This window comes from Argiope bruennichi, chromosome 8, assembly GCF_947563725.1.
Source record: "Argiope bruennichi chromosome 8, qqArgBrue1.1, whole genome shotgun sequence".
NCBI classification, from domain to species: domain Eukaryota; kingdom Metazoa; phylum Arthropoda; class Arachnida; order Araneae; family Araneidae; genus Argiope; species Argiope bruennichi.
The window spans coordinates 130246218-130318306 of record NC_079158.1 but is presented as its reverse complement, the minus strand read 5'-3'; the positions used below and the strand labels follow the sequence as shown (position 1 = coordinate 130318306).

Sequence of the window (72089 nt, the reverse complement as noted above, 5' to 3'; positions counted from 1 at the left end):
ATTTTCTAGAATCTGAACCGAAAAAGAACTCTCCTTCTACGCATAGAAATGCAAAATCATGTCCAAAATGAACTCATTTAAATGATGCAAAATTAAATATTGTACAAAATACGAACTTTGAGTTGTCTTGAAACGATAGATTTTACAAGCATTTATACCTCTTTAAACCTTAAAAATATGATAAAATTAATTATTTTTGTAAACTTTTATAGACTATATACTCATTCAAGCTTTGATATTATTTTCAAAAAACTTTTATTATGAAGTTGCTTTTACCAATCTTATGTTGATAAAATTGCGCTTTAAATATTTCCAGCACATGAACTATGACATAGAAAAGGAAAACTCTTTGACATTTAATACTCGATACTGTAACTGGGTGCATAAGAGGGGCAATATTCCCTAGTATTCAATATCCAACGAGTAGGGCCAGAATGCAGAAAGTCAATCTCCGATTGCCATCCTTCAGAAAAAATCTCCACAAATTTCTTCCATCCAAGTCTTTCAGTCAATAGCCCAGATTTAAAAACTGACAGTAAATGAAAGTGCATTATTACTGAGAAAAATTCTGAATCCTTTTTTGTTGTCATTTCATCTCGGTCTTTGATCCTGATGATTGTAAAACCGTCAAACAAGAAGAAAAATATTTCAATGGAACGAAAAAAGTAGTGGCATCCGTGTGGGAACTAAATCCAGATTTTCTAGTCCAATTTCAAATGTGCTAGCTTCAGAGCATGTTTCAACGAAGGCAGCCAATGCAGAGAAAAATGCCCTCTCATATAAACTCCTCTATACACTCAGTGATTGAATAGGTGCCAATGATCAACGAAACTGTCATAGTGTTGAAAAAATCGTCTAGTCAACTGGATCCGAATAAGAACAGATGACGTCCGAAATGAAACGATAGAAGGTGTGCCACTTACGGATGAATAACAATGACCCTCAGCTGACTCCAGCTGTCCTGATAAAGCAAATCTGAAACAAAGACTTAGCTGCGAAGATGACAGTAATAAGACATATATAATTTATATATGAAAAATATTCAGAAGAATTTATTTAAATAAGAGAAAGTGTCGCGAAAATAAAATGAATATCGCTATAATACTAATATTTTAAGTTTTACACTAGAGTTAAAGCATTTTGTGTGTGTGTGTGTGTGTGTGTGTGTGTGTGTGTGTGTGTGTGTGTGTGTGTGTGTGTGTGTGTGTGTGTGTGTGTGTGTGTGTGTGTGATAATAGACACTAAAGTTAAGGATGGAAAAATTTAAATTTCGATTCATTTTCAACTAATAAGAAGTTTGAAGCATCCTTTCTCAATGAGTATCATCTATTTAAAAAGTATATTTCTTTGTAATTCAACTTTTATTATAGTCTTGTAGTAGAGATTCTCTCTTTTCAATTTAACAAATATAATGATAGTTATGTATTCATAATCTATCCGAAATGTCTGGACTTATTAAAGAGACTCTTTTAATTTGTAAGGTTCCATGCGGCTCATTCAGTAACAGTTACGAAATCAATTCTGAAATCTACGAATATTGTTTTGAATTTTGATCTACTAGCTTCACAGTAAATTGAATTGGACTTTGCCAAATTTTTGATAGATTTGAAATATGAAGAATTGAAATGGTGCTGATATTTCTTGAAATCAAATGAAGGATCTATAAATAGGATGGGAAGGGGCTCTCGTGCGATGCCCAATTCTTTTGAAACAAAAAAAAAAAAAATGTGTAATTAGGACTATTCATTTCCTCTACCTTTTACATTTATCCAATTTTTTTTAAATCTTTTAATGGATATTACTACAATAAAAAAGCATTATAAATATGGTTACCCTTTTTTTAAATTATAATTTCAAATTTCTCAGATGTATTGGTAATGGCCCAACCCGATGAGCATTTGATACCTTTTATGACTTTATGCATGAAGTATGACAGAATTTACAGATAATATTCATCCTATAAAACTAACGAGACAAAACAATTTCATTTAGTTTCAGAAGCTCGTGTTTCACCGAGCTATCCAACGCAAATTATTGTTACTTTCTCCTCTTTGATTCGGCTTCAGTTGGTGGAATGCGGCAAGGACTGCTGGCCGAATGTAGGACAAAGCAGTTGCTTCAAATAATTTGTTGACCTTCTTGAAAACATGATTTTGAAATTTTGATCGAAAAGCTTAATTTCTCTGTAGTAAATGTTATCGGCCGGGCATTAAAAACGCTTTCTGTATATTGGGATTAGAAACATTCGCTAAAATATTAAAGCAATTGTTTCCTTTACAACTTTTTAAAGATGAAAATAATTTTTCGTGATTTGTTTCTCACAAAACATCTTTAAATTTGAATAGGAATTCAAAATGATACAAATATAGATGCCAAATGAAAGAATTAAAAATTTTATCATAAATATTCCAATATGAAATACTACTTCACATCTGAATTAAATACTACTTGATAAAAAATAACTATCTAGAAGCATAATTAATCGACCCTTTTTTTTTTACTACAGCCTGCGTATCATGATATTTAGCCCACTAATATAATTATTTGCACTTTGTGCTTTTATATTTAATCTGAATTACACGAATTAAAAGGTTATATACAGGGTGTTTTTTTAAAACTGACGGTACTGAGAGACCTCTGTAACTCGAATTATCAGTCCCAAAGCCACCAAATTTGTACGGGGACTATTGACGACATGAGAAAAAGGAATCCGCAAAAAAAATTTTAGTTCAGAAAGTTTCCGATAGGGGGAATGTGGCGCTTTTGATCTAAATTTTAGCCGCACGATAAAATTTTAAAAGGATACAGTAAACCGATAAATGAATAGAAGAGAATTAATTTTTCCTCAAATGTGCTTTATTCTAAAAAATAACTTCTGTCAATGGTTACAAATTTTAGAAAAAGAGAGATTCTATTTGACTTTCTTTTTATTCTTTGTTCTTTTGTTTTTATTCAGTAGAATCACTTTCTCGGAGAAGACATAGGTTATTTTCAATATGACTTCCATTTTCTTGGACTAATCATTGTATTCAGTACACCGTACTCTTTGCAATATGCAACATTTGCATAATACAACATTTCAAGAGGCATGTTCATAACAGTCCGTGTTATATTTTCCTTTAAAACTGAAAGTTAGAGACTCCACCAAGATTAACCTTCGATTTTAAATAACCCCACAGAAAAAAGACACATAGGGTTAGATCCGGGGAGAGAGGTGATGATGCAACACGAAAACAGCGAGTCATAACTCTTTCTTCTGTAAAGTGATGACGCAACAGTTGCTCTACGGATGTACCAATATGTGGTGGTGCTCCATTCTGCATAAAGACAATTTTATCTAAGCATTGCCTTTGATGAAGTTGCGGGATAACAAAACTACTCAGAATATCGTGATATCTCTGAGCGTTTACGGAACAGGTCTGCGGTCCTGCTTGAGTAGTAGTCTCAAAAATGTATGGTCCGATGATAAAGTCTGCTGTAAAACCACACCAAACAGTTACTTTTTGAGAATGAAGTGGGATTTCTTGAAATGCATGGGGTTGTTCAGATGCCAAAGTTCTAGAATTCTGAGTGTTAACAGTCCTATTCAAATAAAAATGGGCCTCATCACTCCAGAGAATTGTCCGAGACCAAGCCTCGTCGACCACCATCCTGACAAGAAATGTCAAAACAAAGGTTAATCGAAGATCATAATCTGTAGGTTTTAGTTCAAGCAAAAGGCTAATTTTATATGGATAAAATTGAAGAATTTTTCTTAAAACTTTCCATGCTGTTGAAGCACTAACATCCAGTTGTCGGGCAACTCCGCGTGTGCTACTATTGTCCGTTGTTTACCAGCAGTGCCCGTTTGGTTTCTTTCAACGATTGCAGTCGCAACATCTGTGGTCGTATCCTCCGATACCGGTTTCCGTCCTCTACTAGGCCGAGCTGCGTAAGAACCTGTTATATATATATATATATATATATATATATATATATATATATATATAAGATAAAAGAGCTTTACAAGTAATGCACGTTGTGCTAAAGTGAGACGCATTTTACAAATCAACTGCTACTTGAAATGATTTTCAATGCCCCGCTTCTTTTTTATAACTCAAAATACTGGCACTCGTGTTGTCTACGTAATCGGGATTTTGCATTCTGCAATTTTTTTTCCCGTGTTTTTAGCTGCCTTTTAGTGTAAAGCGCCACATTTTCCCTTATCGGCAATTTTTGGAACTGATTTTTTTTCGCGCATTCCTTTCTCTCATGTCGTCAATAGCTATCGTATCATCGTTTTGCATTCCAACGAAGCGTTATATTGGATTACCGGAAAACTCGTAGATATTTTAAAAACAATTAAAAAAATCGAAAAAGGAAAGAATGAAAAATGATTTGTGAAACACGGATTAAGTGCACATGTTCCTTTTTTATTGGACAAATAAATAAGTAAAGAAATAAATCGAGAATTATTGCCAGAGAACGATGATACGGGAGAATGATTAGATGCACAATATAAATGACAGTTATCTTTTTTTAATAATATCAAGTATTCAACTTAATCTTGATACGGTAAAGCACCATTCAAATGTCTTACAATGACTGCAACGACTAAGTGCTATTTGTTCCGTGTATGCACATTTTCACATTCTGTTAGGATCGCTTCTGGGAATCAGTAATGCTTCCTAATGTCCTTTCTAAAGGTATCGATCATGAATCATTTCACCGGACTTGCTAAGTGACGTTTTGGTTACATGCTTTTGTATAACCTCCTTCACTGAAAATGTATCTTTAAATAATTTTTACATTCCCAAGGTAAATTCGCAATAAGAAATCGAAATAATAAATTGTTGGATACATAATTGTACAATCCTATCATTTTTTCGGTATTATCTTTTCTTTCACATTGACTTTCTGATCATTTACGTAACTAAACTAATCTGAAATGGATATAATACATTCCTTTTACGGAATGAGTTATATTTATTCAAACAAGAGCCTCTGAGGAATGTTTAAGACTGTTATGAAATGTTTGTGCAGTATTATTTTGTTAATGAATTCTTAATTTTAGCTTATAAGTTTCAAAATGCCAAAATTTAATACGCATAGGATGCACGAGCCCGATACTTAGAGGATTCACAGAAGCTCACGAAGTAAATTCTTCTACTAGACACTATTGAAGAATGGAATTCATTTTAATATTAAAATATCAAAACAAGTTGAGTGAAAATAGTAACCAAAAGTACAAACCAGGATCTATAATGTCTGAAATGAAATGAACCTTCAAAATACATTTTTCAATAAGTATGTTCCAAAATTAACACATTATAAAAATGTTTTTGAAAATAAATAGAATTACGTTTGTAGAACTTGGCAGATATTTTTCAAAACAAATGCCATGCAAATATGATTTCATTTTTTCTTTTTTAATTTTTTCTTCAAACTTTACTGTGATCACTTGTTTATTTTATCTTTTTATATGTACTTCAGCTTTTGAGACACGATTCCCTCTCTTCCATCAAATATGTAAGGATTTCTTTCCCTGAATATTTCAAAAACAGGATTTCTGTCCGAATAGTTTTTATTGAAATTTGATGTGAATTCATAGTTTTTTTTTTCTTCAGTGAATCGAGAATGGTATCTTCCAAGACTACTTCCTTAGTTGGATGGATCATAACTGGTGGAGATTTGAATTCATTTTTATTTCTTTACTGTTCTTTATTTATTAGCCACTCTTTTTACTATTTCAAATGAGAAGGGAAGGAGCATACTCTGGCCGTCAAAAACTTTGATTTGATAACGATGATTGTTTTCGTATTTCTAATCTAATGGATACGAATAACAAATATTAAGAATTTTGTTTGTAAACTTTTGAACATAAGACTCAATATCTTTGATGAATATTGTCAAAGGGATGTTCACCTAACTATCTAACTACGAATACTTTAATCAATAAATTGAAAAAGCCAAACTAAATAGATGAAATTTCTCCGCTTTTTTTACAACCAAAATTGTAGAACAACATAATGTCTTCTCATAAATCCGCTAGTGGATTGTCTTTCTGTTAGGCTATTTATTCTTGTGCATGAGAACGATAACTGAAATAAGTAGCAGCAGGATATTGGTTAAATTCATTTTCTAGGTAAAATGTGAAGAATATTTTTTTTATACCAATGCTGAACTTCATTGAGCACTGAACAAATTTAATGTGAGGTTTAAATGTCATCTTTTGGGAAGTTTTGTTACTTTATTCTGGTAAAACTTCGCTGACTTATTGCTAGAAAGTTGCTCAAGTTTCTCTTTTCTGTCGTACTGGGAATTGAATTTTTCAGCCTATTAGAGAAATTTGCCATGAGAAAAAATTATATAAAATGTGAAATTAAACAACCAGTAAAACTCAATTGACATCTGCCCTTCAAACAACCTTCACGTAACTGTTCCCTCCCCACGGCCAAAAATGAAGGGAGAAGAATAAATAGTACATGAAAAACGAGAGAAATCCGTCTTGGTAGGAGCTATAAAATGGGATCTACAAGTTAGGAATTAAGAATTTAAATATTTATAATGCATATGTAAATAGTGACTATCGAGGTAATCCAAATAATTTCTTGCTGCCAAACAGAATGCATTCATTCGTTTCAAATGAATTCACCATTCCGAAACTATTTTCACTTGAAATTATTACGGACGATTATTATTTTTTTTTATTGTTTGTTTCAAAACTGAGTCTTTTACGCTATGTTCGAGCAATAAATCTCACTTGAAAATTTAATAAATTTTAAGTTTTGTGGGATCTCCAAACATCAAGACTATTACCGAGACCAAACATCATACAATACTCAAAAATGCCTGCTTCAAATCTGTTTGAAGTGAGCATTTTATGTTCATAATTTGTCGTTTTCTTCTATTAAGGAGCAGAGATATTTCAAATTTTCCTCGCAAAGGCTCAGATCCATTGAAAAATCCGAAGAACTTACAGGAGCCGTTGAATATTTCCAGATACACTTGCAACAACCAGACTTTTTTTCAATATCACCCTATCTATTAGAAAACACAGTTTTTAATTTGTCTAATTTCAACCAAAAATTGCGAAGAATTCGTCCGTCATTCATCTACTGACAAAATACATTTTACATTGCACTAAAGTAAATGTCACAAGAAAATAATTTTCTAGATTTCATGGTGATTTAGAAAGAGACCCACACAATTTGGTACCGTCCGACAAAAATAAATTCTTGGTCTTAATAGAATAAGTAGGTTTTAGACTAAGACTTTCCGTGCACTTATTTCTTTTACCAGAAAAAAAAAAACTCTCTCTTCATCGAAGATTGAAAGTGGCAAATGATGCAAGGGGCATCATTTGCAATTTCAAGGGGAAATGATGAGCAATATTAGTAATTTTGGTAATGTGAAAAATATTTGGCATTCTCTAAGTAGTTCGTTCGAAAGAGCGCCTTCAGTGTCAAAATTTCAATCCCTAATGTTGACAGATTTGTTTCACATTCTAGGAATTTTATTTCAGGGACTTACAACGCTTTGTTATAGTAAAAAGTCAATAGTCATTATGTCGTTTTGCCACTGTTTTAATAATTTATACTATCAAATAATAAAATAATGATAAAATAAACAACAAACAATAGCACTCAAAATAAAATATTTTGTTTATGCGATATCCAAAGAGATTATAATTGAAGGAATGATTATCCCTATCTTCAAAGCTTTTTCTTCAGAAAGAAAGACAGAAATTAACTTATGCAAATTCTTCCCTTTTTTTATACAAATGCCATTTCAAAATTCTAAATCATCGTTTCTTTATATAGTAATTAGTTTTTAAAATGTTTGTAGTAATAGCTGAATCATATTGCCAAAGTATTTTTTAAAAACTCTTTATCATTATTAGTTTGTTGAACTAATAAAATAAGGCAAAATTGACAAAAAAATGTATCGTTGGTTTTTTTAAATAAGAATCTGCTGCTTTCAAAAACATTAATCAAGATAATATTTTCAGGTTTTCCAACATTTACGTCTTTTTTTATACATCAAGTATAAAAAAGAACTTTAGGAATAGAACATTAGAACAAATGTGGACAAGTATTTCCGATGAAAATCAATCTCATAGACAATTAAAAAATAAATAGTTAAATGTAGCATCATTACATTAAAAAAAATGACATAGAAATAATAATATATATAAGAAGTAATAAAATCTGACGATATTAAATTTGATACATTCTGTATATACAGAGTGTCTCAAAAACCTTGAACGCGGCTTTAATTCCTTAAATATTGATTATATACATATATTGTAAATTATAAAGTTAAAGCGTTAAAATTAAAAGCGTAAAAAAAGGGGCAAAATGTTATGAAATCGATTAAAATTTTCAGGGATTAACTTTAAAAAATAGAAAATTTACATTTTTATACGGATCCCGTACAAAAAAAATTCCCAGTGAATAAAATATATCCCATCTTTTAATAAGGTCATGTACAAAATTTCTGAATTTTATCATGAAAACTCTCAAAGATATGTTAAAACGAAGTTGGTAAAGGGTCAATCACAAATTAACGTGCAAATGTTTACAGCTTCAGTACAGATGACGCGAACCAGGATTGCATCCTAAGGAAATAAAATATGCTTCCTATCTTTAGTTTTAAACACAAATTTTAAAATCTATGCTTCCTGAAAAATTCTTAGAAATTTTATATCATGAATTACAGAATATATCTTAAAAATAGCACAGTCAATGAAATCTTATATAATATTTCCTTTAAGTAATCTTTCCTTTAAGTTATTATATCTACAAATTTTTAATACATTTGATCCAATAAATAGCGACAATATTATTTATTTAGTCAATCATTACTTTCTTTGTTAATTTGTGTACGACCCCTAAAATACGAACATCCAACTTAATTTTTACTTTTTGCGAACTCATATCCAGGTATCGAAAAGTGGTTTAAGTCAGTATTTATGTAGTTTCATATCTTTGAAACTTTTTGTGATAAATTGCTGAAATTTTGTGCATGGCCTTATTAGAGAATGGAAAACATTTTACACACTGGAAATTTTGGGGTACGGGGTCCGTGTAAAAATTTAAATTTTGTATTTTTTTAAAGTTTAATCCCCTGAAAATTTTAACCTATTTAATAAAATTTTGCACTTATTTTACGCAACTTTGTAATTTGCGGTATATGTCTATCATCAATATTTAAAGAATAAAAACCGTGGTCAAAGTTTTTGAGACACCCTGTATATTTCATCTACTCCAAATATCACCATGCTTCTTTAATTTTACATGCTATATTTTCATAATATAAGGAAATTTTCATTTTCTTAAAAAGTTTGTTTTTTTATTTCATCTGAAATGTCTAAAAAGGATAAATAATAGTTTGCTGTATGGGCAATAATAATAATAATTTTCAGTATCTGTTTAATTTCAATATAATAATAATTTTCAGTATTTGCAGCAATTCACCCAATGCACTCAATTGCAATAATCTATTTCTGTCCTAACGGATATGATTTAAAAATTATATATAAAAGAAAATGTCGGGTTGATAATTATTTAATTTAATTATAATATTTATCAGGTATTCTAAACTTTTTATGTCTAATTATCTCGTAATGACAGCAATTTTGCATAAATTGGAAATACCTGTAATTCTAATTAACATTTCTAAATTACAGTAAATTGAAAACGTTTCACAAAATTTATTAGAATTGCTTAAAATCAGTGACAGACTTAAGTAAGATGGTCCTTGGTGAAATCTTTTAATTTAATTTCAGAAATTGTGATTGCTAAGATTTATTATACTTTTCAGAAAAGCTTTTTCATTCATTATGTTTTCAGCCAAATCTTTATATATTATAAAAATACATTCAAAGATTACAAAGTTTCTCTCTGTCAACTGCCTGAAAAAAATACTATATTCTTCTCTTTTCCTTAGTGAGCTAAAATGTGCATACATATAAAATATGATAATTTATATTTTTTATAACTTTTGTGAAGCGAAAAAAGTACATGAAAAATTTGATTTAAAATTCGGAGTGGAAGGATATCAGAAAAATTTCCATTAGATAAACATAATAAATAAATACAGAAGTTACGAGCTAGAGTTATTTTATGATTATACATTCAATAAATAATAAGTAATTTTAAAATGTTTTGCATGTTTCTGTGAAGTAGAGGATAAAAATTTTCAAACTAAGCCAGAGAAAATCTTTTAATATTACTAAGAAGGCTAAACCAGAAGTAATTCTTGTATACTACCACTGAAAATTATTATTTCTGAAAATTTCTCCCTAGCTGTAAAGCACACAAATATTATTTTGTTTTCTTGTTCCTTATTTCAGAATTCCTTTTTTTTTCAGCTGAAACTTTTTTTTTTGCTTATAAGATGAAACTTAAACTATATCAATGCTTTGATAGATGTTTTTCATATTTAATTGTATTATTTTGATGTTATTGCCTTCAATGCATACTCAATGTAATCGATAATTTCCTGAAAGCCTTTTTATTGTTTCGTTTTTTTCTTTTTTCACTCATTTACAATCTCGCTTCTAGTTCATATTAGCGATGTTCAAAGAAGTTACACGGTGCAAGATCAGGTGAACGGTACTGACACTCTACGACTGAGATCAAAATGGACATTTATGCGGCATACGTTCATTCAAAAAGCAAATCAACTGTCCTAGTCATTTTTAATAAATAACTTGAAAATGAAATTTCAGGAGACACTAAATGCATAGATTGGATTATAGTGCATTGAAATAAATGTCGAGTGAAGTAATAAAAATAGTGAGAACCTCTTTTGCAAGAAAAATTCCTGGCGGGTTCGAAAAACTAGGACAGACTTATCACAATCTTAATGAGAAAAAAGTTTCTCAGCAAATATAGCGTGTAAGAAGGTCAATATATTAATAGTTTCATTGTGAGCCAGCTATTGATTTTGCATGTTCTTCTCGGATTCCCAGAAGTGAAGATGTCAGTCTTTTTTATTAAAGCAAATATTTCATTAAAGAGAGAGAAAAGAGGAAATATTTTATCTTCACATTAATATAGATAGATAAATCTGAAAATATTATCTAAATATATAAAACGCTTACATACATAGCACTGTCATTGAGCCTTATTATTAATTGTCGAATGGCAACAATCCACTATAAATAAAACAACTTACAAATTTCTCCCAATTTCATTCACTGAACATTTTTGCCGTTCTACTGAATCAAATGCTTTCCTTCACTAATTAATGGAGCTGCAAATTAGATGCGTTATGGAGATCGCATTCGTCAAAGAGGCCATTCAGTCACAGGAAAGAAGATATAAAAGAAATAGGCTTCAAACAAAATGTTCAGGCGAGTGAAGAAAATATTCTTAATCAATGCTAGATAAGTAATTGGGGTAAGACATAAGATGAGTGTACGGTTTCGCGCCAAGCATGTCAAAATCCTCAAAAACTCTCTAAAAATCTGTCATCCCGGGTGTGCATCAGAAATATTAACAAATGTCATTTAAAGTTACAATAAAAAATGAACACGTTTATATTTGGTGAGATATAAACGTGTGGTATATTCATCTTAATTCTAGCCGTAATCTTAATGATTTGCCTACGTAAATTGCTACTCATATCTTTAAAAAAATGATCTTATAAAAATGCTTTCTGTGTTATCTTAAAACTAAACAAAAATGACTATTTTAATGACATAAATTTCATTTTCACACAATTTTTCACTTAACTTCAGAAATATTTTTTATTCAATTGGATACACTATCTGAAACAATGATTTTAAACGCTATGATGGAATGCGAACACTCTATCGAAACATTCAAGCACGCGCTTTTGCCAATCATTAAACCAGCAGTACGATTTTCACTTTCGCTTTTATTTCGTAACATACACACTTTGTAATTTGCAGCAATCTACTTTAATTGAATTCATGTGTTTAAGTCGCATTAAATGGCAATGTGAAATGTTTTTTTTAAAGAAATGCATCCTTTATTAATAATTAACAGCCTAAAAACTCAATAATCTTGGCAATCAAACAAGTCGCTAAAGACGGTTAGTATTTATATATGCCAAGAATGGCTGTGATACCACATCAACTATTTTTAATTATGTAAAAATGAGTTTAGTTCAGATTTTATCCTGATCAAATTTTTAAAACTCTGGAGGTGACTTCTGAAGCTATTGAAGAAGCAGGGGATGTTTTCTCTTAGCATCGGATATCGATACAAACCCATTTTGGATATATCATTCCCGAATAACATTCACTACAAATTCTACTTCAAAGACTGGCTTCGTTTCATCTAGTCCAAGCCTTCCCTCTGCCCATCCTATTAAGTTTGAATTTGGATGATCCAAGGAGTAACATTTCATTCGGGAAGATGGACATATCCTTCCTATAAAGCGTCGAATCCCGGCCTTTATCAAAATCAATTTTGCAAGAGTAAAGGAAACTAGCAACAAAATCTTCCATTCCAAACACTCTGCGAATTCCATGCCAAAGCTTTTGGCACTGTAAAATGACTTGCCTTGAAACACTCACTTGTGTTTGCTATGCATAAAAAGAGAGTAATAATCAGCAATGTATTCCACATGAATAGTGAAATCCCACCTCCTTTTTAAGATGCGGTTTACGCTGAAATTTTGAAAAGAAATTATAACTACGAAAACTAAGAATAAATTGAATGTTATGTCCAGAAACAACATAAAAAAATCATGGTGAATACGCCTACACCTAGCAACAGTTATAAATCTAACTGTTATAAAAACTTATTGAGAAAACTGTTTCTGTATAAACTATGTTACTTTTGTCACTCTTACCAAATGCTCCTGCAAAATATTTGATTATGATATTCAAATAATTGCAAACAGCTCTTTACAAAAGAGTGAACATTAAAAACGCAAATTAAAATCACATATTTCTCTTATGCTAAATCATTCTAAGCACGAAGATTCATAACTAATATCAGAACAAGAGGCAATAATTTTTTTTTTAAATTTCGGTTTCCAGAATTCTTTCACACTGAGACTTGTAAGTAAAGAAGTGATGCACTGTCAGTCACATGCCCAACATTACTGTCTGTCATATGAAATTGATGAAGAATTTGAAAATAGATATCTTCCTGTCCTTCCTAGTCTTTTTTAAGCAATGAGATTTCCTTAACGGCTGTCAGATTCTCTTGAATTTTCAACGCCAAATGACATATGACAACAAGCCTGTTCTTAACGACTTTAATCCTGTCAGTGTTATTCGTAAGGACGAAATGTCCTCCTGGTGATGAGGGGCGAAAGTTTGGAGAGGGAGACACTATCTGAAATGTTGTCCTCTTCATTTGTAAAATATTTAATGAATGGAAATTGAATATATATATATATATATATATATATATATATATATATATATATAATTTTAAATGCATAGCATATTTAAAATGACCTCGAAAATGTGTTAAGAAGTATATGAAACAGTTTATAAAGAAGAATGACAAAAAATGTTACTCTAAATGAATAGCCGATCAAAAAATGATCCTTAACTTTAAAAGGAATCTACTGATTATGAAGATTCTGTCATAAGTCTTTATTCTAATAATCTTCATGCTCATTTCAAAATATCAGTATTTTGATCGGAAGTTATTATTAGTGATTGAATTCAAATTTTTACTGCACTGAAATCTTATCTTGGTCACGAAATGCCGAATTTCATACAACTTGTCACAACATTTGCAATATATGTGATAGCAGTGCAAAGTAGAAATTTTATGAAGAGTAGTTCCGAGTATTTATCGATCTCGTCGTTCTACTTAAGGTTCTTGCCTCGTCCCGATCGAAATGGAACGAATTATCGAGGTTGCTTCTGAATAAAATCAGTGTCATCTAACAATTCACGACTCTCAGCACTGTGATGTACTGCAATGCTGTCGTACATTAAAAAGAATCAGCTCTGTTTCAGGACGTGGTAACTCTCATCATCAAAACAAAATGATAGATATTTTGAATTTTTTTTAAAACTAAACTTGATTTTGTCTCTTTCTCTCTCTATGTGTGTGTGCGCGCGCGCGCGTGCGTGAGTTTTCAGTTTTCCCAGTCATGATCTCAAGTGATTCGAACCTTATCTGTTTCATACTGTGATCGGCAACAATTCAGATGAAAGGAATATTTATGAAGTTTGCAATTTCGGAAAGAGGGTGAAACGCTTACGATATCGGGGTAGTTTTGAAGTAACACAATGTATTTGTGTAGTATGTATACTTATGGTTTTTTACTTTACTTTACTTTCAAAATGGATTATGTTTATTTTATCATTAATAAGTCATTTTAAAGAAAAATCTGATCTCGTATTTGAACCACCTTTACAACAACTCATTGTGAAATAACTCTTCTAAAAGTTGTCTTGGCCAGCACAAAAATATGAAACGGGGTCCGATGTCCTGATAACACAATTCCAGATGAGCATAACCTTTCATATTCTTTTATTATTATTATTATTTAACTATAAATTGTATAAAGTTGTACTATGATGTGATTTCACGAGCAGTAAACATTAGATGTGCAGTAGGTTAGAAAATTAAATGGTGTGGAATAATGGAATTCATATCGGAAACTTCGACAATCAAACTCTTTCCCAGTCCAAAAAAAAAGAATTTCAAATGTTCTTGTTCTAAAATATTCAGAAATGAATGAAATTATTACTGAAATAAAGATGTTAACTACATGTATTAAAATGACAGTAACAGCTGCAGTTATATTAATATATATTTAATGTAACTATTATAATGATTATAATTTTAATCTTTTCTTAAACATATAATAAAAAAACCTCTAAAAGTTAAATAAAAGTAAGAAGATGATACGTGGGAAGATTTTCATAAGAATGTTAGCTTTTTTTTTATTTCGGTTCTTGTTTTATTCAAATTCCTTGTTTTTTTCGCGAAAAAAATGAAGAAAGTTATATGATATATTTAAATATAGTTGCCTCATTTCAAGACGCTTACTAAATTGAAATGAATTTTTTCAGTTAAATAAAGTCATGTTTTTTCCCCTAAGGAATACTAAATTGAAAAAAAAAATGCAAGCAGAAATTTCTTTTTTACGCGTTAAATAAGAACATATAGAATTTCTTTACCAGGCAACAAGGTTAATTTGGGGTTAATTACAATTCTGAAAGTTTGTCAGCTTTTTTTCTAAAAAAGACAGACTAATTCTTTATTTTTCTAACTTTCCTAAGACGAAGAAGATATTAAAATGAGGAAAAAATATGAAGTGCCTAACAAAGTTTTAAAATGAAATTTCTGAAAATGTTATAAAATTGGATTGTTAGTCAGGCTTCTTTTCGTTTCATGAAAAAGTACTTATTTCATTACAATTTCGCTTTCATAATATTTAAATAATAATCTGATACATATACGACTCATTTTATGATACTTATTTTAGAGGCATTTTGTGTTTATTTCATTTAAAAATGCACTCATGCATATGCAGTAACTGAAAATTATTTTTTAACATAGAGCACCAATTAAATTAAAATGCAAATAAATTCTTTTTCTACATTTTTTTTAATATGACTCATTTTATATACAAGCTTAAAATGCATTTTTGATACTAGGCACAACCTTTCATTTATTACAGGTAAGTTTGGAAGTTCCGTCGAAGAGGAGACTATTTCATCCTTCTTGCTGATAACTCTGTTATCAGCATTTGAATATTTTATTAGCATCCGCAAAAAAAAGTCATTTACAAATTTTGCATTCAGTTATCATAATCTCCCATGAACTTTCAGAAATTAGGATTACAATGCTATTCGCATTTCTTTTGTTCCTGATATGTTTAAACTTTGGTTTAACTTCAAGCTTTATTCAAGGCATCGTTTGAGGTTTTTTTAATGTTCTGTAGTAAAATAAATATATTTCCAGATTCAGGATATAACTGCAACAAAAAGAAAGGGGAAAAAAAACGAGTCACTCACTTTTTAGCAGTTATTTATCGTTATTCGAAAACTAAAATTACCATTTTAATTGTAGAAAATTTAACTAAAAGTAGTTGGGTTAAACTTTTATAAGAGATTGGCAACATATACACAACTGAATATAGTAAAACTATTCATGACAGGCAACATTTTTAATGACATAAATTTTTCACTGAAAATTATCGTGTGACTCTTTTGTACATATTTAATAAATAGTACAATGATTACATGTGAGATATTCCACATTTTATTTTCAAAGGTCTTCACCGGATTTAGAAACTTTTTCCTGTGAGTGATAGAAATAAGAGTGGTTGTAGGGACTACTGAATCACTATCCACTATATAATCTGACCGGCAGGAGTTTAATAATTCTTTCCTTATTCGAAAGAACTACTTCTACTTGTTCTATTAATTTTTCTTGTTCTGTTCTTTTTGGGGGTAAAATAAATTCAACTTCTTCTTAAATTCCTTATTCAACTTCTAGCCTCAAAAATTTACACAAGGGAAAATCTTGGAATGAAAAAGCACATGCTCTTTCAAAAGAAGTCAAGGAATCCATGCCATTCACAGAGTGGATCTCCCGGGAGAATACGATCTTCAATCTGTGAAAGAACTCTACCCAAATCGCCTCAAATAATTATCACAGGAGCAAATATGTAGCTTTGATCGGGGATTTCCCAGACATCAGCACTATCACTAATTGGACTAGAACTAACTGGGTTCAAGATAAACTTATTGCACGGGTTATTTATAAAATTATCATTACTCTAAGTCTTCTTCACAGGTTCAATCTCACAGACAAACCTTGCGCATCCAATGCAACGAAGACAACGTCATTTCCCGCATCTTGTTAAAATGTGCAAAATATACAGTCAGCAGAGTTGCGCTCTAGAAAAAAATTTAGCATCAAACAGCCAAACATTCCTTTTGCCTTTATTTTGTCTGAAGCTCTCTCAAGCAAACATCATCTAAGCATCTTTATTCAAGCCGCCAAGTATTTTGATATTCATTAACTGTAACTTTTTCGATCCTAGGGGATAACAGCCTTTGCCGCTATATCCCTCACTGTTTATATTCAAGTTCAAATCTATCCTCACTCTTGTCAAAATGCCGTAGAATTCATTAAAGCTCCGAACATTTGAGAAATCAATTCATACGCCCACCAGTTGTGGCCATTAGTACTGTTCTATTGCCCTCTAAGCCATCTATTTTAAGTGAGAGGTATGCTTATTCTTGAATCATTTTTTACTTTCGCTTTTGAACGTGTTCCTGCTCTCTAGTGTTCAAAATGGATGCCGAAGCGAAAATTTATGTTTGTTGAGTTTTGTTTCTACTATATGTTAAGATTAAAAAGTAATTCTCGAATTTTTTAATGTGCTCATTATTTGCTAATTATCTTCAGTGTATAGTATATCTATTATCGGTGCTTATTACTCATTTATTAGTGGATTTAAGGAAAGCTGCACCGTTTTTCTTTGCTTATCTACAATGCGTTACGTACCATTTACTTTAAAAGTTAACCAGTTTCTATACATTTCATATTACTTGCTTAGTGTTCTGTCTAACGGCTTTTTAATTACGCAAGTTTCCATTATTCGAAGAAACAGTAGAGGTGTACGAGATTACTACAGAAGCAACACGTAGAATATTAATCCACTTTTTAATCATCTAGATCTGATATATATATATATATATATATATATATATATATATATATATATATATATATATATATATATATATATATATATATTAGAATATGAAATGTATGTTATTCGAGTATATTTTTTCTTCTTTTTACTTATTAGAGCATAGAATTATTTCTATAATTTACTATTTCAGATAAAAACAAAAACTTATAATCGCTTATAACTATTATAGGATGTCTTTATTAAATAATCAACTGAATAAACGAAAATTTATGAAAATGTTTCTGATTAAACTTGGATAAAGGAATTGTAACACATCAGCCTTGTATCAAATAAACATTTATCAACGAAATATTTTAATTGTATTGAAAAATTATTAAATAAGTTAAAAATCATACAAATACTTTAATATAATATAATATAATATAATATAATTAGCAAAAAATGCTTTACTCCCCAAAATTAAGAGCAGATGATGCATTAACATTTTTATTCGCTATCGAAAGTATGAAATTAATTTTTATAAAGATCTGAAAGTAACCCTTTTATTTGTAGAATTTTTTTGAAAAATAATTTTCCATTTCGATGAATTGAGATGAATAATAATAAATATTTTAAAATTTAAGTTTCTTTTTTAGCCAATAGCTGTAATGAGTATGCATATAATTTGACTGAATAATTAGAATAATATTCAATTAAGATGCCTGTAATTTTGTTAGCTCATATTCAAATTCGTGGCGGACGCTTTCTCTCGAGGCCCTACAACATATACGTATCGCAAATAATTCTTTTTTCAAACACAGAGGGTTGGAAGCACCCCATGCACCAGCCCAAATAAAAAAAGCAACTATAAAATTTACAATAGGTGCGCCTTTGATCAAATACAGCCCTGAAACGCCTGGGTTTCCTGGGGCCAAGGTGGCCTGGTAACATCTTGGCTTCGGTTTCAGGCTCGAGACCCGATTCCACCGAAGAACTGTTTTGTAAGCGGGTTTGGTGCACGGTAAATTTGTGGGGACCAAATGTCCTCCCGTTGGTATGCGCGGTGTGGAAGTTTAGAGAGGAGGTGCTGGCTCAAGTGTCGTCCTCATCATCTGCCTTGGTTTACGATTACGAGGTCCATCCCAAAATTGCCATAGTATTGCTTTAAAACGGGCTGTTAATATATGTAAAATAAACTAAACCTGGGTTTCCTGTAGAGGAGAATCGATTACCGTTAACTAAACAATTACTCGTATGTTTTTTATAAGAAATATATATTCAAAGAATTTCATGGTTATATTATATTTTAAATTACATGCATTATTTCATATTCAAATATTTTCTCATCTCAGAAAAGTTCTCACAAAATCCTCTTTTTCAAGAAAAATTTTCACAAATAGACAGATATATTGGAGTTTATTATTTTTAAGATTTATTTGATCCGCTTCACTATTTCATTCAAATGTAAAATAAGGAATGCATTATTTTCTTCCGAAAAAATTGCTTTAATTTAAAATATTAATCAATCTAATGCAATTCAAAAATTTTTAAGCATCACGTTTTATAAATCATATGCATATAGTGGAGACTCGCTTAACGAGCTTAATTCATTCCCAAAATCTTAAATCGTAATGAGAAAATATTCTTTGAGCGGAGTTAATATTGTTTTTTCATAGGATAAGTGTGAAATGAGGCAATACATTTCATCCCAAAATATGTACTCAAACAAATTTATAATATTGTTATTAATAAAGTATATTTTTTACTAGAAAGTTGATTTCGCGCATGCTTCAAAATTTGACGAAATTAAGACATCGCATCATCGTTAAATGAATTTGCAGCAGCACAGCTGCTGATTTGTTGGGTGCTTCGTTTTAACACATAATGCAGCAGTCTTCCTTATTTTGCTGGAAGGTTTATGCTATACTGATGCAACTATCAGGATGAAATCGCCACCGCAGCTTCTTTGTGAACACAGAATGCAGCTCCTGGCCGTGCTTTCACGTGTTCTCATGGGTATTGAAATACTTCTCCCTCATATCCCAATGCGAAACCATTACTCTTACCGAAGGGTCTCGCTTTTTTTTTTTTTTTTTTTACGCTTCAATTATATATTTTATTGTTCAGCTATTGATTAAAAATATTAGAAAAGTTTGAAACACGAACTGAAGCAGGGATTCGAACAGAATTCTGCTTATGACGTTAGGTCTCCTCGTCACTCGTTTTTGAGAAACTTCGCTCATTAAACAAAGCAGTTTTTTTATATATATTTTGTTTCAATGGTTCTGAGCGGTGCTAGCCAAGGGAAGTTATTTATAAAAGATCAACCGCATCTTTTGTCAGTCGATCTTGTAATGATATCTTCCGTTTTCAAAAATCATTATGCCAATTTTGTAACTCGTTCTACGGCTGCTAGTGTTTATAAAAACTAAAGTGACAAGTTTTGTTAATTTGATCTAGGATATAAAGTCAACCTGTAACGCATTGATTCATTCAATATGTAAATTCCTTTTATCATATTAAGATGATATAAGTTAAAATACAATGACAACTCTTAATATTCTATGATATTTTGAATTCCATGATGTCCTTCAATAGGATGATCGTAATTTTTGTAGCATCTTAGAAAGTGGATTGAAGATAGTACTTCAAAATGAGACAGTCTTTATTATATGATCCTTATTATACATTAAACTCAATGCTATTTTTATAGAAATATTTGTGATTTAATTGAAAAACCGGAAAAGTCCTGTAAAAAATCTTAATATCTATGTTATCTCAAATAATTCGTAAGATCATTTAATCTTATGCGTGATTAATGTTCGAAAAATTAATATTTTTTGAAAATAGACATTGTTTTTTATAACTCAGGAGTAAAAAAAACACCTTTTCTTTCGGTTTCTAATGTATTGTATCAGTACATTAAAACGCTTTTCACTCTTTTAACAAATATTTTTTTTAAAAAGTAATATTAATTGAAATGTTCAAATGAAGTTACCCGTAAATTTCAGTAATATTAATTTTAGGAAAGTTTTTTAAAGGATTTAATTTCGTTTAGCTAAATTTTGCAAACATGTAATGTTTTTCAATACTAGATATTTACTTTGAAATAAAAAATTGGATATTTAATTCAGTTTCATACGTGATAATTTCTTATCGGTGAAATAAAGGATGAAAAATCGCTATTTCCCTACCTAACTGAAGCTATTTTTTTATTTCATAGACGCGTAAATACTCTTAAAATAAAATTTGGATTCTAATTGCAAAGGCTTTCTATTGATACAGATGATATATATTTATAAATTTCAAGGAAATAACGTCTATAGATTCAATCAAATTTTAAATTTTTAGGGAGATATCTTTGAAATAAATGATAATGTTATTAGCATAGGCTACTATATGGGTAAAAATAAATCATTAGAAGTAAATATTTGAGCAGAAGCGAGAAGTACAGAATGGGAATTTTCTGTTATTACGTCCATTTGATTTTACTGTAAAAGCAAACGCAAAATATTCCCCATTTTTCATCTCAAATAAAGAAAGAAAACATAAGCCCTATAAGAAATATAATAATGGATGTAGTAACATCTTATGATATGTTCATAAAAAGAGGTCTGGGTAACTGTGCAATAAAAGAAATTTGATTTTTAATTATATTTTAAAATGTTATTGATTGATTCTTAAAAATTCGTGCCTGGGTTGATGCTCTGATTATGAGAGAAAAAAAACTGGTGAACTGAAATATAATTAATACTTTTTGTAACATTTTTTAATTTATTTATGAAATGTTAAGGTATCGCGCTTATTTTTGAATATGGCTGTAGGCAATAAGCACAGAATTTATCGGTTTCGTATTGACATTTTTTTTTTTTAATTTTTTGTCTTTGGCTTCAACATATAGTGAAGAGAAACTAGTATTTCTTTTGTAATATTATCCACAGAGTGATTAGTTCAAGAATGTAAGACAGATACACTATAGTATTAAGAATTTGTCATATGACTCGTGCATAGGAGCGTATTGAGTCCTAAAATTCTCTGAAATAATGTGTATGAATTGCAAGCCATGGACTGTTACGTTTTTATTTTTAATGAAATCTCTATTGGGAAATGATGTGCTAATTTTTCATTAGAACATGTTTTTATGCTTTAAATTTTTTACTATTAAGAAATACTTCATTTTTTTTTCTAATTGCACCTTTTGTGATTACCCGATTAAATACGGTTTTCCAAAATATAATTAGCTACCAATTAATAGTTTGAAATCTGGTCTGTGTATTGTTTCATTTTTACGGTGTTAATTAAGAAAGTGCTTATCAACGAAACGAAAGCAGAAATTTAATGTTTTCAATTACAATACTTTGCACTTCATCATTATTATGGGCCGGAAGGAACACACAAAATCATTCTGAGTCCAAACTTCTATAACCTATAAAAGGTTCTCTTTCAATTAATTACTTCTAGCAAAAGGATATTTTTTGGTATTAAACCTCCAGGAGCATTTTACTGTCCGATATTTTAAAAACTAAACAATTCTTTCAATGGAAAACGATAAAAACAGTACCTAAAAAAGAAAATCATTAAATTATAATTAGTGTCAGTCGATAAAATTATAGTGACGTTTAAAATAATTAAACATTTCATTAGTTTTAGTAAATAATGCATAGACTCGTCGAATTGTCAAACTGTAAATGGAAATGAAAGTTGATAAAAAAAAAAGTTTATATTTACTCCCAGTTTTTATTCGAAGTAGAAAAATTGTAAAATTAATTCAAACAAAGAGAATTACAACCTTAATCTAATATATAAAAATCTCATCTCGACCGATTTTCATGAAATTTTTTGTGTATTTGGTAGGTATGAGAATAGGTCGTAAAGTATATTTCACAACGCTGGGTAATTAGGGTGTTCCTATCCACTTTCACCGTACGCTAAGGAGATCAACGCTTGCTGAAGTCATCGCCACTGTGACATAATGTTGAAACAGTCCAGATAAAAATAAACACGCGCTTCCAAATTCTACAAGATCCATCTGCTGACACATTCTTGGACCAATTGTTAGATATAGGCGATGAAAAAGTTGATGTCTATGAAAATACTGGATGCAAAAAATTGCCCACTAATTTCTGCACTATCGTTGATTCGCAAAATGCTCGATGTACGCACACAATACATAAATCATGCGTAGCTGGCAAAAAGAGCCATTTTGGCAGCAAAAAAATGTGGACGTCGACGATTTAAACTTCAAGATATAGCAGTCGTTGCCAGGCGACTTGGTATCATACAAATTGATCGATACAGTTTGCGATGCTAACGAAGTTGTAAATTATCCAACAGAGTTTTTGAATTCACTGGATTTGCCAGGCATGCCACCACACCTTCTACAACTGAAAGTTGGATCTCCTGTTATTTTACTTCGAATTTGAACCCACCATGGTTGTGCAATGACACGCGATTGGTCATTAAAAAATTTGATGGAAAACGTTACCGAAGCCACCATTTTGAATGGTAAATTCCGAGCCGAAAATGTTTTGCTGCCACGAATTCCAATGATTCTCACAGACGTGGCAATCGAATTCAAACGCGTTAAATTTCCTATTGGATTCGCATTCGTAGTGACAATCAATAAGTCGCAAGGCCAAACGATATCTGTTTGCGGCTTAGATTTGAGCACACCATGTTTTTCACACGTGGCATGTTCTTGCGTTAGGAAACCATCGAGCTTATTTGTGTTGGCTAAAGACGGACTGACAAAAAATATCGTACACTCAATTTCTCTTCAAAATGAATATTGATTTTCTTTATTTCATTTTTATACTTTAGGACAAAAAATATATTACTTTTTTCACTTTATGTTTAACTTTTAAGAGATCAAACAATGTATATGTTCGTTATGTTAATGAAATGAATGAATGTTAATGAAAATGAATGGTTAGTGTTTTTTATCGGTGATCATCATCTACAACGCTCCATTCCTCTTTCTATCCTAGATCCCAACCCCACACACTTGCAATGCATTCGTTAACAACCAAAATATTCAATAGAAATAATTTATAAGGCAGAACAATGTTTGCCGGGTCAGCTAGTGACTATATAATATTCCTTTATTTTAATAAGCTTTTCGTATTGTCTTATAAACTTTTTTTTAATTTTGAGCTCATTCTTTAATGATACATAAATATTTTTTTTCCGTTAGAGCTGTAATAACTTTTTTAAAGAAGTATCTTTTTACGTATTTACTTTTAAAAAAATTACGTTAATACTTTTTTAATCGAAGCTTAAATTCTCATGTTTACAACAAATCCTCTGTTTGATTTTTGTTGGTAGTTTATAGTTATCTGTGTAACAAAAAAAAAACGTGGAGTACAAGATAAAGTCATACCATATTTCTTGTTTCATAATTAAAATATGAATATATTGCTTAAATTCAATTAAAAAACCAATCTTGCATTTAGAAATATTTATTAATGGCATTTAATGATATAATGAATGTAATTACTTAATTCTCTTGAAGATTTAGATTATATGATTGATTCAATCTGAATTCACAAATTAATCTCATTCAACGAAATAAAATTCAACTGTGTAGATATTTTAACTTTACCTAGATATTACTCCTTTCAGAATGTATTTAATATAAGGTATAGTCTTAAACTCTCTATTAAGTGTGATAAATCTTTTTTTATTTAATTAGTTAAAATCAATATTCTATTAAAAATACTAAATTAATAAATACTAATACGATATTAATATCTTGATAACGATATTTACAACAATATACGATAGTGCTCATTAGCTATGAATAATAGTTATATACAATATTAATAATTAGCATTATTCATTATTAATTGTTGGTCGTTTTCGGCATCCAGAAATTCGCTATAATATAATATCGTTAGTTTAGAAACATCAATGAAATTTCATGAACCACATCTCATCGCGCAAAATGAATAAGTTATATTTGTGCAATATACATGGCACATTCTGATTGATTAGGTATGAATGCGAAATGGCGAAATGAATGTTGTTATGGCTGGAACAAGGTGCGTATTATCATGAAAAAGTGCTTACATTTGAAATCAACTTTTAAGTACCTTAAATTGCTTAATTTTCAGTAAAAGCCCTTAAAAAGTACTCAATTTTTTCGTGAAGAATGAAGAGCTTTTCGTTTCGTTTTGTTCCCACAAGTTGAATATAATAATTCAGAATCATGGTCGCAAAGGCTTGTTTACCGGATGTATCAAAAAGAAAACTAACAAATGGAAGAATTCGAAGAAGGAATTCAGGAGTTCCAGCAATATAACAAACCTTTAATAACTCATTTTCTTCTTTGCTCTCTTTTTCTTCATTAATCTGCATTGCCATTTATTAAAATGCTGGCGTACTTATCCGGAAGGGTGAGTACAAAATACGTACTGTGTCATGCTTATTGCGTATCGAAAAACTTCAGAACTTATATTTTTAATGTTTTAGATGCTGAAGAATTTATGACTGATAAGTACATATTTAAACTTTTGTGTGCATTTAAGGGAGACTATGCAGATCGGTCCAAACAACGGGAACGAAGAAAGGGCGCGCTTTTTCACTTTCTCGTACACAGAATTTAGAGAAAGGTTTGCAATCGTCAAAAAATTCGAAATTTTGACGAATCTCCACGTTTGAAACCTCCTTGCATTCAATTTTCGGAAAATATCGGCATGTGACAAAAATAACACAAACAATTACAGCTAGACGGAGGAAATTTCGTACTTGGTCTTCACACCAAATTTTTAGCAACATCCATTTAGAGGAAGTCTCTTTCTTTGTCCTGCTATTCACATATAAGTTGGCATGATATTCGATCCACTCGGAAGAATACGTTTAAAACCTAAGTTCGCTTTTCGGATACTTTCAACCTTAAGCAGGGATTAATCGCCAAAACACTTGCCAAATATCACACAATAGAATCAATAAAAATGTTTTAATTCACGCTTAAGGATAAGATTTTGCAACAATTCTAAGCCGATGCCATGCAAGGCATTTTCTGACAGTATGCGTGAAAGTTGGGGGAGACGCTGCCGATTATTCATTTTGCTTCTAGCTGCAGAACTGATCTTTTCTTTCTTTTTTTTTTTTTTTTTTCGACTTAATGAATTTGTTCCCATTATTTATGAAAACTAAGACTTGTTCAAGCATTTTCATTCCTTCCTAAAATATATATAACATCTCTCCTGTAATTCTTTAAGTAAGAATTTTTGCTTATTGATTAAAAAGCAGGGTTTCATTAAATTTTAGGAACGTTAAACGTTCAAAAAAGGCCTTATCTAAACTTTAGAAGTAATACGCGATAATACAATTTCTTTTTAGTCTGATCATTTGTGAACGCTGCTATTATTTTCTATTAAAAAGTGCACCAAAAACTCAGTTTCGTCAGTCGTATGAAGATAGCCCTAGGAATGCTTTAGTTCTTAGCTTCATAAGATTACAAATGAAATTACTAACTAGAATGAGTTGGTGCCGGAAGAAATTTACTTTCCATTCCAGCCATGTTGAATCTTATTTGTGGTTGCTTATATAAAAATCAAATACAAAATTTTTGATCATGCTTAAAATCGCACATTACATTACATTAGGTTTTGGCTTTTAATTTTTTTAATTTTGTTATTTTTATTGAAAGTAAAGATTTATGGAGGTTTTATTTATGAACTAAATACTGAACAAGGTGCCTGAATCCTTATTCTACTTTTAACTTGCAAAATTCTTCAATTTTTGGATATGTGCACAGATTTGAGCTGCAAATATATAATAGAAATTTTTATTGAAACCTGAAGCATAACTACATTCATAATGTTTCAAAGTAACGAGTAGTATGTTTATAGTTAAATATATTTTTGTCGATTTGCTTTCTTGCTTACTTTTTATTAATTGAAACACGAAGAAACTGTTCACTAGCACCAGTCTTTTAAATACCCTAATAAATCTATTCGCAAGTATTATCCGATTATCTTCTGTTGAAGCATGACACTATACTTCAATTCATCCATTTTAAAACATTTGAATGCTGACTTGAACTCCGTGGTCGAAAATTATTCTCTAATGCAGATACATTAATTTTTTAACAAAGCATTCAAATAATTACATTCTTTTAAGAGTAAAAATTTATATATATATATTCTCCAAACTTTTTCAGATTTTATAAGTTTCAACTCTGGGAGACCATTGTTTTTCCCCGTCGAATGTTTGTCTTTTAAACAAGCGTCTTAACAAATCGATTTCTATTTAGCGTCCATTAAAGACTATTCTCTATTCTACAAACAGATGTTCACCTTTAGTCCCCGGCCATTACTTACAACTTTTCAACGTTCATTTCCTGTATTTTTGAAAGCCATTTTCTCTTCTTTTTCTGATTTAATGATTCCGTTGCATGTCATTCGGAAATTCCATCACCTACGATAAAAGCTCATCACTGAGGAATTAAAGGCCATTTACGATGCTGCTGTTCATTTTCATCTCTTGTAGAAGTACTAGAATTAAAGCGATGCGATAAATTTTTACCTCCTGCAGAAATTATCCTGAAATAATATCAGCAGTACAGTAAGTGTTAGAATTTTAAACTGTAAAATGGGCATGGACTGTGAATTTCTTAAATAGAAAGAGTTGGAAGTAGATAATTCTGGCCCTCTTCACCTGCGGAATTATTGATTCCTTAAAATAAACACAAATATATTTGAATAAATTTGAAAATCATACCAATTTTTTTAATCATTTGGATTTTATTATGAATTTTAGAACTTAAAATAATAAAATTGAAATTTTCACTACTTGTATAGGCTCCGTGATTCGTGGCAAAACGCTTGGCCACATGATTCATGGTTTGCCAACACTTCCAGAATGGTACGTCTATATTATATTTTTACGTTTTGTTTTTAATTTAGATACCGTGCATTTTTCTCCTTTTATTACCAGAAAAAATATTAGACCTCATTTATTCAAATCAGATGTTCGGATCCCGCTCTTTGCTGTGGTATGTATAAAAAGTCTCCGGCATCTGTGCTAGTCAACTAAGATTGCCATTGTGGCTTCTAATTTCAAAAATGACGTTAACATATCTGATGAACTGGTAATGAATTTCACCTATATTCTGGATGGAAATTTACATCTGACCGGCAAATGCAATCTGTGATAATTTACGATTTGCAGGTGGTTGAACTAACATTAAGCGAAAGAGACAAGTTAAGACTAGACGGAGGGCTCATACTTTGGGAGAATAGAAGTTAGGAGTACGCGAATGGTTCATATTTTATCAGAGCAGTACCTCACATTTGAAAGAAAATCATGAAGATATACTAGAAACGCTATCTTCATAAAAAAAAGTCATCCTAGGTTGGACATAAAGAAAAAATATATAAGGATAAGCTTGTATCGGGGTTAAATAAGTTAAAATTGACCGGATAATGTTTTGAGATTTATAAAAATTGAAGTAGAATAGAAAAATCCTTGAGTCAAAGAAAATCATGGGGAGAATATTTGCAGGAGTCAATATGAAGTTTTCCAAGCGCGAAGAAAGCTATTTTTAAAAGTCAGGAAACATGTAAACAGACGAAATAAGGCACATTCAAGTCAGTAATTCGTCAACTATGTTGTGCATTTCACAGAAAATTCTTCGAGAATATCTCTGACCAACCTGAACTTTCGACAAACTTTATCCAGATGTGTATTAAGGAAAACATGAATGTGGAGTTTAACAATGGAAAATATATGTAGGGAAGAATGTATTTTTAATTCCAAAATTAAAGACTATTCTTGATTGCCATTTTAGACAGAGAAATGCAATTTCGCATTTGAAAGTCTTTTAAACAGATTGTATATGATCTGGCACTCAATCAAAAGATTCCAGGGGATTTTCTTCAGAATGAAAAATAATAAGATTAAAGAATTATTTAAAGAAACTTCGAATAGCTTTTGATTGGAATGATAATCGTATGCTTTGATTGAAATCATGAACTTAAATGCGAAAGATTTGAAATGTGAAAGGCTACATTATGTCATTGTTAAATATAGAGTTCAAGCAAATTTTTTCAAAGACGAAACTAGAAAATTATTCAAGAAAGGAGCAATTTAAGATTAAGAAATTTCTGTATGTTAGAAGATCGCCCCAGTTTCGACATATCTAGTGCCAACAATGATGATGCGATTAAATTTCTAGACTAGTCTGCAGATAGAGAAATGACGTATTATTCATTTTCGGTACTAGATAGGCAATTACTCAAAGTATTGGGACATTTGAAGTGAATTACTGAAAAGCTATTTATAAAACTATTTATCAAATTAAAATAAAAACAAAGTGAATCAAGAGATAGTTTCAGATTTGGTGTACAGTTTGTAAGGAAAATTTAATTGGTATTTTAGAATTATAATTTGATATAGCTTTTCAAATATAATTCAAAAGCAAATACGAGTCAAAAAGTATTGGGACACTTTTGAAAGGAGAAACTCAACAAATATATAAGCACATTAATAAAATTGAATTTACTACCACTTTTTTTAGACTATGATTTTAAACTTAAAAATTTCAACAAATAAGATTACTTATAGAAAAAAATAGAGATACAAAGATAAATCGGTTAATGTGTGAAATTTTGGAATAAGTCATTGAAAAAATGGAAAATCAGTTCACTGTATAGGACGTCTCTTGAAATGAGCTAGTCCACTGTTTTTAACATTATTCAAGGTTCAAGAAAACAAAGATCAGGGTTTCCAAGAACATTTCATGAGCGTGAAGAGAGCTGGGTTGTGAAACAAGTTCGCTTTAATCTAAACACTAGTGCAGTAAAATGGAATGTAAAAGCAAGTTCGGAAAATCTGTAAATCCTGAAACTGTCAGAAATGTTTTAAGAAAACATAAACATTGTGGCAGATTACTCCAAAGAAAGCCCTACATCAACAAAGCTAATCGACAAACTAGGCTGGAATTTGCTAAAAGTTTGTAAAGCAGCCAAAAGAATTTTTATAAAATGTGATTTTTGTTCATAAGAGCAAATAAAACGCTTCCGGATCGGACGGCAAGCAAAACATTTGGTGGAAATCAAATATAGCAATGCATGTCAAAAATTTACGCCCTACTGTCAAAAATGTAGGTGGCAATCGTATACTCTTGGGTAGCAGGGCAAGCATTGTTGCCGGGCACTTACATTTTATTGATGGAACAATGAATAAATATGTCTATCTTGACATTCTCAAACGAAATTTAAGCATAGTGCAAGCAAGCTGGGAATCTCAAAATATTTTAAGATATACAAAATAATGACCTGAAACGCATTTATTGATTGCAAGTTATGCTGATATTTACAAGTTATGGGGCCTCCACCAAGCACAAAGTCCAGACCTTAATCCCATTGAGCATGTGTAGGATTATTTGTAGCTTAAACTGTATGAACATCAAATTTCTAACAAGCAGGATTTAAGAAAAAATTGGGTCGAAGAGTGGGCCAAACTCGATGGATCATTTCGCAAAAAATTGATCCAATCCATACCAACCAGACTACGAGAGGTCATAAAAAGCAAGGGTGAACCAACAAGATATTAAATTCGCATTGTTTTTCATAATTTATTGGAAAATGACCCAATACTTTTTGAGCACGTGTTTTTACTTTATTTCTTTTATTTTTAATTATATCAATAATTGTATTAATATGCGAATTTTTTTTGAATTGTATGTATCAAAATAATATTTACTTTTTTTGTTTCATTTGTATATTTATTATATTATGATAAAATCAGCGAACTTGTAGTGTGCCCCAATGCTTTTTTGACAGACTGTACGTATTGATGTTATGAAAAGTTTTTGAACTTGATAATCCTTAAGTAAATAATAACCCAAAGATTTTTTGTTAGATAGTTAAAACTTCTGAAATCTACAAACTAAACAATTTCGACGTCACTATTATTAAGAAAAAAAATTTCTGCTTTGTACAAAAATATTGTTTGTCATAAAATTAGTAATTATACACCATATATTGCCTATACTAAAGTTCATAATGCAGGTTTATAATTTGAGACACCAATACTAGGGATTGCAATACCGGTATACCGGGATACCGAATACCGGTATTTCGAGCCATTTGAACAATTTTGTAATACCGGTATTCACAAGTTTAAATACCAGTTTTTTGGTATTTACTAGAAATTTTTAAAATTGTCTCCGCTATATGTTCGGATATCGCGAACATAGCAAAATAGTATACGTTTTTGTTTTTATATCTCCATAAAGGGCGAAATTAATTAGCTAATTAATGGCTTAATTAATTGCTTAAATCTAAATTAGTGAAACATGGATTATCCCTGAAAGAAAATATTGTATCCATAACGACTGATGGAGCAACAATTATGAAAAAAGTTGGAAAGTTGATTGGTGCAAATCAGCAGTTGTGCTATGCACATGAAATTCAATTAGGAGTAATAGATGTATTATACCAAAAAAATAAAGAACAGAAGAATCCAAATACTGTGGATATAGAAACTTCGGATTCCAACTTTGAAAAGAGTAAGAGTTAGAGTGATATTGACAATGAAGATAATGACAATGTAATTGTTGAAGAAGATATTGCTAATAAGGATGAAATATTAACCTATCAAGAATTGCTTCCTATAATTTATAAAGTTCGAAAAATTGTTCAGATATTTAAACGTTCCCCTATAAAAAGGATATATTACTAAAATATATACTAACTGAAAATAAAACAGAATATATGTTAATATTAGATTCTAAAACACGTTGGAACAGTTTACTCCTAATGATGGAACGATTTTTGAAACTGAGAAATCCAATCCAAAAAGCAATAATCGACTTAAACCTGTAAATTAATTTTTCAGATAGTGAATTCGACTTAATATCCAGAACTATATCATCTCTACTTCCAATAAAACTGACTATTGAGACATTATGTCGGAGAGATTCTAATTTATTAACAGCTAAGGCAACAATAAATTTCATGTTGCAGTCACTGAAAGAACAGCACACATCACTATCTGAAGAATTATATATTACATTGAAAAATCGCACAGAATAAAGGCATACTGAAATAGAAAATGTCTTATGGTATTTACATAATTATAATGATTTTAAAAATGAAAATTAAAAAGAAAAGGAAATAACCAATTCAAATCTGATTAAGCTTAGAGTAAATTTTCTTAAAATCTTTTACCCACAAACCTATCCACATTCAGTAGAATTCGGTTAAATTATCGAAGATTATGATATAACTACTGTCGATAATTAAAAGGAATTGTCTCTTGAACAAAAATTAGAATTAGCGATAAATAAAAAAAAATTCAACGAACCAAATTACAATACAGAAATGAGCTATATCCAAAACCATTTGACGAGAAATCGATTTATTTGAAGATGAGGGATTTAAAGGCAAATACTTGGAAAAAGTATATCGCGTATTGCTAACAGTACCCCCAACTAGTGTAGATGCCGAAACATCGTTTTCGACAGCTGGTCATTTTTACACAAAATTACTTTTCAGTCTTAATGACAGTACAATGGATGCATTATGTTTTTTAAGATGATATTTCAAAAATTTGTAAAAGTACCACAGACTGAATAGTCATATTTACACTTTTTTGGTATTAAAATAAATAAGATGTTTCTTTACTTTTTTGTGATTATATACTGTTATAATTTAAGTTGCAGATTATTTTTTGTGATATTTACTCTCTAACAAAAATGGCAAATAAAACAAAGAAACACCTGTGTTTTCTTTCTTTTTCTAAAATTTCTAATACCGATATTAATACCGGTATCCCGGTATTAAGATTTAAAAAATACCGAATACCGGTATTGAAATTTTAGTCCGGTATTGCAATCCCTAACCAATACTTATATCAAACCTTACTGGAAGTATTTTCTTAAAGTATCTAAACGTCATCACTATTGAAAAGAAAAACTACACTTGAATTATGAAAAAGAAAAAAAGAAGTGTTAATTCATTAGAAACTTATTATTTTCAAGACCGTTTTGCTAATACTCTTAGACAAAGTTTAAAAGTTTTAATGGACTATTTTTACGGCCTTTAAAACCTCATCACCATTCCATTCTCTTACAGGAAAATTTGACCATCTACTGCTTTCATAATTTTATTTATAACGGAGAAAAATAATTCGACAAATAAAAGGTGTCCCACAGGTACCAAGTAATTTTTCCTCTTCACTGGAAAAACTATTTCTTCACTTACTTGAAATAGCTTGTGTTTTAAAAATCACCTCGGCCTTCAGATACATTGATGGCCGGATTATTTTTAAAATTCAATATTACACCTTTCTTATCCAAAATATTTATCTTTACGAGCCAAAAAGTATCAAAACCAGTAATCATTCATTCAATATTTTTTAGTCCTAATTATGTGCAAAAAGTATAATTTTTAAAAAAAATTGATATTTGATTTTTATAATTGATATTGACAATAGAAATGATTTCAAATTCAGCATTAATAAACATACTTTTGCAATTCTAATATATTCTATAAAATTTACAAACGCGTGTCAAAGTTGCGTTCGTTGGTAAACAGCATCGGAGGTTCATCCACGCGTAAGTACTTTTTATTAATTCCATTTTTGTTATGGAGAAATTCAATAAATGTATGTTCCATCGAAACTTTCAAGTGCTAATATTAAATTTGCAAACTTTCCTTGGACATTGACTTAAAATTTTCATTTACTTCAAAGTATATAAGCTTTTAATTTACTCACTCGCTCAGTAATTTATGGTGGATTGTTTCCGTTTACTTCCCAGCTTTTTGCGGCTTCAATTGAGAAATAAGGCAGTCTCCATTCCACATACCCCTAGCTCCGAGTTACTCCTCTTTCACACAATATAAACAGACATAAAAATGAATACTATATATATATAATAATTATTATTATTACTATTTCTCCACCGTTTTTGAGCAAAGTGGCTGTACTTTGCAAATTTGGCGAGCAACTCGATTATTATCGAAATAACGATAAAGTGTGAAAGTTTCTCTTAAATTTTAAATTTTTATATTTTATCTGAAGAAACTAACACTAACCCCATCTTATGATAATTACTATAAAGTAAAATGTATAGTAAGGTAGCAGTGTTTAAACTCCTTCAATTATTTATAGTTTCTTAATTCTTTTATTTTGATTTTCATTGACTGGATGAGAAGCGATTAAGTGTATCGATTTGATTTAAACATCTGATAACGTTTTGTCTGACTTTTCTTTTGTTTCAAAAGTTAGAATTCAAAGTTTGATATCGGAGAAGATAAAGAAGAATATTCGCTCATCTCAAAAAAGCTTCTGGTAAAACTTAAAAAAAAAAAGAAACTGCAAAATAAGGAAATAAGCATAATTGAAGTATAATCCAAATCAAAATGAAAGCTTGGGAAATTCTAATCCATTTCCTTCCATTTTATATGCGTCAACAGTTTTTCTTCTCAGAAAGTTTATCAAATTGACTATTTTTATTATAGAAAAACATGATCTAATTATCAAGTTAAAGGCATTTTGTTTTCTATTAAATGGGAAGAATTAATTGAAATTTCTATGGTTATAACTCGTTTAGTTCCTGACTTGCCATCTGATTTTCACATGCGGAATGTCCTAATTCAAAAAAAGATTTAATTTCCAACCTTACGTATTCCTGGCAAGAACTCTTATTTTCAATACATTCCCTCAAGCTTTATAAAAATGAGAAATTATTCTCTCGTGATTGATGCACGAGAGATGGAGACAGAGCAACAAATTTCCTCGCGAATTCAAAATCATTTATGTAGAATCAAATGGTTTTAGTTTCATCGGATGCAGTAATAAAAAAGGAATGTTATGTGAAGCTTCATTTCTTTCTTTCTTTCGATTTTGTTGTTGTTGTTGTTTTTGAGAATAATTTCCTTGTCGTATTCTTTCACCCGTCACAGTTTATTAAAGGATGCCGAAGTTGGTTCTCAGACTATTTCATATGTTTTCAAACGAGTGAAATGAGCAGAAGTACGTGGGGAAATATTCTAGCAAATTTCACGAAAAACTAAATTGACTAAAAAAAACTTTTGACATATTTTTGATATAATTGTTGTATGCCCACTGAATTCAATTTTTAGATGCCTGATTTAATTAAAGGTTACATCAGTTTATATTATATCATTTTCTATAAATTGTTATTGCTATAATATTTTCACCAGTTCTTTTTAAATGAATTTATATTATTTTATTTCCTAAAAATCCAATGCAGTTGTTGTAAATATGTTTTCTCTTTTGAGTACGTGCTGATAAAGAGACTATACTGCAGAAGCCTTAGATTTCCATTAACATGAGGTGAAGTAACTAATCTGTCAATGACTCCTCACCATAACCATATTTTAACTGTACTAATATGTTCTTTACTACTGTGTTTATTGTTAACTATCTAGTATCCGGCGCATTGCTGCCGCAAAAGAAATAATTTTCGGAATATCGTTTGAAATAGTTATCTTGCTTAATTAAGAATGAGAGAAAGAATATCGATTGTCTTGTCGACAATGAGTACTTTCAATGAAATTGAATGGTGTACAAAGCAGAAGTATAAACAATATTCATTCTTTTTTTTCCTTCTTATTCAGGTGTTTTAGGGTAGACAATATTTTGTTTTTCCGTCTTCAGCAAAAAGAAATAAATTTTGTGGCTGTCCGACACGTAAGCATCTAACATACAACTGGTCATGTGAAAAAAATGGATTTTCTAGTAAGTAATAAGTTGTAATAAGTAATAATTGTTCAAAGTAATAAGTTGGCAAAGTTTTAAAGCAATCGGATCGGTAGCGCAAAAAATACGAACAAACAAAAAATTCATTTTTATATATTAGATGAGTGAATATAAAACCAGACAATTCAATGGAAAATTGAATAACTAAGAAAATTGTTATTCACGTACATTTGAAAGAAATTTTTAAAAAAAATTCTTGATTTTATTCAAATTTTCATATGCATCAAATTACTTGAAGGCGTCAAATTTTTTCAACCTTTATCCAAAGATAAATTAATCCGATTTCCTGGAATATGAATATTACAAATTTTCCAGATGAGCTTATTAGTGTGCATTAACTCCATAAAAATTTACTGGAGATTACTTATTTACAAATTTATAAAATAAAATGTTAAGCCTACATCTTATGACATATTATGAATTAAATATTTTTTCATAAATATTATGTTTCGTACAGTAAAACCTGTTTTCATGCATTAAATAGGAACCGCATAAAAGAAACCGCACAAAATAATATTCAGAAATTTCATAAATACTTACACATAATAAACATTTTTTTACGACAAACTACAAATTTTTTTTTATGCGGTGGAGAGGGACCACATAAAAAAGTCACTTAGAAAATACATCAATTATTTACGAAATACATGAGAAAGTGCTTCCAAACAAAGTAATACATGGAAACATTTCATTTTTCCTTGTATACATGGGGAAGTTTTCAAAATGCACTTTACATAATTCAATGTGACTCGTTGTAATCCAGAACGCGCATCTTCTTGTGAGAAATTGGTTTTAAATCGCCTTCGTCACTTGAAGATACAATTTCAATTGATTTACTTTTTGGCACCATAAAGTCAGTGGTCAGTTTTTGTGACGACGGTCGATTTGGTCATTTGTTTGTAAACGTCACGATAGCCAGATATGCATGATCGAAGCTCTTTTTGAAGTTTCAGGCTCTTTTCGGAATTCGTATTTATTTTTAGATAATGCTTTTCCAATTTATTGGCAAGCTGTATCCCTGCATATATCTTATACGCTGTAATAGAATCCGGTTCTTTTTGTACGGCTTCATAATCTATCAAATTCGTCCTCAATCATTTCGACAAGATTATTTTCGCTGAAAGTGTCAAAGCCTTCTAGGCTGATGTTATGTGCGAGCGCAGTAATTTCTGATAATAACGTAGACGTGTTTTCGGTTATATTTCGATTGACATATTCAGGCCAGATCACTTTCCAGCACGAATTTAATGAGTGTTTAATTTGAGCAATTTCTGAAGTAGTGTGGTTCATGCAGTCTAAAACCGAGAACTTTTTCCAAACTTCAGTCAGGCCTATTCCATCGTTCTCCAATTTTTTCAAAACGTTGCTGAAAGTTAATTTCACATAATGTTTCTTAAAATTTGAGATAATGCTCTGATTCAATGGTTATAAAGGCTAGTCGTATTTGGTGGTAAAAACACTATTTGTACATTAGGATGTTCTAAACACGGTTGGCCGGGTGCATTGTCAACAATTAGCAACCTTTAAAAGGAATACCCTTATCTGTCGTGTATTTTCATGTTCCGGTACGAAGCAATCATTGAATCATGCTGTAAAAACAATTGATGTGACCCATGCTTTTTTATTCATGAAATATACTGGGTATTCAGCTAAATTTATGACTTTTAGCATTTGTGGGTTTATTTATAAGCTTTATCTATAATAAGGGATTTTAACATCTTTGCACCAGATGCATTACTGCAAAGAAGGAGTGTAATTTGATCCTTTGCCTCTTTTTCCAAAATAATACAATTTCATCTGCATTAAATACTTCATCTGGGCAATATCCACCATCATCAGTGATTTTTGCTAGCATTTTACAATAATTATTAGCAGTTGTTTCATCGGTGGATGCTGCCTCGCCTTGTATCTTCACATTGTGAAGTGCGTATCGTCGTAAAAATCCAGTACACCAGCCATTGTTCGCAGAAAATTTCAGGTTTTCTAAACAGGATGACGAACTGGATGGTTCTAAATCCTCTAGCTGGTTGAAATATTTTCAAGTTTTTTTTCTTTAATTAAATTTTTGTGAAAGGGGATTCGTTTTTTAGTTAAACCTTTAATCCAAAACACGAGAGCCTTTTCTGTCATTTCTATTGCAACATGTCTTGAATATGGTGCTCTTCTACTATTTTCGTTTGTTGCACAATTAACAGATTCATTTATTTTAATGGCACGTTTGTGTATGGCTCTTATAATGAATTCACCTAATTTAAATTCGTTAACAACAGCTGTGGATCCTTCACCATCTGCTAGTCTATTTAATATTAGAATTTGTTTCTAATGGAATTTTCTATCTTTTCACATTTTTTTTGAGGGGGGGGGGGGTACAATTATTCATTTTAAAGACGTATTTAAGTCTAAAAATAAGATAAAATACATAAAAACTATATACAAATAGCAACAAAAGTAATTAATTTATTTACCTTTAATCTCATTTTAAAATGAGTTCTTTATCACGCGAGCCGTGGATAAAACTCGGAATACGAAGCGTATGCTGCTAGCGTGCTGTATATGTACACTGATGGAAAACATTACAGTGGTGCCAACGCCTTTGAAATTCATAAACCGCATAAAAAAGGACCGCACAAAAACAGGTTTTACAGTATTTTTGTTTGATATATCAATACCTTATCTGTAAGAAACTGTAATTCTTAAAGACGTGACTTTTCTAAATTCAGCATAAATGTACAATAAAATTAACCAATAATAAAAGTCAGAAAGCGGATACATTGGCATTCAAAAATATAAGGCAGCGATTCTCAACCTGTGGGGAGCGCCCCTCTAGGGGGGCGCGAGCACACTAGAGGGGTGTCGCGAGAATATCCAAGATAAAATATTATTTTAAAAAATTCATCAACTGACTGAAAGGAAAGCAACATATACATAGAAAACAAAATACATTTCGACATATTTAATAACTTATTAAAGTAAAACAATTTACTAAACCAAAATGTACTTAATTAAAACATACTAAATTAAAAACAAATTTAATAATTATTAGTGACTTCCTTGGGCCTGTCTTTCAGAGCAAAATTTTTCAAAGGAAGGCTTAATATTAGAAATAGCCAATCTCAGTTCTGTTTCTATATTTAGCCGAGATCTGTATTTTGTCTTCAAAGACGACACAGCAGAAAATCCAGGTTCACAAAGGTAGGATGTTGAAAATGGTAATAGGATGCGAAATGCCTTTGTTTTTAGTGCACAAAAATCATCCTCTACTCCTACCCAAAATTCAAATAGTGATTTATTACTAAATTGTCTTTTAGTTTCGCCACTTGTAATGAATTCTACGAATTTTTCTTCCTCATCAATTGAGAGTCCTTCGGGAGTCTTATGAAATGAATCCCTAACCCACTCGTAACTTGCTATAAGCTTGTCGTCAACAAGAAAATACCTTTTAAAATTCTTTGCCAGCATGGCTAAATGATTTTCAATGGTTACAAAAACAACTTTTACATGTTCTTCAGGCTTCTAAATTTTAGTACAATCATCCACATTTGCAAACATTGTTAAGTTTTTTGCTTTAAATTTCTGTTCCACAAGTCCAATTTTCTACAAAAAGCATTAACTTTATCACACGTATCCAATATATGTCTATTTGCTCCTTGGAGTTGAAGATTCAAGTTATTTAATTTCTCGAATATGTCGACCCAGTAGTTCAATTTCATCACAAATAAACCATTGCGAAAATTCTTGGCCTCCGGTCTATTTTCTTCTTCTAGGAAAATGGTGAATTCTTCTCTTAATTCATAAACACGTTGCAAAAATTTCCCACGCGATAACCATCTTGCCTCGCAATAAAGTAGTAACGCTGAATGTACTGAACCCGTGTCTTTACAAAGTGCAGAAAAGATTCTAATTTCAGGGGTCTCATTTTTGTATAATTTACTACGATTACAACCGTAGTTAACACGATATTCAGACCAAGACTCATTTCTTTCGAAACAAAATCTTCTCTGTGGATAATGCAATGTATCCAGACCCACTGAGGCGATTTTTGTTTTACAAGTGCTTGTATACCTTGGAATCTTCCGGACATTGAACGAGCACCATCGGTGCATATTTCGACGCAATTTTTCCATTCTATGTTTGCCTCATTCATAAAATCATTTAAAATAGCAAATAATGCGAGAGCTGTTGTTTTGAGTTCTATTGGTTTGCAGAAAAGTAGTTCTACTACTGACATATTATCACAAAATCGAACATAGGCAATTAAATGAGCATCTTTATTACTATCTGTTGCTTCATCAAGCTGTACTGAAAACAATTTGTCACCCAACTTCGAGAAAAGTTGACAATGTACACCTTCAGCTATATCACCAATTCGACGAGCAACAGTATCATTTGAAAGAGGTATGGACTTGCAATTGTTTTGAAAAATTATCGCCAAATACAGTTTCTGCAATCTCAATTGCTGCTGGCTCTTCACCTTCAAATAAGCTCTTCACCAATGGTGTGAGGGATTTTACATCTGGCTATTTTATATGAAATTTTGTAAGATGCAATTAAAGCTCTTTTATTAACAAAGTTTCTTTAAAAAGTAATTTTTGCTTTTTATATGATTTTAATTTTAATTCGAAGGATTATCTGGGTTTGTTGTACTCACGATGAAGTGTTTCTAAATTTCGCCGTTTAAGTTTATTAACTTCCATGCTGTCTGCGGTCAGTATTTTTGAGCAAATTATACACATGGACCTTTCTTCATTTACTTCAGTACTGATAAACCCAAAATTTAAATATTCTTGAGAATATTTTCGTGATTTTATTTTCGGAACCACGCTTGTCTGTTTATTTGTTGGTGCTTGACTGTCGTCTAATTCTCACTTACTTCAGCTTAAAAAATTTTCCACGAGTCTGCATAAATCTACTGCAGTGAATATTTAATAATGCATTTAACACGAAAACATATAATATACACATTCAAGATTGATTCGATAGTGATAGAAGGATCGACTCGGATGAGACTGGCAGGAATTGAAACTTGCTTTATTGAACATTTTCCTTCTTTCTATGAGAAAACATTTGCTCTGCGCCTGCTCGAGACGGCATTGGTCGTATGGATTCTTTTCCACAAGCATAACTTTTGTTTTTCTTTTTTGTTTAGTCGTGCTTCTGCTTTATTTTTTATTATTCGAATTATTTCTTTTATTATTCCCAGTTTCTAAATTTAGCTCACCCCGTCTAGGTTAACTTCATTAACGAATTTTTCTACTTTCATATTCTTTTAACGTTATCTCCCTGTTTGGCTTTCATTAATATTTAAATTTTCCCTGCTTTCATTCGCAGGAACATTTCATTCCGAACAACGACCGACTGATGAAGAAATTCTGCAGCAGGTCGTACCTCAACCTCTTCAGGAAGCTTTGTGTCTCCTACACCATCCGATGGTCGCGTCATATCTACATTGAACACATCACCGGACATCGGCAGTACGACCTAGCTGCAGTCAACGCTGAACTTACATCATCTCGACCTACTGAACCAGAAGAGGAACCAACATACTAAATCACCCTTGTAAGTCTGTTCAGTGGTCCGAAACGGGTAGGTTTGATATCTTTCTATCCTCCAACTAATTAAATTTCTTTCTTTTCAGGTAGGAGACGTTAGTCACTGTCGTGGTCAGCCACATGCTGGTCCACACGTGACGAAGTCTCATAAAATAAACTAAAAATTCACCCGAATGACATAAGTGAAGCAGGCCTCCGCTTGTCGGACCCTAGTGGTAGCTTACTGTCTAAATTAATGCATGCTATGAGCCCATGCTTTAGTGTTTGCAAAAATTTGGGTGAAACATCTTTTGGCTAAGATCAAAGTGTAGTCGCGTTTTCCAAGCTCCTAGTTTTTGGGCCAAAAAGTGCGGCAATTTTGGTGCCAGCGTGTAAAATTTTATATGTGCGTGTGCAGCTAAGCGAGATGCACACGCAGACTGCACTCTTATTGTATTTTAAAAATGTTGACGCCGTCAAAGGTTTTGGGAAATCGGTCTTTCCCTGCAACTGCCTCGCTTGTGAGCCCCCCAAAACTGTTGCTCTTCCGAGCGTCGTGCTATCACCGCGGTCACCCAATGATTCCAATGTGGGTCCTCTACTGCCCTTTTCGCCGGACAAAATGTGCGTGGGTAATAACCTATCTTCTCCACATCAATCCCTGCATGAAAACATCGATCGTGTGCATCCACTTTCACCCAACTCAGTTCTCAGTGCAGCCTTAAATTGTCTAGATCCCTCCCAGTGCGCTTCTAAAGATCCCTCTAATAGTTCTACGCCGTGCACTGGTCTGGGAACAATTGATACAAAACCGGGCTTCGCTGTGTGCTAGAGAACTCGATCGAAAATGGCAGCGAAGAAACAAGTCGAAGTCAGTGCTTCTCCCGTATTGAAGCCCCAAGCTGTGCCTCCTGCTTCAAAGCAGAATTCGACGTCATGTGTTTTTCCAAATCTGCCGGTAGGACCCCCCTAGTCTCTGAAGAGTGTGCCGGCTTGGTTACAGCCCCTGTGTCTGACTCTCTTTCGCCTGGAACGACCATTACAGCTGGGAACCTCCCCATGATGTACCCTGTCCAGGAGGAAAGGCGGACAAAGATGTCTGCCGCGAAGTACACCCTTCTGCTCCTTAGTGCCCGGATGAGCTCCCAAACTTCTCGCTGGGTTATCTGGTTTTCCTACATGCACTTCTGCGGGTTCTCCAGACAAGGCCAACTCTCCTCCTCTACCTCTGGAAGACCAGCTATTTCTGTCCCCATCTCCTGAAAAACATTATGTTCAGGAGGTGGTCACCCTAAGTGACAGTCCAGTTGCCAAGGTCCCAGTCCATCCCCCGGAATGGGCCAACATAATCTTGGGCTTGCTGAAGGGTCCCCCACGAGTGAAGGCCTTTTCATCTCTGCCTCCAGTGGACAAACCGTCATGCAAGTGACACTATTGTGAAATGATACTCTCCTCACCAGTCTCTCTCAAACTACATCTTGAGGAGGTTCATTTAATCCGGAGCCCGTCAAAATCTGCCTGTGCTGTTCCTGAAGCACCCACAAGACCAGACCCGGCTTCGAGGTTTTTGCCACAGTTTCAATGTCAAAAGTGCAAAGAGGCGTTCCATTTTAAACCATCTCTGCTGGCACATAGATGTTTGGCATCGGCTGCTGTCCATTCCAAAAGTCCCCTGCCTTCAGATCCCCCTGAACAGGCCTCTTCTTCCGCCCAGCCGAAACGTCTCGTCATCTCTACGTCCAGCTAGTCTGTCTCACCTAGCGTCGGGTCTCTCTCGTACGCAGCTGCCACATCTCGCAAACTTCCTGCCAACCCTCCTCCAAGGCCAGCCTTCCAGTGTCCGCGCTGCCTTGCCTTCTTTAGTTTGAGGTCAGCCTACGTGTTACATAGATGCCCGAAATCTCCGGTTGCTTGTTCCGCCCCGGGAGATACCTCGTCGCGCTATTTCTCCACATGCAGAATTGTGTTTGTTGATAAAATAGCGCTCCGGGAGCACATCTACAATGTGCACAACCCGTTGAGACCTGCCCAGCGAAGTGTCCCTTCTGTGGAAGCTGCTCCCCCAACTCGTCGACCTAAGGTCGCTGGTAGCAGCAACTCCTCTACCTGCGTGAGGAACTTGAGTGGTGCTCTCGGGGTGTCGTCATCTTCCACTCCACCGGAGCCTAGGTCTCTTCTCCCCTGTGCGGACTGAAACTTCCTGGCTAAAACAAGGAAGGGGTTGTGGTTCCACAGGTACCGGCAACACGCCATCCCGATCGCTAAAAGGTCCATTTCAAAATCTCAATGTTTTGCCTCCCACACCGCAGGATGCTCACATCGCTTCTCCTCCATCCTAGGGAGCTTCTATTCTGATTCCCCCAGTCCGAGCCGGCTGCAGTTCAGCAAGTAAGACTTCCGATTTGCCAAGCACCGCACAGTCAGTGGTTCAGTCCCCGATGATCTCGCAAGAAAGCTCTTCACTACATAAATCTTTTCAGAAAACTTTGTGTCTATGCCACTATCCGTTGGTCGCGTGACATTTATGTTGAATACATCACCGCTACTGGCAGTACAACCTGCGTGCAGTCAACGAAGAACTAACGTCGTCTCGACCTGCGAACCAGAAGAAGATCCAACATACTTCCGTTCAGTAGTACGAAACAGGTAGGTCTGATATTTTCCTATCCTCCCACTAATGAAACTTTTTGCTTTTCAGAGGTAGGTAGAAGACGTTAGTCACTGTCGTGGTGAGCCACATGCTGTTCTACACGTGACGAAGTCTTATAGAGTAAACTAAAAATTCACCTAAAAAAAGAAGGCATGAGTGAAGCAGGCCTCCGTTTATCGGACCCGAGTGGTAGCTTACTGCCGTTTTTGTGTGTCACACGCCATGAGCCTATGTTCTTGAGCGTGGAAACATGCTGGTGAAACATCTGTTCTTATCCTTTATTGTTATAATGAAATTAAAACCAACACCAACTTTTTTATCTCATCAAATGCTTAAGTTACATGTTCTTATAACTGTTAAAAATATTTTCTAAAACAATTTTTTATTTTAATTTTTTTTCTCACATTTTATATATTTTTCATAAACAATCTTACTTATGAAGTGAATTGAATGCTAGCAGTTTAATATTTCTTAATATAACTATTATGGCCATCTAAATCTAACTTATGTGTTGAACTACTTTTCATTCTGGTCCTATAAAAAGTAAAACTTTTAATAATCAAAATCCTCATAGGAAATGCGTAGCTATGTACCTCTGTATTCCGGAGCAAATAAAAAGTAGAATTCAACCACTGGTCCCTGGTGTCATGATTGGAAATAATGCGATCGACTTTTCTTAAACGTGATTCAGAATCCAAATGACCCCATATGTGAGATGAGAAGTACGTTCCATGGGAGTCTAGAATAGCTTTCTTTATGGCAAAATTATATTATGTTCATATCTATTAAATTCGACATGATTGATGTTTTTACATTTAACTCGTAGCTGGATGTAGAAGATAATAAAAATGAATTATTTATTTATAGTTGGCAATATTTCAGTCTACATTGTCTTATTTATATTTGGAACATTTCTAAAACTATGTTTTGTAACTTGATCTTGGTACGGAAATGATAAATTGGATAAGTTAAGCGAATGGCGTTCAATATCTTAACATTTGGGACCATATATTCCACAACAGCTTTTATGGGTCGTTTTTCTAACACTTTTGCTTAATATTTTTCTTATGCAATACATTTTAAAATTCTAGTAATTGATGTCAGCCGTGTATGGGGTTATTTATGTATGTGGAAAATCATTTGGAAAACAGAGATCTAATTAATCAAATCGGATTCTGTCTCAATCTTGCTTAGTTTTAAACGCATATATAATACTTAGATATGCGCATACAATCTTATAACTTAACCACTTAATACAAACTAGCTTTTGTTGCAGTTTGGTACGTTGGTTGCATTCAACTTCAGTTTTCCATTTACCATGGTCATGTATTATTCGAGTATTTTATTGATCTATCTGAAAGAGTCTTGGATGAAATTTGAAAGTAGTTTTAATGAAGAGAAATAAAATATGAAGAATTCTTGATAAAAGGTAATAGAATAATGCAAATGAAAACAACTGTTATTTTCGATTCTGACTCCACGAAGGAAAAATTTTATGCACTCTTATTTAAATTGGCTTGTTTAACGCTTCACTTGACTTCTTGATTTTTTAACCTATGTACTCTTAATGACTTTCACAATTCTTTAATGTCTTCAAATCCCAATTGCCAATTAATCTATTACATATTTAAATCTTAATTGTAAACAAAAGGAAAAGAATGTTATTAATAATGGTATAATATTTATAAAATTTAATTCTGAAATATACAAGTGATTAAAGGATAAAGAATTATAAATATAAAATCGTTTTAAGAAATGTTATTATTATAATAATTTTTTCTTGGGAAATAATTTTTAATAATATCGAAGCTGTATTAAATTATTTTCCTTTACAAAGATCAGATAAACATAATCACTTTCAAACAATTCAATTTATTATAAATAAACTGAATGCAATAATTGAAAGTAACCAAGATAAGCTCAATAGCGATTGCTGCAAAATCAAAACCTTATCTTTCTAAGTTAGAGTTGTGTGACTACAAGAAAGTAAGTTACGTAGAAGCTAACATAATCTGATGGTAAAAAAAACTTATCTAGGTCATAGTATTCAATTGCATGGTTAATCTGGTAGAAAAAATATAAATCAAACTTTTCTGAACTAATAATCATTATTCTTTGAATACTATATTAAAAGATAAAATATAATTACTATTACTTTTTAACATAAAAAAATTGTGATAGAAATAAATACTAATATTATTTTTTACTTAAAGGATTTTAAATCAAATCCTAAATCTTTTTGTGAGAACACAACCCTTATTTATTTTGTTCGAATTTATTTTTAACTTCAGTTTAAAGCTGTTACAGTCAATGTATGTATGTGGAATAAGTTTAATACCGACGAGAAAAGGGTTCAGAGTCGTTCTGTTTTTATTCGCTTGATCTTTCGAGAGAGTTTTATCTAAGCTTACATACTTGAAAGGAATGAATTGGAATTCTGCTAAAGGCAAAATTGGTATTTTCCTTACTTAGAAAATGATAAAAGTAAAGTTCCATATGGCAAATATAAAGTATATAATTAAAGTTCCATATGGCATATCTGTAGCCTTTGACGACTATAGTATTAATTAATCCCTTTTAACATGGAAACGTAAGTAAAAAAAATTTCGAATTTAAAAAAAACATCTTAGGAAATTTTCAATCAATTTGAGGTTATGAAATATGTTTGTCGTACTTCATTATAGAGTCAATTCTTCCGGTAAACGTTCTTGTGAATGTTATCTCGTATATCATTAAAAGTTTTTTATGCTGAGTAAGGATTTTAAGTCATTCCCTCTCATGGAATCCATTGTTAATACTAAAATGAATGACTTTATATTTTTTCATAAAAATATATTGAATAACTGCATAAAATTTTGAAAAAAATATTAAATTAAAAAAAAATTTCGTAAAATTAAAAAAAAAAATTAATGCGGCAGATTGTTATATTGTTAATCGATCGTCAATCATGTAATTATATATTACTTAATCGATGTCCTTAAGAAAACTGGAAAGACAGTCGAAATCCCACCTTTTGTCATCGGCTCTTGGAATCCTACCAATGACCGTTTTATGAAAAAACTCTGCCATATGTTGTACCTGAATCTCTTCAGGAACCTTTGTCTCTGACACCATCCGTTAGTCGCGTGACTTTTACGCCGATTAAATCATCTTCAATATGACCTGGCTGCCCTCAACATTGAAGCGACTTCATCTCGACCGACTGAACCGGAAGGCAATCCAACTTACTAAATCACTCTTGATTGGACAAGTCCGTTCGGTAGTCCGCCGTGGGTAAGTTGTTTTTTCCGATTTCACTAACCTCTTTTGCCTTTCAGCGGTAGGTAAGAGATGTTAATCAATATCGTAGTTAGCCATGTGCTGTCCTACACGTGACGAAATCTCATAAAATAAACCAAACACTCGCTTAAAATTTCGTCCGATTTTTGGAACCGAGCGGTAGCTTACTGCCTATCTTGTTTTTTACTGTCTGTTACTACTGTTTTAATACTGTTTTTTATGACCACATACTTTAGTGTTAGTAAATATTCAGTTGAGACATCTTATCAGCTTAATGTATCAAGGCTGGCAAGAGGTAGGTATTGTGCAGTCGTCCCCTATTTTTGTGATACTAATGTTTTTTGCTTTGCTTTCTTTCTCTAGGTGGAGACGATTTGAATTGACCGCACTTCTTGGCCTGACCCTCCCCGGAGCTGTAAGTGTTTTTATGTTTTTATTCTTTTAATCTGATTTCCGTTTACAAGTGTTATTTAGCCACTCATTAATTTTGTTTTTGCTTTATTGGTAATTGGTACTTTGATGCTTTTTTCTTTTGACTATTTGTTTTTTGGGTATATATATTGACTGATATTGTATCTCAGGGTTATTGTGATATCATGATTACCATCATTAATGATGGTGCATAATTTTTTTATTTTGAACATGTACATTTTTTTCTCTTTTTTTACTGTATATGCTATACATGTATACATAACTGATCTCTGCATTGAATACGCTATTTCCCTGTCAGTGTTATTATTTTTATTAATATTTTTTCTCTCTCTTTAATTTTGCCTTTAATCCCCCACTTTAGGATTTATTTTATTAATTTGTTATCCACAAGATGAAAGTCCTACTTATTGATTTCATTTTTTTCTTCCCCCTCCCCTCATCTATCTTTAGTGTCCTCGTTTATTTTTAAAACTGCAAGTCACATTGTTATAGATATTCCTATTAGTTAATATGCAATATCAAAATTATAATTGATTTAAATCTAAAATCCAGTAATTGGAAACTTATTTTTAAATTAACCAATGCTATGGTTTAATAAGGTTTTTTCCCATATAAAAATTGTTAACAGGCATTAAATTATGAATTACTAGGTAGTTTTGTTCGTTTCTTCATTATTATTATTTCTCTACTTGTTCATTTATTTATTTCTATTCTCTTTAACATATTTGTACACCAAAATTGCATTAAATTGGAATTATGTGGACTAATACAATAAACATTTAGGGTTTAATTTTTTTGCTTGCTCCTGGCACAAGTTTTTTTAAGAAAAAAAAAGAAAAGGGGGGAAATTTTGGACAATTTAGATGAAGCCTTTAACGATTTTCCCTTTCCAATTCTTTTTTGCTAATCGATGAATCGAAGAGGATGAGTTCAAATTGTTCTGGCTATTTTTGTTTTAATATTTGTAATCTAATCAAAATTTTCTCAGTTCTCTTTCCATTCAAAATTCTTCCTTTTTCTTTTTGGTTTCCTTTCTTATGTTTTTTAAGTGCGCTTGTTGATCTTTTGAACTATAAGCTACTTTGTTTTAGCTATTCCTCTTTTGTTTTAATTTGCAATCTCAAAATTGATGTTTTGTCTCGCATTTTTATGTGACAGTAAAAAATTTTCTAATCTTGCATATTATAAAATATTTTGCTGCCTTTTAGAAATAAACTCCTTGATAAAAAAAAAAAACTCTACATTGTTAGCTTAAAATTCATTTAGTGAACTGGTTACATTGTGGACCTGTATTGTATGATTCTTTATGAGCAAATTGGTTTTTTCCTCTTCTTTTTAAAAAAGGTTTATTTTTATCTCAGTCAGATTTGGAATGTGATCTTTTTATATACTTGGAATTATTTAGCTTTATGCTTTCTCTTACAATGAATGTTTTGCAACCATAATGTTTTTGATATGTGGCTTTATTTTATATTTTATTTTTGTTTTCCTTCTCACTTTCTCTTGATTATAATTTTTGTTCCAAACTCTTTCCTTTCCTTTGCTCTAATATGCAGGATTCTAGAACTTGATTGCAACACTTGCTCCTGTCACAAGTTGGTTTTGTAAGAAATACGCAAGATTGAGGGAGCATTTAATAATTTTCCTATTCCAATTCTTTTTTTTGCCAAACAATAGTTTGCTTTTTCTCTTTTTCATTAAAAAAAAAGTAATGATAAAAACTTTTGTTTTCCCTCCAGCAACTTAAAGTTTAAAGTCAGTGCAAGTTAAAAACAATAGAAACTGTTTTTATTTACTGTTTTCAGGAGAGGAAGGTACTGTTTTATTCAATTTTTTATTCAATTTCAAGTTTTTATTCAATTTTCTTTAAGTATTTGACCACATTTCTGTATGTCTATTGTTTATTGCAGTCTGATTTGGAAAGTGAGGTTCTTTTAATATTTGAGATTGTTTAGATAAATGCTTTTCCTTTCAGCGGATGCATTCCAACTATAAGGGCTTAGATAGGTCGCCCTTCTTATTTTGTTTGTTGCCTTTTTCCCCCTTTCCTCCCCCTTTTCTTTTAATTATAATTTGTTCCAAGCTCATTTTTATTTCTCCTCTTTGTTCTAATGTGCAAGATTATAGAAAAGTATTCCTATATATTGAATTTTTCCTTCAAAGTCTATGTAACAGTAATCAGCTTGCTGTTTTAAGATCTAAAATTTAGTAGCTTGTATTTTGTACTATCTCCCCATTTGGGTACCAGTCTGTTTCCTTTTCCTGTTGTTTATAACACTTTGTCGATCTTCTCTTTGATATGTCTCTCTGTGATTTTCATGACTTAATTGTCTAATTCTTTAAAATGTCAATGTTTCAAAATAAGTTATATTAACTTAACACTTGTACTTCACTCCATTAATCTAAATTTTTCATGAAGGCTGAATAAATTGAAACTTTTCAGAAATGAGGTACTTGAAAAAGGGAAGAAAAAAGGAAGGAAAGGGGGAAAATGGGAGAAGGAAACCCTTTACTGCTTTTAAATGAATATTAAAATAAACTTGATATTAGAGGAAAATTATAAATAACTATGTGCTAAGTGTCTCAGTTGCTATTTTACCTAAACTTGGCTAATGTCATATATTTTTTCTTTCTATTTATTTTTTTCATTCAACTTTAAACATGCATTTCCTAATAATTGTCCTTAATTAATTTTGTGAACTATATGGTGCCACGATGGGTGATCTTGCGGGGTCTCTACGCATTCATTAAGAATGTTGGCGTGCGTGAATTCAGGCCTCACTTAAAAATTCTGCCTTCAATAGTATCTATCCATATAAAATTATGTATTAAAACTCTTAATATATGTTGTCTATGTGTAAAGTTAATTCCTAGCCCTCATGTAAAAAGTGCTAACAAAGTGAAAGCTTCTTGTTTTGAAATATAAATTTCAAGTTTTTTGCTATGTTCCGAAGTAGTCTTAAATTCTACTCAACTTCCCCACTTTTAATAGTTTTGATTTAGCATGGCTAGGTGCTGCAGCCTCTCTCCTCACAGCGTTTCTGATCCTTCAGGATTCCTGTTGAGACTGAGCAAGGCTTGGCATGTGACCTCGATTGTTGCCCTTTCCTACACCACCATTCTCAGATACCATGTGAACATGCATTCTCTCATACGTTGATCGGGGTTTCCCCCTTTTTCCCATGCCCACTCAGCATGGCATGTGTTCAAGTTGTTCGGATTACTCCCAGAATAATGAAGGATCGGTAGTCATTACTACGCCGAGCTCGGTTCTAGAAAAGGTCTACCTTAAACCCGGCTCCGCTGTGTGTGATAGGACTAGGTCCAAAATGGCAGCGAAGAATCAAGCTATGGCCAGTGCTTCTCTCGTCCTGAAGTCTCAAGTTGTGCCTCTTTCTGCCAATTCTATGTCTCCTTCCAGTGTGTCAAAAAATCTGCTGAAAGGATCTCAATACTTGGAGTGGCATAACGCTATGTCTGGGGTTGCAGTGCCACATTCTTCTCCGTCCGATTTGCCTGCTGCAGTTGGGATACCTCCCCAGGTGTTATGCTGCGCGGGTGGAATCAAACAAAAGGATGTCAATCTGCAGGATCACTCTTTGTCACCTGTCAGCCCGGAGGAGATCCCATATTTTTCCTTGCGATCTTTGGATCTCCCTCCTTGCCCTCCATTGGTCTCCCCGTCTAGGCCAGGCTCTCCTTCCTGGTAACTACTGCAAGAACAGTTGTTCCTGTCCTCATATATCAAACAGATAGTACCGGCGGTGGTTATACTAAGCGACAGCTCAGCTGAAAAAAGTCCAGAATTGCCTCCTGGTTTTTCCAGACTGATCTTGGGCACAATTAACGTCCCTCCAAGGATGAAGCCTTTCTCTTCCTCGATTCCACAGGGCAAGTCCTTCAAGTGTCACTATTGCGAAAGGGCTCTCTCCTCCAGTCTCCCTTAAACTTCACCTGGAGGAAGTTCATCTGATTAGCAGTCCATCGGATACAGCCTGCTCTGCTACTCAAATGCATGTGTGCACAGCTGCTGCCAAGAGGTACATTCCTAAACTTAAATGCGAGAAATGAAGCGAAACGTTTTACTTCTACCCAGCACTTCTTGCACATAAATGTATTGCCCTGTTATTAAAGCAGCTCAAGAGTCCACTGGAAACAGCTCCTTCCGTCCAAACCACTTCCTGATGCCAGCCTAAAAGTTCAATATGTGCCCCCTCAATTTCTGTCGGGAGTAACGGAAGGCGCGTTCTCCACCTCAGACAACACCTACTCCAACGTCTGGACTTGTGCCAGGCTCGCCTCCAGACGACTCGGAGTAGTGTGGAAATTTGATGGAGTGCCGAGGATTTAATTCGGAGACATCACCATTCGTGCCTCTGGTAGGCGGAAAGTTATGGAAAGACGACATTTTCCATTATGGACAGGTTGAGGAGCAACCGCTCCTCCACTCTGATTAACAAGCCCAGTCAAGGAAAGGCAATGGAGTGTGTAGCACAATCAAAACCATCTAGCGTTTCATTGCCGATGGCACGTACACCCGCTTCATTCATCGTGCTAGGTTGAACCTCCCACCCCCCTTACTGGAAGCCAAGTATAGAAACAGAACAAGGGATACCACAGGTGTACTGAAGCCGACGTCGAGACTCTGCCTCACGTATTGAACCACTGCCGAGGTAGATCTCGATGTTGGCAACTTCGCCATGATACCATTGTCGCCAGGCTCAAAGAAAGCGCTCGCTGCCAGATGTACAATTTTATCAGAAAATCAGAGCATTGGGCATGATAACTTTCGTCCCGATCTGGTGGTGCAATCCGGAGACAAGGTCTTGATATTGGACATCTTGGATTATTGGATATCTTGATATTGGATTCGGTTATATAACCGAACAGAAAAATTTAAATGCTCCACTCCTCAGCCAAAAACTAGGAACACCTGATAAGCCCCAGGGAGTCTGGCCCAGGAACTCACAATATACCCCAATGGAGTATGTCAAGTCTAGGAACCAGCCAACCAGCAAGGAACCGGACAGCTAATGCTCACTTGCTAAGAACAGATGTCTCACTTGTATGTTTGCAAGCACAAGAGCATGGGCTCATAGCGTGCGTTAACCAATCGGGTCCGACAAGCGGAGATCTGCTTCACTTATGTCTTCCACGTGAGTTTTTAGTTTACTTTGAGACTTTGTCACGTGTAAGACAGTATGTGGCTGTTTACTCCGTTGACTAACGTATCCTACTTACAATTAAAAAGTATATAATTATAACAAACATAAACTATAAAACTATAACTAACATAGATTATACAACATCAACAAAAATAAACTAATAACAATATAACACAACTAAACTATAAAACTAACATAGATTATACAACATCAACAAAAATAAACTAATAACAATATAACACAACTAAACTATAAAACACAACAACAAAAATAGACTATGGAAAAATGTAACAGTTGAAGCACAATGTGAAGAGACAACGCAGAGTCTAGCATCTTGTGGCAGAATGTCGCATTAGAGTTAGTACTAACCCCAGACGTCAATGTTCGACGGAAAGTCCTGGAGTCAGCACAAACGCGCTCAACACACACACACAAACATTCTAGCTATCGAAGTCATTTGGTGGTTCAGGTGGGGATAGATCCTCGGTTAGGTTCACATGTTCAACATACACATCACGGAACCACTTAATGCAGCCACTTACGCATAGTTTACGGAATTTATTAAGGTAGCCCCCTGACATAAATTTGGAATGAAACCGGTCATTTACAGGATCCCAAGTACCCAGTGCTCCAACAACAATCGGGATTATGGAGGCATGAAGACCATTCGCCGATTAGAGAGGGGTAGGACCTGCATACTTTTCATGCTTAAGTCTAGAGATTGCTAGGTCAACCTCTCGTAGTTGCTTTTGAGCACAGCTCAGTCTCCCTACGGTCACGGCGCCCTTTGGGCAGCTTGTTCGGCCACTGGTCATCCGCTCGTGGTGTCCCGATGACATCTGCCCTCCAGTTCTACCCCTTTGGAGCTTTTCAGACAAGTTCCTAGGCCCGACCCATGGTTCTGTACGCCCAGTTCCATTGGCATATCAGGTGTGAGCAGGGCCTGACCTAGGGGTCTGCACCAAAACCCGAGCTTTCAGTCGTCACAAGACGGACCGTTGAGATTCCCCGAAACCACAGCTATCGGTCACTAGTCCATTTACGCAGGTGGTTAAGCTGTGGGGCTAACGTAAAGGGAAGACCTTCGTTCTGAGGGGCAACAGGAGTCTCCCGAAGCAAATCCAAGCGTGCCCCCATGTAGGTGATGACCTAACTGAAGACACACCGACTCTCCTCCCGGTCACGTTTGACGAACTTTTCTATGAACTTCCAATAATACAGATCAAGCTGAACCCGGTGAAGTTGGTGGCCCTCCACCTGTCTGGATGTATGCCCGTTGGTACAAGAGACTCTTCCTTCAAGCACCTGAAATCCTTACAAGAATCCAACAGTCATCGTTTCCTTAGCAAGCATGTGGTCTTTAATTTGCTCCTTGCGTTTGCCTCGTTCAACGAAGTTGCAAAAATCGTACCAAACGGGTTGAGTCAGCTTTGGCATCATGGCAGCGTCTGGGCGAGTTGAAGAATTTCTTCTTCCCGTCCACTCAGTTCGCCATGCATACTCCCCAGTTTAAGAAGACAGAGCCCTCAGTCCAAGAATCAAGAACACCTATATCCTGCCTGAGAATACTGCAAATGAATAGATTCAGTTGGCTATCAAAATAAGGGAAACACCTTAGATTTATAAAGAATCTTTTATTAGTGTGGTGTAGGACCTCCTTTAGTGTATAAGACAACTAGGATTCGCCTAGGAATCATGTAAGTGTTGAATTGTGTTTCGAGGAATATTGTACCATTCTTCCTGGAGATATTGCTCAAGTTCTGGGAGAGATGCCAGTAATGGATATCGATTCCGTATTGAACGCTCTAAAATAGGCCATAACGGTTCAATAATATTGAGATCGTATCACTGTTCGGGCCAAGGCAAATGTTTAAATTCATCCTCGTGTTCATCAAACTATGATTAGACAAGTCTCGCTTCATGGATAATTGCATTATCATTCTAGAAAATTCCATATCTTGCAGGAAACAAAGTTTACATCATAGGATGGACCTGGTCCGCTGAAATTTCTCTATATTCTCCACAGTGATCCTTCCATTCAAGTTTACGATTGGTTCATCATATAACCAAGATATGGCTGCCCATATCATGACAAATATATCTCCATCCTTGACAATTGGCAGGAGGCAATTATGATCATGCGCTTGTGCAGGTATCCTAAAAACGTGCACACGTCTTGTTGTAGGTAAAAATGTGAAACCCTATTCATCAAACCTTATTACTTTTTTCCACTTATCAATCGACCAGGTTTTGTGAGTTGAGTGTGACACCACTGTAGATGACGTTACCATTAACATCTGTGACAAGTGGCTTGGGAATTGCTGCTCTGCCATAAATGTTCTGTTTATGAAAGTGTCTTCTAACTGTAATCACTGACACTGGAAAATTCAGAAAGGTGTTGAGCTCTGCAGTCACTTTTGCTGCAGTTGTTCGCTTTTTTGACACTACAATCCGCGTCAATACCCATCAGTCTCTTTCACTGAGCATCTATTTCAGCCCACTATTTTGCTTTGCCGAACTTGTCTTGCCACGCTGTTTGTATGCTGTCATGACTTTAGACACCATCCCTCTAGAAACGCCTAAATGTTGGGATGTTTCGGTCATATTTCCTCCAGCTAGATGGGCTCCAAAAATTTGGTCTCTTTTAAAATATGAGAGGCCCGACATTTTACGCATTTGTTAAAAATCCTAGAATTACAGAACTTTAATAAAGCTGACACATACTACCAGAATATATATTTATTGCTATTTATAAAAATACAGTGTCTGTTATATTTTAATGCTTACGAAGTGCATTCAAAAATTTCATTTTTATTCACAGGTGTTTCCTTTATTTTGATAACCACCTATATATTGAAATAGAAGCCTTGGCTGCTGAGGCATACTGATAGCTGAAGAGTCAGTTCTGAAAATCACGATGTGACCTTCAAGCTACTGACGTCAAAAGACGAATGTGTCTCCCATCTTGCCCTCAAGCAACTTACTGACATTGTTTGCCATAGGATTCCAGGGCACCTCGGACTTAGGACACGGTGACTTCCTCTCTAGTGAACATGATGACCCATACCTGCCTCGCTTCGGTCAGACCGCTGACATCCGGTTCATTGCAAGATCTGCTTCCAGAAGACTTCTGGAAGCAGAAGCATTTTCTGGTTCTTTGATGACGGGATGCCCGGCCTCCTGTTCCAAGACTTGACAATCCGTTCCAACAGCAGGAGAAAGGTGCTTCACCCCATTCTATGACAGACTCCCTGTTGACCGGATTGGGAAACTTATGATGATGATGAAGAATCAAGGAGAAGCCCTCGACTGTGTCTCCCTCTCCCAAGCAAGTAACCTCTTCCTCTCTGACGGTGCTTATACCAGATTTGCTGACTGAAGGTTCATCCATAAATAGCGGCAAAATTCATTTCCTCTTCTGGCATCCATCCGCCTCAATGGATGCCAGCAGTGGAAAAATCTCCAGAAACCAACGATGCGACAACCTGCAATAAACATTGCCTCATGTTCTTAGTCATTTTCGGGGTAGTAAGTCCCACGCCTACCAACTTAGGCATAACTGTCTAATAGACTGAGTGAAAAAAGCGTCAGAGAGAGACTTAATGATTGTGTTGGAAAACCAACAACTGCCCGGAATACGCTTGTGGCCCGCCCTAATTCTAGAAGAAAACCGCTAGATATTTGTGGGGAACCTCACAGTGCCATTTGACAACAAAAGGGAATCGTTTGAAAAACCACGCAGGCGAAAATAGATAAATATGCATCCTTGATCGAAGTCGTTAAGAAATCTGGAAAGACGATCGAGATCCTAACCTTCTTCATCGGTGACTCTCTCAGTTCGTAGGATGCTACTAATGGCCGCCTCATAAAAAAACTGCAGCGGGTCGTACCTGAATCTCTTCAGGAAACTTTGTCTCTGACACCATTCGTTAGTCGCGTGACTTTTATGCCGAACAAATCATCGGCAATACGACCTGGCTGCCCTCAACATCGAAACGACTTCATCTCGACCGACTGAACCGCAAGGCAATCCAACTTACTAAATCACTCTCGAATGGACAAGTCCGTTCGATGGTCCGCTGTTATAAGTTTGTTTTCCCCATCATTTCACTAACCTCTTTTGCCTTTCAGGGGTAGATAAATGACGTTAATCAGCGTCGTAGTTAGCCCTGTGCTGTCCTACACGTGACGAAGTCTCATAAAATAAACCAAACACTCACTTGAAAAGACGTTATTGAAATAGGCCTCCGATTTTCGAACCCGAGTGGTAGCTTACTGTTTATCTTGTTTTTTACACGCTATGAGCACATGCTTTCGTGTTTGTAAACATTCAGGTGTACATCTGTATTATCAGGTGAGACAGTGTTATGCAGTCAAGTACCTATGCCTAATAGGATACTCATATTCTCCGCTAGTTGCAAAATTTGAAATTGGCTTTCCTTTTTTTCGAAGAAAGTAGGAGATGGGGCAATAAACCATAAAAATCATAAGATACTAATTTAATTCGAAAATATATTATTTTTAAGAAGGTAAATCTAAAGGTTTCTTCCGATCTAATCACTTCGCAAATACTTTTATTATTATAATTGTACACCGTTTTATGTTGCTGTAATTAGGCGCCATTTTTATGACTATATGATATGCTGTTGAACTGATTTAACCTTATTATTATTAATAGCCCATGGGAACAATGTATAATTCATTAAATGGTTTCGCACATAATTTTCCAATATCAGAAATCGACGTAAAAACTGCAATATCATCAAATTATTTGTAAAATCTAGGTTCATATAATTTCATTTCATCATTTGTTACAAGCGTAAAGAATTATAGTGATTTAAAAAACATGAATTATAGAAGTGTTTTTTTAGGCTGATAAATAAGCATTTTAAATTTATTTTTTTTTAATCATGAAAAGTTTTAAATAAAGTGTAGAAAATCAATTATTTGAAAATTCAAATAATCTCGACTTAATGGTCCACATTAAATAATTTTCCTAGAATTCAGTGCGATTTTTACAGATTTACAGTAAAAATTCCTCAAATGCCTTGTAATATGGAGAAAATTTTGCACAACGTCACCAAAACATTTGAAACTTTCAAAGTGATAATTCTTTCTAAAAACGTTTGAATTTTGGAAAATTCGAATAAAGAGAATATAATAATAATAAATCAAATCTGATAGATTTCTAAAGGTAAAGGTACAAGGATAAAACATTATCAACGCGGTGTTCCGAACTAGAAGTTCGAATCCACTTCTATATTTTTTTAAAAATAAAGTTTAATTTTAAAGTCATTGTAACTGATGAATTCTCTTCCTGCTTTTTGAAACACTTCTTGTATAATACATAAAAATTCATCCAAATATAAGAACTTTTCAAATATATTGCGCGGTACTTAAATATTTACATAAAATGCGGATAAATATATTTTACATGTCACCCTATTTCTATCGTTTAGTAAAATATATAAAAGTTACAGTCTTTGATTGAATTGAGTTTTCTTTTATTTATAAATAATACATCATATCCTTAGTTGCTCTCTCCAGTTTCTCTTCGCTCTATTAGAACGACCCTTGAAAGCCATATCAGGTATACAAGAACCCTCACTGAGAACATGTATGCTGCTGGCCGCTGATTATTTTTCAGCCAAAATATGTGCTTAAGCGCACGAAAGTTCCTGAACACGATTTTTGTCAAGAGACGGCTTAGCACTTCTTGGTTCATAAAGTTTGATTAGATTGCCCTATAAGGCTTCTAAGTTTACAGCCGGATATGTTATGGAATAAAAAGGGGGAAATTGATTTTTCGCATTTAAATTAAAAGCTGTTTATCTAGGAAGAGTATTTAAGATTAAAAAAAAAAGTTGCAGGTATTTTAAACCCGTAATTTATGAACAGTCGAAGTTAAAGGATTAAGTAGTTCAAGAATAAATATATAAAAAAAGAAATTTTTATTTAAAAATAATTATTCTACAGTTTTAAATGGTATCTTAATAGTCGATTTTTAGATGGAAAAAAAGTTGGGAAAATTTATATTTAAAAAAGGTTTTTTTACTTTATTGCGACCTGTTACTCTAAAAACATTAAAAAGTGTTTTTTAATATTTATTTACGCGAGTGTAATTCTCATTCGAATAAAGACTTGATAATTGAAAATAAAGTTTATAATTTTACATTTCATAATGCAACACTTTGCTTTAAATGCATTCTATTAATAAATGTGAGTAATTATGATATCTCGGTTAATTCTTTCCGAGTAAGAGAAAATCATTCCATTCTGAGCCTTACAATCCTACCTTCTTTTTAAATTTATCCAACTTTATTATATATCCACCGTTTCATAGAACTTCTATGAACATTATAATCTTATCGATATATTATAACAAAAAAATTAAAATCCGAGATCTATATCGATTATCTTAATTGCTTAATAAACGTATAAGTTTGCAATAAAGTTTTTAATAAAAATCGTCTTCTATTTCTAAATAGAATTCAATTATAATTGTATTCTATTTAGATATAGAATCTCTCTCTCTCTCATATATATTCAAATTTCAATGTTTCAGATTCGAAGCTAAAATTCAGTGAAATTAGTTGTTTGAATTTTACATGTATGTGGCAGCTAGTTATATATATATATATTATAGAGAGAGAGAGAGAGAGGTTATCATCGTGAGTATTATTTCCACTAATGAAAAAAGTTCCTTGTAAGATCCACGATTACTAACATTCACCTTGTATAAAATTCGAAATAAGTCTGTTTTGACAAGATATCTCTCTAAGTAGAGAAGATGATACAAAGAATTCATTGGTACCGTTAAGAAGGAAGTATTAACATCGGTATCTTTTCATGCAGTGTGTTTTCTTAATAAACCTACTCTTCAACAAAATAGGATCTTCTTTTTTGAGGCCTACATAAGCTTTATTTTTATGGCCTATGGTAACATTTACGTTTGGAATCATGGGACACTCTTGGCTTATCGTATATTATCTTCAACGCCTTGAATGAATTTATGCAAATGATATAAAGTCGAAAGCTTAATCAACATTCTTGATATAATAGAAGGTATAAGATGTGTCATTTACAGACCCCTCAGCCAAAATATTTCTAATATTGCTGTTTATTTTTCGCCAGTATGTTTCAAAAGCCAAAAAATTAAATTCCTTTCATATTTTTGAAGAGTTTCATTAAAAATATACAAATATACTTCACATGTTCTTATATACACCAAAATTATAACATTTGCAATATTATCATTTAATCCTCTCTCTCTTAATCCTCTGTATTAATAGAAGTCTGTCTTTATGAAAGTAACTGAAAAAATTTGTCAATCATTGATACGATTTTCTGGAAAGTTGAAAAGTTTGTTTATCTTTTTTTTTCTTTTTAAAATTTTCTTCTCCTTTTCTCAAGAATTTGTCATTGCATTTTAGCGTTGCTATAGAATTAAGACTAAATTTAAAAATAAATATGGACTAATTAAACATAAAATATTAATTTCCAAACTTTTGTGTATATTTTTTTTCAAAAATGTATATTTTTACTTATTAGGCATGAAAACATTTGATGATAAAGTTATTTTAAGTTCGTTTTTTACAATTAATGTTTTTTTTCTAAATCTTTATATAAATCATATGAAAATTATCATGAACTAACTTAGCTACTATTTTACTAAACTATTTTAGCAACAAAAATCTTGAAAATACAAGATAGTTTTTAATTATTAAAGCAAATGTGGGCATGCTTTTATTTGTTTTTTAAAACTTCGTAGACATGGTGTAACATTAAATAAGGTATTAGTGATTGAAAAAACTGAAAGGAGTTCATTGAAAAAGTTTTTAAAAAATGTACCACTAAAATTTATTTTACCAAAATAATGCAAATTATTTTGTCATTATAAAACTTAAAATATGTTTTAATCTTAAGATATCAGCAATAATATAGAATGCAATTTGTAAATATTTTGTTCCTATCTACATTGTGTATTCAATTCTCTAACGATTTAACTCTGTAAAGATGATTGTAATTAGTATCTTAACACAATTCTATTTCCTTTTACTTTTTCAAAAAAATTCTATCTTTATATTAGCAGTTAAAGTACATAATTAGAAAATAAATGCTCTTTATTAGAAAAAAAATATTGATATTGATTGCTCAAATCATCATTTTATTCATTCTCATAAAAAAAAAACATTACATAAACATTTTATTGCGTAATCTTGTAGAATTCTTGCAACAATTCAAATTAGTCTCTGAATTAAAATTAATATAATCAATAAATTTATCTCGAAAAGCAAGATTTTTGTATTTGTATAAAATTGGGAAGTTTTTGACAAATAAGATGAGTCAAATATGATAGGATTTTCTGTACTTTTCGCGCACATGTAGACATTTATCAATCGGTTCATAATTTTTAAATTATACTCATAGAAGTTTCTTCTAAATTAAAACAAAAATGTATCAAATTTTATTTTATTTCTATATTTTATGTAGCAATTGATTTTCATTAACTGTCACCATATTTTTCTAAAATGCACTAGAATGCAATTGTGAAATGGAGGAAAGAAACAGTTACTGTCGGTATTTTTTATTAAATATCTAATTGTTGATTTTGCTAAAGAAATAAATTTAGAAAAGTCGATTTATAATTTTAAAAAATATCAGAAAAAAACACATGAGCAAAAAGATTTCGAAAAAATATTTGAATAATCAGTGCGAATAAAAATAAAGAGGAAAGAAATAGATTTTTTAAATTGATAAACATATTAAAAGTTGTAATATCTTCTTCATAAAATAAACTGAAAAACTTATGGCAATCATAATAAAATGTTTTTAAAAATTCAGTCTTTGAATTTAGGCTTTCTTTACTGATAAATAATATCACAGCTGCTTAATTACTCTCTGACCTGTCCATCGAACGGCTAGCATGACTTGAAAACCCGCTCATCCATCATTGTCAGGGATAGCAGACCCCCCATAGCCAGCATGTGGTGTGCTCCTCTGAAATTACTTTTCACTCCTTAAATTTTCTAACCGCTCCAAAGCGGCTGAGTCAGACCTCTGTAGGGCGGGGCGAGTTAGGGCTCATAGGGTTAATATCAACAATTAAAACTCCAATATGGAAAGAAATTTTTTTAAATAAAATAAACATGTAAGTTTTTAACATTTTCAAGACAATGAAATTTCAAAATTACGAAAAACGCAGAAAGTATTTAATAGTCCATGCTAACAATATTCCCGATAATTATCGTACGTATTTAAATTCATTTTACATTCTAGATTAGTCATATCCAACTAAATGCTATAGCTTTAAGTCATTTGATAAAAGGCTCTATATATTGCATGCAAATGTTTTTTTTTCTTTTTGTCAGAGCTAGGAATCTTAGAAAACAAGTACCGCACAAATATTGTAAGAGTAATTGAAATTTTATCCCTTTGAGAATAAAATCGATGAGACGTTTCAATGACATTTTATCATCAATCTATTATTTATTGTCTGAATTATGTATTGGATTAAATGAGGTAACAGAGAAAATATTTTGCTTTGCAAAAATCTCTGTTGAAAACATCTTATCTTTCAAGTAAACATAATTGAAGATAATTATAAGTAAAGGATTAATTAAACTGTAAAATAGCTCTTTGAGTACTCATTGAATATTATAAGTGGCCTAATGGTAAGGTCTCGGCTTTGAAACCGGAGGGTTTCAGGTTCGAGACCCGATTCCACCGAAAAACCGTCGTGTATGCGGGTCTGGTGCATGTTAAATCCGACAGGGTCAAATTTCCTACAGCTGGTGTGGTGTAGAAATTTGGAAAGGGATGCTAGCTCACGTGTCGTCCACGTCATTTGACAGCGGTTCACAGTGACGAGGTCCGACCCAAAAATAACCCTAGAGTTGCTTTGAAACGGAACGTGAATACAACTAAACTAAACTTTTTCATATAGAGTGGGTTTCTGTTCAAAGCATATTCTTAATAAGTTTTCATTATTTTTCTTTAATTTTGTTATAGTTATGAATTAGATGCAATATGAAAGACAACTAGAACAACTTAATTCTGGAATTTATAATAATTAAGGCATTTCTAAGCCCTACTACACTATCATTCAATATGATTGCTGTATTCATTATGTTATCGCTCTTTAAACTTTAGTCCATTTTAATAAGAATGAAAAATCTAATGTTTTTATTGAAAGACTGAACAAACATTCTTTTATATACTACAAAAATGATGAAGCGTATTCTGTAGTATTGAAAAAATACTGATACTTATACTGATTGCTTTTACTTATTATATTTAGGAAATTTTTGACCATTTAGTGCTTAAGTTTTCAGATTAATATATATATTTTCTTAAAACTTACATATTTTTCCAGAAAGACTGGACGCACTGATTTGAAATCCCATTTTACATTAAAGATTCCGTTAAATCAGCGTTTAGAAAAACCACCAGATTGGAGAGGTAAAGAATAATCTGGATTCACAGTTTCACAGGAATAATGATTTGCAGCTTTCATCATTGGTTTCGGTTGCTTTTCGTAAAATGTGCATATATTTTTATGTTCGAAAAAATAAACGTTTCTTCAAAAATCTCAATTTTTTCTGCACATTGCTTTACTTAAAAATTACAAGATTTTCAACCACATTAAATGAAACTTATAGAAAACGTGGCATGTCACAAAACATTAAAATAAAATTCGAAGAAAATATAGAATATTCAACAAAATATTGGAAGTAAAAAGAAACTAAATAACGGAGGTTTTTCAAAAACTAATAATTTTAACTTGAATCTTTGCAATTAAATTTTATTAAAGTTAGAAAAGTACTAAATATTCGTGCGTACTTATAAGGAAAAATCCTAAATTAAAAATAAATTGTTAAGTATTGTTTGTACAAATATTGCAGTTAAAATGTTTGTGATTCGATATATTCTATAGAATTATCAAAAATATATTAATCGTTCGGACGATGCTACTCTTATTCGGAAAATTCACTGATTATCTTCATAAATTGGGTCCTACGACTGTTGCTTTTTTTTTTTTATGTTGAAGGCTATTTACTAATTTCTGGATAGACCTAAGAAGCTTTTAATGTGGATGAAATACAGAAACAATGTTTCTCCAATGTGTCGCATTCCACAGAAAACAATAGCCGGAATGCAAGAATGCTCCTCTTAAACGTACACTTGCATTATTAAAAAGGAATTTACGATTCTGTACGCCTTTTTAAAGATGCTATTTTATGATTTTTACTCCTGTATATGCGCATACTACCGTTACGCCATTTGCATGAGAAAAGAGTTTGTTGTTAAAACACTGTGCAGAGCGACGAGAAGCCGAGAAGAGATGTGTGTTCCATCGGCTCTCTTCAAATGAATTATTGTGATTAAAATTGAATTACCGTCCGCTAAATGAGCCTTTATTTAATGACTGAGTTCTTTTTATCATCATCGACGACAAATATTAAAACGACATAATATGAATATTAAATATATATGTTCAGAGTTTTAAATTTCTTGAAAGTCTTAACTATTTATTCGATAAAGCTCGATGAGAAACGTATAAATGTTCATATGTTGATGAAATATCTATCTATAGAAAGTAAGACAAAAAAAGCCTGATAAGAAAATTTAAGTACATGCAAATCATCCATGGATCAAGCTATTCTTGTGTTTTGGATTAAACCCTCTTATATCTTGAATGACATTACTGCTTCTTCTGTTTAAAGTCAGATGGTAGAAGAAAGAAATGGAATATATTCTCAAGTGTGCTCCTTGAAGGTTTCGGATGCAGGTTTCAATATTATTAGTGTTGATAGCGTTTTCTTCGACAATTCTTTCTTTTTTCTGTATTTTTAATCACTCATTTCATTGGGTTTTTTGCCGATTATTCTTACCAATCCGTTTTTTTTTTTTTTTTCGTTCTACATCACAAGTCAAATCTTATTACTAGGCATAGCAAAGTTATTAGCCAGGCTCCAACTCCCACCTTCATCAATTCATTGCTTATCTTGCCATCTGGTTTTTATACATTTCTAAACAGTTTTTTTTTCTTCCAAAACTTGATTTTCTTATTACCTGCCAAGCATCAAATATGAATTTCTCTCCTTGACTATTAAGAAACTGTGAATTCTGAATGCAAAGTAATGTAAAGATATCTTAAATCCTTTGCAAAACTCTAATTATTTTTTTGTTCATCATAAACTCAATTGTTTATTCAATAACTTCTGCATAAATAATTCTTTCCCAATCTTATTTATTGGTATTTTAAATTGAACGAACAGGAGTATCTCGCGAAAACTTTACCGCATTCTTTCTAATAAAGTTGTTATCCTTTAGTCGCGTAATAAAGGTGTTATCCTAATGACACCTGCCGTACATTGGTTGCGAACTTTTAACCTTTGGCGTGAATTTAGCACTTTTACTGAATCTGTCGTGTCATTTTGAGCGAGGTTTTTTGCGATTCATTCCCTGCTTGTGTTTAATTGTTTCCAAAAATCGAATTTGTGTTTTAGACGCGTGTTTCTATGAAAAAATAATGAACTTGCAATCAGAAAATCATATGCTAAATTTTATATATTTATGTCCTTTAGTTTTTGAGTCATCAGGTTTACATGTTTCAGAGAGTTTAGACAGACAGACAGGTCAATCCCTCGTTGTATTTGGTTCAAAATGTACCCAATTTTACTTCATTATGAGACCCAATTTAACCTAGATCTCTTCATCTTGTACTTATCGTGTCAACTTATATTCGAACAGCCAGTTCAGGCAGACTTCCTCTGAATGCATTTTCCTCAAAATATAGTAGAAATTTACAATTTTGGAGTAGAAACCGTACACGAAATTTTATCTTTCTGCTCAAAGCGTTTTTGAATTATCTTTGTCAGACACCAACTAATACAGCGTCTACAACAAAAATAGAAACATTTTCATGCTATTTTTCTTCAATGTTTATCCATTTCTCAAAATGTAATAAATACTTAAATAGCTGAAAATGATTTCAAAATGAGGAAATTTATATAATCTTCGGTTAGACAAGGGCGAGGTTTTGATCATCTCTATGTCGTTTTTTTTTAAATTCAAATTTATAATATTTTTAAGAATGTGTTTTATTGGTTTTAAAAAAATTCTAAAGCTGTTTTCATTATATCGAAGAATTACTGCAGCATAGATATCCCATTGCATTTCCCCACGTCTTCCATGAAACAATAAATAGGCAATAGAGTATTTGAAAAAGATGGATATAGAATAATGGCTTGACGATGCCTAAAAGAAATCGTATGTCCTCTTCTCAAATTCAAATGCAGGCAAGAGAAAGTAAATCTTTCGCGAGCCAATGAAATGTTTTACTTTCTCTTATTCGAAGTATAAAAAAAAAGTATCGTGAGAGTGAAAAAATTTGATCTCGAGATTTCAACGAATCGGAGCTCTCCGAATTCGCAAAACACTTTTTAAAATTGCATACATCTGGGAAACGATAATTGAAAAAAATCCTTTGAGCTAAAACGGGCAAAATGTGAGACGAATTTTGTAGATTTGTATCAAATTTTGAACGGAATCCGTAGGGAGTCCTTGTGTTTGGCTTTCGAGTACAAATTATCTACATAATATAAAAAATCTAGATAAATTTTGGTGCACATATTTAATATCTAAAATGCAGATTCTTATCAAATTTGTCAAAGGTTTGGATCTCTGCCGCACAGTACTTCCGCAATAATCAACTTAAATGAATAAAATTGGTTATATAACGTTCGTAAGTATTCCCTCCGATCAATTCGATAAATTGTATCAAAGATCTATATTTCGTAACTATTATGCATCAACGTCATGCAAAGCCTTCATGAGCCAAGGTCATAGTTTTGTGCGGGAGAGGAAGAGAAGCTATTTACTGGAGAATATGCAAGAAAGTTTTGAAAGACTGCCACAGATTTTATGATTGAATTACAAGAATACACATTGTAATGTCCCGATCTAGACTGATCAAATAACGAAGCAGAATTTCCAGACAATTCTTTATTTTACAGCCCTATATATACAAAGAACAACTTGTTCTAGTCTTGGTTAATTAAATAGTTTTTTACACTTGTAGTAGGAAATACAACAGTCAAAATCGAAGGTTTTTTTGAAACTCAGTTCTTCATCTCGTCAACACGACCATTTCAGGGGTAGTTTCTCAGACTCCGAACTCGTGGGAGTAGTCCAACAGTTCCTGCAATTCATTTCTTCTCTCCTCTATAAAAAAAAATCTCCGTCTCTTAATTTACATTGGTCATTTGAGCTCGCCTTCGGCCAAACAGAGTTCAACCGTATGCTCTCTCAGCGGCGCCAGTGGGTCGTGGGAACATCCTTTCACAAAAAGAAACATCTACCATCCAGATGTTTGGACTTCCCTTTCTATTTGAAGATACTATGAATACCTCTGGGATGAGGAATTCCATATGTGGTCTTTCATTGTAGTCGCTAATGAACAGATGCAAGACCACCCAGGTGAAAAGATCCACCATCTGGCTATCTCGAGGAGTTTAGTAAGTAACAGCGACGACAGAATGAATCAGTACAACACAATGTCTTATTAGTACTGGGAAACGGGGAATGTTACAATATGGAGAATTTCTAAAACATATAGGCAAAATTCTTAAAGAAAATATTCAGAATTTTTGTTCAATAAATTAATTGTAAAATCCTTTTAAAAAATAAATAACTGTCAAAAATGTATGTAGGTAAGCTATAGATTTAGTTAGCTTTCATGCTTCTTATCAATGAAAAGTTTGCTATTAATAGTCTCGAAATGTTCATTAAAGTCTTTCTGATATCTCCAAATTTATGAACAAAATATATAATTTAATAAAAGCTCAAATATCAGTAATTTATACAAAAAACATGTTAACGGCGATTTTTAAAAATTATCTAATATAATTGATGTTTTTATTTTTTAAAATATGTTTGACAGTAAATAAATGCGTATTATATCTAAAAAGGATTTTTATATTAATAATATTATGCATGAAATTATTTTAATCACATAATGCATAATATATATTGATATCTCTCAATCTAATTTTAACCCTAATTAATTTCCTGATCTTTATCTTAATTTAGCGCATATTAAAGTAATTTTAAAATTTTCTCTTTTCTTATAAAATTCCCACCTATTTTTATTGAATTAAATCAGCACGCCCTATCTAAAACTGCTGACTTCAGTATTTCTCATGCTCGTAACGAAGGAAAAAGTCTCTAATGCTTACAACATTCTTTCAAAAATACCTAAGATTCTCTTTCCTAAGTCAACACGTGTCAACGAAATCCCTATCAAAATCTCATAGTAAAATAACTGAAGAGACCGCTTCCATCTACTCTTGTGTCACGATGTAGAGTGGCAAACCTTTTAGGATCATTTGTTCCTTATACAAATTATGCCTCCCTAGATGAAATAAAGTGAAGTTAAAATTCCAAAAGTTTATTTTCTTAGGCCACGCATCTGCTAAAATAAGTATGCCTGGTGTTGTTCAAAATTAAAACTATTTTGATCATTTATTCTATTAATATATGTCACTACATGATTGAAATATTGTAGTGGTTCATTTATTGTTTTATTGTATTTTTTTCCTTCTGTAGTTTAATCCTTATGTTTGGGGCCGGGATAGCCTGGTTGGTAGGGTGTTGGATTCGCATCCCTTGGGTTGCGAGTTCGAACCCCGCCGGTCGAAGACTCCCCGTGTATGTGGTAGATGGTGCATATATAAATCTGTCATGTCCATAAAGTCCTCCATATCGAGACAATACCACTAGAGGTACTGGTTCAGAAGTGATTGTTCTATGATTCAGATCTAAATTGCGATCTGTGGATGAGTGAAGGAAATGCATGAATGAAGTCCTCCCCGTACAAATGATTGAGAAGCATGGGTAGCTAAGACGCACTTTCTGCCCTAGATGGCGCTACTGAAAACAAGAGACGCTCTCTACAATTAATATTGCTGAGTTTGTCAGCGGGCTTGTCTATGACAAATGCCCTAAGAAAGAACAATCGTTATATCAAAAAAAATTGTCTAAAATTTGGAATTTTAATTGGTATGAGAAGGGTTTTTTTTTCTCTTTGTCTTTACCATTAACAAAACCCTGTCTTGAGCTAAGGCGGGGGATTTTCTACATTTACAAAACAATGCTATGACAACCGAACGATGTTTCATAAACGGCAAGACTCTGTGCTAACTCACTTTTAATACTTTCAAATTTTGGACAAAATAACATTTAGTATATAACGTTGACTTTTTCAGAACAAAATATTCTCAAATTAGGAAAGAAAAACGAGGTCAGTATGTCAAAATAAAAATAATTTAATGAAAATGCTGTCGCGTACACGCACTGAACTTTACTGGCACATTAATATTCTTTTGTTTTACTGTGGTTTAAATCAAGGAAGCATAAGTTTAACCCAAGATTTGACATTTTATGCAAAATTTTTCTATTTATGCTCATAACAATTCCCAAAGGTTTCTTTAAAATTTCTAGATAAATATTTTAGAATAATTCTTAGATATTAAAATGCTGAAACTCTGAAGTTATAAAATTTCTATTTTCTTCTCATTCAAAATTCTAGTTCCTTTTGTTCTAATTCCAAATGAACCTTAGCAAAATATTTCACATATCCAATGTACTATTAACTTCAATATTCCATGAATACATAAATTCAATGACATAAAAATTTAGAATATATAATCTTTTTAAGGTTTTCTGAAAAAACAGTTCATATATTGCCTTGTTTCTTATACCATTAATATTTAAAGTAATTACTTAAAATTCCTTATAAACGCTTTTTATATCGATAAATATTTCGGATTTCTTTGCGAAAAATAAAACATTTTAAAAGGATTTATCTTCGCTTGTCTTGTTTATTTCTTTCTCTGAGATACGTAATGCCAACTCCAAGAAGGTATTCTATCATACAGATCCCATTTAAAACTATTTCCAAATAGAGGGATAAAATTTACAGCTTGCAAAAAGGAACTTTAAAGTTTTATTCGTCAAACGAACTCACAGCAGTGAATAAGATCCTACCAGAAGAATTGGCGAAACAATCCATCTCCAACAATAGAAAAAAAGAAAAACAACACATGTTTAAATTGTCTTTTCTTGAGGCTTATCCCTTTCTTTTCCAAAGCAATCCATCTTAACTCGTCAAAGAATTCAATTATACATTTAAAAAATCACTGTTCTCACTGACTATGTTGTGAAGCTGAAATGTTACCGCTCCATAAAAATATACGTTTCTTAAATCAATCAAATACTTAAAAATGGTTTTAGTCTACAGAAATTAGAATTTCTTGTACAATTGATTATTTCGCCATTAGTATTGAATCGAAAACGCCATCTGGCGTTTCGATTCAATAAGGCTTCGAATGAATAAGGCTTGACTAAAATAAAACTGTTTCTCTGCGGGTTATTCTTTTTATATATGGAAATGGAATTTTATCACATTCAGACTGTTCCTATGCTTACCTTGAGTGTCTTTATTTCGATCTGAGTAATTCAAATTTTATTAATTATTTTTTCTTTATTAACATGAATATACAAATAACTCTATCTGGTAAATATTGTATCTACGCATACCACCGTCGCGCCATCTGTATGAAAAAAGAGTTTTGTGTAAAACAGTGAGTTGAGTGACGAGCAGCCGGGAAGAGATGTGTGTACCATCGGCTCTCGTCAAATTATTGAGTGTGAACTAAAAGTGAATTACAGTCCGCTAAATGAGCATTTATTTATTGAGTTCTTTTCATGAGCAGCGACGACATGTGGTCCGCTCGTAGAGTGAAACAGTTTCGATTCACTATCAAGTTTCGTTTCTGGAGTTACTGAGATATCTTGTGGATAAAAATTCTTCATATGAGGTAAGATTGTTTTGTTTTCTTTATTGGCTGTACCTTATTTCAAAATGTTTAAAACTTGTAGGAAAGCTGATTTAAGGCTTATTGCCAAAGAACTGGTTTGAACATAAGTGGTGAAATGACAGTTTTAGAAATAATTGATATGATTGAAAAAAGCGACAAATTTAAAACTGAACCTGAAACTGTAAGTGACCTTACAAATTTAATTGTTGAGGAGCGCAAAGCAGAAGATGAAAAAAAATTAGCATTTGAAAAGTTAAAATTAGAAAGAGAAAAAACTGAGCTTGAAATTGCGCGAATTCGTGCCGAGGCAAAAGAAAATAATGCAGAATCATTTGAGCCTAAGGATTCCTTCGACTCATTAGTAAAGATTATTTGAACTCTAACAATTAGAGTACCAAGCAAACCTGAAAATGGGGGCTTCTTTTTTTCATCTTTATGGTAAAGAGTGTACCAGAGAAATATAAATCTGAGATTCTTCTTAACCTGCTACGTGAAAGATCGTCTAATATAATCACATACATAAATGATGGTGATCTAAATAAATATGAGAAAATTAAAGAAATTGTGCTGAGAGAGTTTCAGCCAACAGACCAGTCCTGTCTAGAGAATTTCAGAATGACTACGCGGCAGTTAAATGAGACCTATGTTCAATTCGCTTCCCGTTTAACCACAAGCTGGGGATATTACTTCAAATTAAGGAATGTGTCAGATTACAAAACATTAAATCAACTCATAATTTCTGATAAACTTTTCCAAACTTTGGATAGAGAAACCTCTTCACATATAAGTGTAAAACAAGCAGATACCTGGTTTGATCCAATTACGTTGGGAAAGGAAATTGATTTATATTTGTCATCTAGGGGAAAATCCCTATCAAAGAGTGTTGTTCCTCATAATAAAAATTATAATGTGAAAAATGTATCAAAGACCTCTTTATCAGGTGTAAAAAGTTCGAAATGTATTCTGTGTAATGGTGCTCATCCTCTCTATATGTGTTCTAATTATAAGAAATTATTTGCTAATGAGAAAGTACAATTTGTGAAAAAAACGATTTATGCTTTAATTGCCTGGGGAAACATAAAGTGAGTACTTGCAAATCAAAGTATGCTTGTGCTAAATGCAATAAAAGGTATCATATTAGTTTACATTTCATCCGAGATCAGAATTCTTTTGGGCAATCAAAAAAAAAAAGATGAAACCTTTTCTTCGAGTACGGTATCAAATAAAAAACAAAGTGAAAATATAAATCTGTCACCCTCCCCTCTCTTCCCATTAGCTTCTACATTCATACCGGCAGTGAGCAATGAACAGAACACTGGCGCCAACATCTTTTCAGCTACGAGTAATTGTGTCTCGACTAAAACCAAAACAGTTCTCCTGAGTACAGCGTTTGGTTATTTATGTGATTCCTATGGAAATGAATGTGAAGTACGGATTTTAATGGATTCTGGCTCAATGTCTCACTTTATTTGCAAAGAATGTGCAGATCGACTTCAATTGAGAAGAAATAAAATAAATATCTTGGTGTCTGGGTTAAATGACACAGCGATTTCCGTTCGATCTCAAGTATCCGCTACTTTGTGTAACAAGGCCCAAACCTTTGAGACTGAATTAAATTTATTAGTTGTTCCAAGAATTACGGATCTTACTCCATCAAAGCGAGTAGATGAATGCGTAGGAGAGTTAGATAATATTAATTTAGCTGATGAGCATTTTTATATTCCACAAAGAGTTCATTTATTGGTTGGAGCGGAAGCCGTTTTTGAGCTGCTGAAACCAGGGCAAATATGCCCGCCAAATTCCAATCTAATCTTACAAAATTCTGTTT

General features: G+C 32.5%; 1 long non-coding RNA gene across 1 annotated transcript; it reads left to right on the top strand.

Moving 5' to 3' along the window:
- The first annotated feature begins 17076 nt into the window (after positions 1 to 17076).
- LOC129980535 (uncharacterized) lies at positions 17077 to 43377 on the top strand. Its single transcript, XR_008785245.1, has 4 exons — positions 17077 to 17173; positions 35181 to 35301; positions 40651 to 40905; positions 43190 to 43377. It is a non-coding gene; the product is annotated as an uncharacterized LOC129980535 (long non-coding RNA).
- The last annotated feature ends 28712 nt before the right edge of the window (positions 43378 to 72089 follow it).